This window comes from Tachysurus vachellii, chromosome 5 (genome assembly GCF_030014155.1).
Source record: "Tachysurus vachellii isolate PV-2020 chromosome 5, HZAU_Pvac_v1, whole genome shotgun sequence".
Lineage (NCBI taxonomy): Eukaryota > Metazoa > Chordata > Actinopteri > Siluriformes > Bagridae > Tachysurus > Tachysurus vachellii.
The window spans coordinates 1,457,460-1,520,000 of record NC_083464.1 but is presented as its reverse complement, the minus strand read 5'-3'; the positions used below and the strand labels follow the sequence as shown (position 1 = coordinate 1,520,000).

Below are 62,541 nucleotides of genomic sequence, written 5' to 3'. Positions count from 1 at the left end.
ACAGCTCTAGTGGTGTAAGGCCTCAATCCTTTATTGATGTTTTATGAGATAAGACAATCGAGGTCAGAATCCTTGCTGCTTTTCAGCGTTAGGTTTAAGATCACTACAGACGAGAGCGAGTCAGGACCGAGTGTGACAGCGGGGCGACACCAAGATCAGACACTTAGATGTGATCATTTGCTAGTTGTTGTATTTTTTTTATGTGTTTTAGTACTAACAAGCAGGACATGATAATAACTGTTGTTCTGCAGTGTGATCCTCCAGTTTCACTGTAGTGGTGAATGTTGTTTCCAGTTCTGTTAACAGGAAGCAGTCCAGCAGGTGTAATTAACACATTAACACACAGTAGGGAAAAAGGGTTAGAGAGACCAAGTACAACTGTTTATCACACACACTGTGACATTTATGGTATGATCTCTATGATCCTATTATATACACTTCATAAACTGAGGCTGAGACAAGACGTTTAAAGCTTCACCCGAGTTTCTGACAGAGACTGAGACCAGTGACGTGTGGTGATGAGACTAACCTCAAGATACCAACACAAAGTCACTAATCCCTAACACTAACTAATTAATCCCCAACACGAACTCACTAATCCCTAACTCTAATTAATTAATCCCTAACACTAACTCACTAATCCCTAACACTAACTAATTAATCCACAACACGAACTCACTAATCCCTAACTCTAATTAATTAATCCCTAACACTAACTCACTAATCCCCAACACTAACTCACTAATCCTCAACACAATCTCATTAATCCCCAACACTAACTCACTAATCCCCAACAGTAACTCATTAATCCCCAACACTAACTCACTAATGCCCAACTCCAACTCACTAATCCCTAACACAAACTCACTAATCCCTAACACTAACTCACTAATCCCCAACACGATCTCATTAATCCCCAACACTAACTCACTAATCCCTAACACTAACTCACTAATGCCCAACTCCAACTCACTAATCCCCAACACTAACTCACTAATCCCTAACACTAACTCACTAATCCCCAACAGTAACTCATTTATCCCCAACACTAACTCACTAATGCCCAACTCCAACTCACTAATCCCCAACACTAACTCACTAATCCCCAACTCTAACTCACTAATCTCTAACACTAACTCACTAATCCCTAACACTAACTCACTAATCCCCAACTCTAACTCACTAATCTCTAACACTAACTCACTAATCCCTAACACTAACTCACTAATCCCCAACTCTAACTCACTAATCCCCAGCTCTAACTCACTAATCCCCAACTCTAACTCACTAATCCCTAACACTAACTCACTAATCCCTAACACTAACTCATTAATCCTGTTTTTGTAATGATCTGATAACTGATTTTATAATTAAGAACCATAAAATAAATAGTCTTTTATTATTATTATTATTATTATTATTATTATTATTATTATTTTATTTTATACAATTATTTGATTGTAATTTCTACAACTTAATTTATATAACAATCTTGTGTGTAGGAGAAAGATGTTGTGTATAATAATGAATAATAATATCTGCATGGTACATTTTCTACGTTTGAACTTAAATAGACAAGCGACAGATTTATTCCTGCAGTTTATCACACACACACACACACACACACACACACACACACACACACACACACACACACACACTGGTCTGATGGAGCAGCACAGCAATCAGGTTTTTTTCTGACTTCATTCTGATTGATCACAGAATCACAATCATTCGTATAAAACTCAGTCACTCTTCACATTTCATTCAGTCATTTCCACTGATACACAAGAGGGTTTTTATGATGATGATGTCAGCTTCACAGCTCAACACCAAACTAACGAAGAAAACCTCTCCCACTGAACACTGCTCACCTCTTCAGGTGTTTTCAGGAGAAGAGATGTTGCATTGTTACATTTTCTCTAAAATATCTCTGTAATATAATTAGTTTTGAAAAAGACAGAGAGAGAGAGAGAGAGAGAGAGAGAGAGAGAGAGAGAGAGAGAGAGAGAGAGAGAGAGAGAGAGAGAGATGACTAATATCACGGGTGACACAGACAGCTATTTGTGATTCCGCAGCGCCACACTGTGGATATAAGTGTTACTGCGCCATTTATAACTCGGAGTATAACTTGCACACTTTTATTATTTATCTGTTAATACTTTTACAATACACAGTATAATTCACAATGGGCAAGTGTGTGAGGGGGTTAACACTTGTCTTGATTATTCCTTAATTGGCATTATGAGCTGAGAGGCACAAACATGTTTGTGTGTGTGTGTGTGTGTGTGTGTGTGTGTGTGTGTGTGCATGCATGTGTGTGTGCGTGTGTGTGTGTGTGTGTGTGTGTGTCAGTCATCCTGGATCACCACCACGTTGCCGTGGATCTCATACTCCACTGTGTTCCAGTCGAAGACGTTTCCACGTGGCACTCTGTGTTTCAGGTTAGTGTACAGAGAGTTGATCTGCATGCGTGACAGCACGTAGTCCCACATGTTCACGTCCGTCATCTCGCCCACGAAGCTCTGCGTGACCTCGAAGTCCCCCAGGTGTGTGTCAGGGTCCTGACCCAGCAGCGCAGTGCCATGTGGATGGATCTTGTGTCCCGGTCTGTAGATCTGTCGTGTGCTGCGGCGTCCGTCCACGTGAAACGCGGCGAGTCCGGTGCTGGAGTCCCACGTCAGACACACGTGAGTGCGGAAGCTGGAGAGGGGCGTGAGGCGGAATAGAGCACCGTCACCACCGAGGTAGAACGAGATCCGTCCATCCTTCTCACGCCACACGTTCAGCTCGTCCGTGCTGTTGGTGCGATACGCAAAGAGGATGATCTGTCGCTCATCCTGAAGCTCAGTAGCGATGCGCAGGCAAAGAGTGAACGCTGACAGAGAGAGAGGCTTCTGAGGAGAGAGCCTGACAAAACTGAAGTCTGTCTCATACGGAAACAGGAGAACCTTCCCACTCAGACCTGCGGGGGGTGGGGGGGTGGGATTAGAGAGAGAGGGAAGGGGGGAACGGGGAGACAGAGAGAGAGAGATAGACAGAGAGACAAACAGAAAGTGTGAGAGAGAGACAGAGAGACAAACAGGAAGTGTGTGTGTGTGTGTGTGTGTGAGAGAGAGAGAGAGAGAGAGAGAGTGTGTGTGTGGAAGAGTAAGTCACACCCATTGTCTATATAATGAACAATTGTGTAGAGTGATGAACAGTTTCTGCTCTTCTTCTATCCCCAAGTGTTTTATAACTTTATACTTCACAATTTGACCAGAAAATTATTTTAATTTATTAAACATTTAATTTAATATTTAATATTTTATTGTTATGTTACATTAATGTTGTGGAATGTTGGTAAAAGAAGTTCCTAATATCACCAACATTATAGCAGCTTATAAACGTTCGTCCCCTCAGCAGTCTCTCTTTACTCTCTCTCTTTACTTTCTCTCTTTATTCTCTCTGTTTAGTCTCTCTCTTTATTCTCTCTCTTTATTCTTTCTTTTTATTCTTTCTCTTTATTCCCATTATATAACATAACAATCAAGTTAATAAGAGAAAATAATCTCAGCTTGTCTTGTTACTATAGAAACCACAAAGAAGTGTTAACTCTGTCCTGAAAATGTGGAGAATTCAAGTTCTACACTGGAGACTTCACTATATCTCACACACACACACACACGCACACACACACACACATACACACACACATGCACACGCACACACACACGCACACACACACACATACACACACACACGCACACACACACACACACACACTTCTCACAGAAAACTTTACATCTGTTCTACACATTTGTTCTCCCTGTTGCTATAGAAACGATGAGGTATAGAAAGGTACACAGTACATATAAACATATATATAGCTTATATATAGTATAAACCTGTGCTAGAGTCAGAGCTGTTAAAGAGAATTAATCACCACCTTCTGACCAATCAGAGTCCAGAACTCAGCACTGTGGGATAAACAGCCTTTAATTTAGCAGAATTTATTAAAATACACCATCATGGATTCATCTGAATATTTTATACATACCTTTAGTGGCTGAAGTGAAGGACAGCAAAGAGAACAACACAACAACCAGAGTGATCATCTTACTGCAAACACACACACACACACACACACACACACACACACACACACAATATAATGAGTACATTTAATTCACAGATGAATTTTCACTCTGTCAGCATTTAAACATCTGAAATATATAATATATAATAACACTTACATCAAAAGAAAAATGTAGAAACTACACAAAATTGCCTTCAACTTTGTATTATACTGAAAGTTAATTTATTGTTCAGAAATATCTGTAAATCTGTGCAAGTTTAGAAGATTGTGCTAATAAATCGATAAATCAATCAATAAATAAATAAATCCACTGAGCAGAGATACTGACCGTGTGCGCTGTTTACCAACACATCCAGAAAACTCAAAGTGTATACACACACACACACACACACACACACACAAACATGTCCTTTATCCTCCTTGCACGGTAGTGACATCATCATCCAGACAAAAGATTGAGTGTGAAGGTCAGCAGTCATTATCATAGACTTTTACACACACATACACACATACACAAACAGACACACAGACACACACAACACACAGACACACACACAAACACAGATACACACAGACACACACACAAACACAAAGACACACACACACAGACACACAAACAGACACACACATACACAGAAACACAAATAGACACATACACTCTTTCTTTCTCTTTTTGATACTGTGTGGTGTTTTCAAAAACTTAATAAAATAGATACAGTACTATCAGATAGATAGATAGATAGATAGATAGAGAGAGAGAGAGAGAGAGAGAGAGAGAGATAGATAAATAGATAGATAGATAGATAGATAGATAGATAGATAGATAGATAGATAGATAGATAGATAGGTCAGAGATCAGTGTAACATAGATTTTAAATATTGAATGTAAAATATGAAAATAGATATTAATGTTATATTAATATGGTGATTATATAATATAGAGTGTATTATTAATATAGAGGTTAAATATCTGCTGAATCATTAACACGTGACGGATGCAGTTCCGTCTTCGCCACTAGAGGGACAATCACATCACTTTACACAATCACATACGATTAAAAACGTCACTGTGTATCATGTGTATTGTGAGATCTATTAAAACGTTTTTTATCCCGATAACATTTTATAGCAACTGATTTAATGTCTTTTTTTATAGTTTTTAGTTTTGCTTTCATTTCTACAGAAATAAAAAAAGATTAATAAACTCAGTTTTTTAAGCACATTAATGTTTTATTATGCAATAGTTTGTTAGGAAACCTACACATCATGATACATAACATTCACCATAGAAATAACTTCTACAATCCTGAAGCTATGTTTTATAGTTTTATAATGAACGATGACGATCAAATCAAAGCAGACTGCACACAGATCATATTTTAGAACTTCATTAATATTCATAACTCAGGAGACATGAACCGAGTGTCGTTTATTTTGAAATCAGCCACATACTGCAATGTGGCCTACAAATATGGTAGCACTGGATCACAGCTCCCAGTGGTCATGCTCCAGCTCCCCTGTCTGATAGAACACACATGATTCCTCTAAATCTAAACTGTGACACATCGTTGTCACCTTTCTGCTGAAGTGCAGAGCCTTTTGTTCCCTTTTGGAACTCGAGCTGTGTCGAAACGCTATGGGAACACCCCTGCGTGACCACGCTCTGCACCACGTGAGCATCGGCGGGTGACGTCGCGTAAACAGGAAGCTACAAATGGCTGCGAGATGGACAAGACGCTAGCTTCTGCTCATTCAGGTAAACGCTGTGTTTTTCTGATACTGTGTTTTTCTGATCGAGTGATGGCTAGCAGACAAAAATTCCATAAGTGTGTTTATCCATGTCCCCATTATATTACCGGGAAGGATTTGCACGATCGGTGCATTGTTTGCTTGGGAGTGGAGCATGCACAATCGGCTCTCGAGGGAGTCGATTGCTCGCATTGCAGCTGTATGGCTATGCGCACGCTTCGCTCCCAGAGAACGCTCTTCAAGAAGAGCTCAAAAAAACCGCTCTCCAGTCCCGCTCTTGCCGAGGCGAAGCGGCGCCGGCGCTCGTGGGGCTCGCAGGTCGATTTAGCAGCGGGATTGGAGTCGGATGAGTCACTCCATTTCTCCTCGTCACTCCTCGCTCTACTGTGAATGTGGTTGGGGCTAAGGCGTGTGGCTACGGGGCGATGCCGCGTGTGGAAGAGACGCTGGCTAGCTATCTCTCCCCTAACTTCCGTCCGGGTCATGGAGGCCGGTCTGGTAGCCCTGCCACAAGGTGTGTCTCAGGGCGCAGCTCCTGGAGCTGCCAGGAGTCTCCCGGTGGGTCCTGCGGACCGTAGAAGATGGCTACATGGTTCAGTTTGCGTCCTCTCCTCCCGGTTTCAACGGGATGTGTCCCACCCTGGTGGGACCCAAGCAGGCTCTGGTCTTGGAACGAGAAGTGCGCACACTCCTGAGGAAGCCATCGAGGTGGTCCCCCCCTCAGTTCGAGAGTCAGGCTTTTACAGCCCGTACTTCATCGTTCTGAAGGATGGCGGATTGCGTCCCATTCTACATCTAAGCTCCTTAAACCGGTCTCTCAGGTTTAGGATGCTCACCCTCAGGGAGGTCGTGACTCAGATCAGGTCCGGGGACTGGTTCATCACAGTAGATCTGGAGTACTTTCATGTTTCCGTCCTTCCTGCACACAGGAGGTTCCTGAGGTTTGCTTTCGGGAAGCTTACCAATATCGGGTCCTCCCGTTCGGCCTAGCACTCTCGCCCCGCACCTTCACGAAATGCGTCGACGCAGCACTGACCCCGCTGCGGCTCCAGGGCATCCGCATTTTAAATTACCTCGACGACTGGCTGATTCTGGCTCAGTCGGAGTGCCAGGCATTTCATCATCGAGATGTCGTCCAGGATGCAGGCACAGTTGTCGCCTGCTCGGGTCGAAGTCATCCTCACCTTGGTCAGGAGAGTGCGGGAAGGCCAGCCACTCACTGTGAAGCAGTTCCAGAGGCTGCTGGGTCTCATGGCAGTGACGTCCAGCGTAATCCCGCTCGGCCTCCTGCACATTAGGCCCCTCCAGTGGTGGCTCCGGGGCAGGGGGTTTACTCTTTACAGGGGAAACCCATATCATTCCATCAAGGTTTCACAGCATGCCCTTCGAGCCTTGGATGTTTAGAAAGACCGAACATTTCTGTCCCAAGGCCCCGTGTTGGGGGCTACATGTCGTCACGTGACGCTAACGACGGATGCCTCCCTCACGGGCTGGGGTGCGGTCATGAGTGGCCACTCCACCCAGGGTCTGTGGAGCGGCCCACATCTCTCATGGCACATAAATTGCCTGGAGATGATGGCGGTGTTTTTGGGGTTAAAACACTTCCTCCTGGACCTGTGAGATCGCCATGTATTGGTCCGTACGGACAATACTGCGGTGGTCTCTGATCTCGCCCTTTGTACAAGCTAGCACGAGCAGTCCTCTTGTGGTCTCGGGACAGACTCCTCTCTTTGAGGGCCATTTATATCTCGGGACGGTTGAATGTCAGAGCAGATGCCCTGAGGTGGTGGAGTTCATATGGCGGAGGTTCTATAGAGCCCAGGTGGATCTCCGGGAGACCTCGCACTGTCCCCTCTGGTTCTCTCTTTCTCACCCAGCCCCGTTAGGTCTGGATGCCATGGCGGAACCCTAGTGCACCCCCGCCCAGAGCTGTGGAGGCTGTGGCTGTGGCCCCTGAGGGGGCACAGTTTATAGCGGCTGGTCTCTCTACCGAGGTAGTAGAGACTCTTCCTCTACGAGGAGGTCGTACTGCGTACAATGGCGAATGTTTATGTCGTGGTGCGAGCACCACGGCCTGGAACCAGTTAACTGCCAGATCGGCTCAGTTCTGGAGTTCTTACAGGAACAGTTTGCCGCTGGGTTAACCCCCTCGACCCTGAAGGTTTACGTGTCCGCAATCACGGCATATAGCACCCTGCCGGTGGGGCAGTCGCTGGGTAGGCACCCATTGGTGACACTTTTCCTCCGTGGCGCCCAGAGTCTGAGGCCCGGGATGTGACCCAGAGTGCCTGTCTGGGATCTGGCAGTTGTGCTGGCCTCCCCGCACCGCTCGGGGTCTGAGCTCACTCCACCCGGGGTGTGGCGGCCTCTACAGCCTGGTTCACTGGAGTGGCACTCCAAGACATCTGCGGGTTGGTCCACCCCGTTGACAGATACACTTTATGTGTCTAGGAATAACTTACTTCAGTCCTTATCTCTGTGGTGTTCTATGTAGCTCCCTGGTCCTGTCTCATATTACTGTGTATTGTGTCAGATATATATGGATGAAATGACAATAAAAGCTTCTTGACTTGACTTGACTACTTAATAAATGCTGTTACCAATAAAACCATTCAACATATTTGGTTCAAATGAGTAAGATTTTAGTTTTATTAAAAATAAATTATTTGTTTAAAATGATCCACAGCTACACAAGGTGGTACATCTGCCAAATTACAATTTCTACTTGAAGCAAGAGACTTGAAAGGTTGGTGTATTTCATGGGAATCCATCCATCACTGCAGTGTGGCTTAACAATGCAGCCAAACATAAGGCCATGTGTAATGATAACTCAAGTTTGTCAAAGAATTCAGCAGGTATTCTTACAATCACTGCTCAGACCTGAGTATTGTAGATAATGTCAAAGGTCCAAAGAATAGTCACTGTGATCCAAGGTGAATGGCTAACTTCCTGCTTGAATATTATCAACATCATGAAATTTTTAATATAGCAAAAACAATTCTAAATAACAATTAATCAGACTTTTTACATGTGGTTGTTTGCTTTAGTTTATACATTCTGCCAAAAGTCGTGAAGGAATCTGTTCATATTCTGTCTGCTCTGAGACCAGGTTGGTGTAATTTGGTGAGCGCTTCAAATTCCTTCACCCAGGGGAATGTCCCCTACTCCATGCTCCATGCTTCATGCTAATCTTACCAATTCAAAAACAGCATCAGTTACAATCTGGAGATTGTTCTTTAATATGAATGCTAACTAATGCCATATCCCTTTAACTGGCCCCACCCCAATATTAACCAATCAGGATCTTACACACCATTTGGCTTTAGAAGGCAGTGGTGAGAATGTGACTTAGCAACACATTAGATACCATGTATGCCTTCAACCTTCTTCTCAAATTCTTTTTGTATTCTGTCTATCTCTTCTTCTTTCTCATTTATTTCTTCTCTCAGTTTATTTATTGTTTCATCTTTCTCCTCAATTTCTTCTCTCAGTCTTCAAGCTTTTGGTCCCTGTTATCCAGTTTCTGTCTCTTTCTATCAATCTTGTTATCTTTCTCTTCTAGTTCCTCCTTCAGTTCCTCTATCTCTTCATCCTTCTCTTCTGGTTCTTGTTTCATTCTCTTAATCTTTCTGTCTTTCTTTTCCAGCTTTAGTCTCTGACTCTCGATCTTCTTTTCGTGTTGGTCGAGTTCTTCTCTGACTTTTTCTAAAATGTTTTCCTCATGTAGTTTTTCTCTCAAGATGTCCAGGGTGAATGCACACTGAGCGAATGTCCTCCTGCACTGTTCAGAAGAAGCAGTCAGCAACAGAAATATAGAGTTTACAAGAATGAATGATTTTTTTGTTGTATGTAAGCACTCACCTGATTAAACACCACACAGTTTTTCAGTTAATTTTAATTTTACTGGCTGTGCAAACAGAATGTGTGTGTGGAAGGTCTTATTTTGTTCTTATGAATTCGTCGGCACAGTGTAGGTTAAAATCCTATGCAAATTAAAAATGCAAAGCAGGTTACATTTTTAAATCTCTCTCATGCTTCTGGTGAAACTATTGACATCTGCATCGTCAAGACTCTAAAAGACTCAGAACTACACAGATTTCCACCTCATCTCAGTACATAAATCTGCTCCTGGAAGAACTGGATTTTATTAGAGAACATTCCTAAACAAACATCATGAATTTTTTTAAAGGTAAAAGTTCTTTAAAAAAAAAGCAAAACAGGTTCTTTAAAAGTAAAAGTTAGTGTTCAGGTAAAACGGGGTTGGGGGCATGGTGGCTTAGTGGTTAGCATGTTCGCCTCACACCTCCAGGGTTGGGGATTCGATTCCCGCCTCCGCCTTGTGTGTGTGGAGTTTGTATGTTCTCCCCGTGCCTCGGGGGTTTCCTCCGGGTACTCCGGTTTCCTCCCCCAGTCCAAAGACATGCATGGTAGGTTGATTGGCATCTCTGGAAAATTGTCCGTAGTGTGTGATCGCGTAAGTGAATGAGAGTGTGTGTGCCCTGTGATGGGTTGGCACTCCGTCCAGGGTGTATCCTGCCTTGATGTCCGATGACGCCTGAGCACAGGCTCCCCATGACCCGAGGTAGTTCGGATAAGCGGTAGAAGGTGAGTGAGTGAGTGAGTTGAGTGAGAGTAAAATGGGGTTGAGAGAATCAGCTGAGAAGCCATTTTAAATTAATGTTTAAATGTTGTGTAGGACGGGTTGATCTGTATAGATTCACCAGAGTGTACAGTGAAACCAGAGAATAATGTGGAAGTAAAAATGTTTATGCAAATCACAGGAGCTGAAGAATTTAAATATTCAACAGGTGCAAGTCCAACCCTGTTTCTGAGAATCTGTCTTTACACAAAATTCAGTAACAATTTAAACAATAATCTGACTAATTGAGTGGAACTTTGATCTGCAGAACACACTTATTTATTACATCCATGTTTTAGCTCAGTTTCACAGGTATTAATGTCTTTTATTAAGCATTACGACTTTGGGTGACTAAGTCTTTTCTTCTTGATACCTAAAAGAAAATCAGATGTCTGTGATGTTTGTGTCTGTGATGAAGGTTCAATATGATGCATGCTGACCACATGATGGTGAGGTCAAGTAGCAAGGGTGAGATTCTCCAACAGGTTTTAGGTTTTAAATCCATTTATCAATTTAGTTAACAAGAAACTAATGCTCTAGGACTGAGAAACTAAACTGTCTGGTTTCTAGTGGTAGGATTATCTTGTTACAGCAGATCTCTGCACATACTCAGTGTAGCTTTATAAAAGAATGTGACAACTTTATAACACAATTCAACAGAGAAACTAACAGAATAATTATTGAAGAAAAAAATCACTCACCAGGATTAAACACCTTTAACTGATTAATTTGTTGTCTTCATTCAGTGATGTGTTTGAGTGTGTGTGAGTGTGTGATTGTGTGTGCAGAGAGAAAAGGGCAAAACAGAGGTAGGTAATCGTTAACACGTTATTCTTGCATGGTTGGTTGAACCAGTGAATATTTGGACTCGTCATTTTTACTCGTCATTCTGTCACTCTTGTTTTTTAGAGATATGTGAAAATGACAGTCAGACTTGTTTAACTGGAAAGGTTTGTTTTTCTTCATATGTTGTCCACTTTTAATAAAATATTACACTGTGTGTGTGTGATTGTGTGAGTGTGTGTGGTTGTGTGTGATTGTGTGTGTCTGTGATTGTGTGTGTGATTGTGTGTGTGTCTGATTTTGTGTGTGTGTGTGTGATTGTGTGAGTGTGTGTGAATGTGGTTGTGTGTGATTGTGTGAGTGTGTGTGTGATTGTGTGTGTCTGATTGTGTGAGTGTGTGTGATTGTGTGTGATTGTGTGTGTGTGTGATTGTGTGTGTGTGATTGTGTGTGTGTGTGTGTGTGAGTGTGATTGTGTGTGTGTGTGTGCGTGTGTGATTGTGTGATTGTGTGTGTGTGTGTGTGTGATTGTGTGTGTTTGAGCTCATTCACTCCATACTTGGTGTTTTTTTCACGTTTCCACATGGCTTTTGTGCTCACCAGAGGGCACCAAGTGCTCAATGTTCAAACTTCATCTCAGCATGGTTACTGTTTGCAGCAAAAACACTTCAACAGATCAAGTGCTTCACTACTCTGAGGATATACCAGTGATATTGTGTATTTGATGTGTGGAGAAAAAATAACGAGGTGAAGTAAACTGAACCTTCAGACTCTCAACTTTCAGTATTTTCTCTCAGATGCTTTTTATTTTACAATTCTTTTATTCATTCAGTTTCAGAGTTTCTCCTTTCAGATCAGATGGACATTACTTACAGACACTGATTAGCCAGTAATAATAATAATTAGATACTCAATCACATGCTAAATTATATCAAATAAGATCAAATCAGAAGCTATATCATGTACATGTATTTATCTCCGTGTCTACCTCAGACACATCAACCACGTTCCCAGAGATTTTGTATTTGAGAGAATTCCAGTCCAGCACATTCCCACGTACACCCAGGTCTTGATACTCATACAGCTGCTTAATCTGACCTGCACCCAGGACACTGTCCCACATGTGTACGTCTGTAATTTCACCCACGAAGCCCTGATTTTTGTCAAAGTTGCCCAGATATGAGTCAGGATCCTGTCCAAGAATAATAGCTCCATCTTGACTTACACTAAACCCGCGTCTGTAGATTTTCAGCATGGTGCGTCGTCCGTTCACCCAAAACGCGGTGGCTCCGGTTCCCGACTCCCAGGTGACACACAGGTGAATGGGGACAACAGACAGCGGCGGTAGTTTAAACGTAACACCCTCACCACTGCTTCTCAGGTAAAGAGAGTATCCTTCTTTCTCCTGCCACACGTTGAGCTCGTCAGCTTCAATAGTACGGTAAGCAAACAGGATGGTCTCACGGTCGTTAGGGAGTTCAGAGGCAACACGCATGCAAAGAGTGAAGGCCTGTAAATTCAGAGGTTTCTCTGAAGTGAGCTGCACATAGGCCGTGTCAGTCTCCTGAGGGAACAGGAACACATTACCTGTGTTGAAGGGGGAGACATGAAAAGATTATTCATTCATTCATCTTCTACCGCTTATCCGAACTACCTCGGGTCACGGGGAGCCTGTGCCTATCTCAGGCGTCATCGGGCATCAAGGCAGGATACACCCTGGACGGAGTGCCAACCCATCGCAGGGCACACACACTCATTCGCACACGCAATCACACACTAGGGACAATTTTCCAGAGATGCCAATCAACCTACCATGCATGTCTTTGGACTGAGGGAGGAAACCGGAGTACCCGGAGGTCTGTAGACACTGACACTGTAGATCACAACATTCTCCTAGATCGCTTATAAAGTTACACAGGTATTCATGGTCAGGCTTTAAGTTGGTTTAGAACCTACCTGCCTGATCGATACCATTTTGTAGAATTAAATGCTGAATTCTCCAGTTTATTGGCAGTTAATTATGGGGTCCCTCAAGGATCAGTTCTAGGACCTCTGCTTTTCTTGATATATATGCTTCTCTTTCCCACTGTTATGCTGACGATACCCAGTTATATATCTCATCAAAACCAGATGAAATAGCTAAATTGTCCAAATTAACTGAGTTAAAGAGATAAAAGACTGGATGACCTGAAATTTTCTGTTGTTAAATTCTTAAAAGACAGAAACATTACTTATTGGTCCAAAAAACGGTAAACAGAAGCTCTTACAATTTAACTTCCATTTAGAGGGATGTACTGTTACTAGTAGCTCAACCGTGAAAGACCTGGGTGTTTATTAGACAGTAACTTGTCTTTAAAATCATATCACCATATTACAAACACAGCCTTCTTCACCTTAGAAATATTGCCAAGCTGAGAAACATCCTGTCTGTCTCTGATGCTGAGAAACTAGTTCACGCTTTCATGACCTCTAGACTGGACTATTGTAATGCATTACTAGGTGGTAGAGATGAGCCGGATACTCGGCTGAAACGAGTATCCGGTACGGATAAAGCACTTCTGCCGAGTACGAGTATTATACGAGTAATACGAGTCAATATCTGTGCTCGGATTGAATGAAAATCATCATTGGGTATCTGATTGTGTCAGCATTCTGTGATAGGCTAGTCACAGCGCCCCTCCCCTACACACATACAGATGTATTGTGTTGCTGTGTCTCGCTCTGCTCACTCACAGTCACACACAGAACAGCTCTCTGTCTCTCCCTCAGTCACTCGGGTTCGCGGGTCTTTTCCGTTAACGTTTAGGGTTTCTTCAGCTTTTTATTTCAGATTCTAACGTTAATAATACGTACTTACTAACCAGTAGAGTTCTGGTAAACGTGGGTTCGTTCAGACGTGGTGCTTGCTTGGTAGAATGCGACTCGCATTGCATCTCTGCCTTTTTTAAACCTTCAGCTGTCTCTAACCAGTAACCAGACACTGAGTGTCTGACACGTTTTTGCTGTATTTCATAAAAACATAAAGGTAGTAAGCTAGTGTTATAAATATTACAAATTAATTATTAAGCTACACACGCACACACACTCACACTCACAGACACACCTGGTGTGGAAATAAAAAAATAAAAAAAAATCACACTGATCATAAAAGTTAAAAAAGAAAGTTATGTTGTTCATTACATTTTACTTCATAATTGCACTGCATTGTTTTGTTTTCATTGTTGCTAAACTTGTTCTGTAATATAGTTCGTTTGCTATCGTGATCAAAACCATTGATCTGAAGCTCAATCCTGATGCTGTCCTGTAAATATTTTTCTAATCAGCAATAAATATAACAATTTCTGATCAACCCATATCAATTGCATGCTTAAAATAACATACCGGTTAAGGCCCCGCCCATTTCAAGACAAGTCCCGCCTACTTCTGGGTTAGGCCCCACCCCTCCGAGTACAGATACAGATAATTCATATGGTTAACAGATACAGATACAGATAATGCTGTACTCGCTCATCCCTACTAGGTTTTTGTCCTGCATCTTTAATAAATAGGCTACAGTTAGTCCAAAATGCAGCTGCCAGAGTTCTCACTAGGACAAGAAATGACCATATAACCCCAATTTTATCATCTCTACACTGGCTACCTGTTAAGTTTAGAATTGATTACAATTGATTACGTTACAATCCTTCACGCTCTCTGAGATCACAAAACTCAGGACTTCTGGTAGTTCCCAGAATGTCAAAATATACTAAAGGTGGTTGTAAAAGCAAGACCCGCAACATCCTCCCCAAACCGGCAGAGGGAACCCTCACTTGAATTTTAGCCACTACCAGGTTTTTACAGGTATTTAAGCCAAACACACGTTACTGTTACGTTACTGCAAAATATTATTCCTCTGTGTTGATACCAAGCCGTTTGTTTATGGTATTGTTCTGACCGTGTTTTGACTTTTTCTTTCTTTTCGACTACGATTTTTACCTTACTGTTTATTGGATTATTTCAACTGTGTTCTTGTGTTTTCCAGGTTTTGACCCTCTTCTTCTGTTTTTGAAAGAACTTTTCCCACCTACTGCTATGGACTGGAATGGAAACCTATTCACAGTGAACATGGGGAACCCATGCAGCTGGGGTGGACACAAATAAAGGAGGAGGAGCAACAGCATCGTCGTCAGCTTCAACTATGCTATTACTTTAGCCAACCTAGACACACCTGTTCCATCTGCCCAAAGAAACCCTCTTGCGTGATTTCTAAGGTGGCTTGGTCTTTCTCCACACCCAATTTCACAATTTTGTTGCAGTTATGTTATGCTCATGAAGTGTCCTGTGTTAGAGCTCTAATTGATTCCGGTGCTGCAGTTTTCCTGATTGGCTGAAACCTCCTTGAACAGCTGCGACTGCCCACCAAGCCATGCCTCACACTCTGTGTCACTGTCGTGAACAACCAACCTATCGTAGAAGGCTACCTCACGCACCAAACCACCCTATTCACTCTCAAAATCGGATTATTTCATCAGGAGTAAATTTCCTTTTACATTATTTCTACACCCGCAAACCCCATCATCTTGGGCCTCCCCTGGTTACATGTACGTGACCCTCAGCTCTCCTGGCTAAACAGGCAACTTATCCATTGGTCATCACACTCTCTGGCACACTGCATGCAAAATCCCCTGACACACCACTGTCTGACTACCTCAATAAAAAGCCCTGAATCCCAGCTCACCAAAAATATTCCTGTCGAATGTATCAAGACTTCAAGGAAATCTCCAACAAAGGAAAAGCTTCAAGGCTATCCCCACAGTGCACAGGAGACTGCGTCAATGAGCTCTTGCCCAATGCCCCCCAAGTGATGTGTATATCCATTAACCATCCCTGAGAGCAGAGCCATGGAGGGTTAGGGTTAGGGAAGGCTTTCCTTCTATGCTAACCGAAATACTGATAATTTAGTTTAATACTATTTACATTAGAATTTCCTAGCTGATTGTTTTAAAGTTTGTGCATTCATTGTACCAGGATGTGAATTTTTTTCTCTCTAATTACTTTTCTTTTTAGTGGAGCTACAATATCTAGGGTGAAGTGAAACACTGACTCTAAATAGTCAGTCACCTGATAAAGTTCTGTGGGTCAGATGGTGATCCAATCATGGATGATAATTCTGGGAGTCTGTTGGTAAATCTCTCTGCAGTAATGGATGTAAATGTACATTTAACACAGTGACATGGCAAATTGTAAATATTGTGTCCAGAGAGCAATTTAAATGAAATGAGATTGTGGTCAGAGATAGATACTAATTACAGTTTCTTTCAGTCGCTAACGAGCGTTTGGCCAAACAGTTGTCACATTTTCAAAACTCTAAACACAATTAGCACAACATCAGTCTTGTGGCCATACCATTCACACTTTTCATGTCGTTTTCACACAATATGCCATCAGTGAACACATTTCCACAATGCTTACATTTTCTTAACAGACAAGCTATACCTCCCAACAAAATTATGGATTGTTTTTGCAGTATTCACGAATGTTAACACACAACATCCCACAATAACAAAAACAATATTCCAAACCTTAGATACAGTATAAAAACCTCTGCTTCTGCAATGATATCAGTTCAAAAACAATATATCTCAGCTGATAATAAACAAACAATTGAATAATTGACACACAGCTGATTTATGTTGGGTGAATTGGGCCAACCACAGCTGATTCCAGTCTGGCTTAGACTCAGTGGCAGGGGTTATTTTTTTCTATTACTATAAAATGAGGACTTTGAGGAGTGATGTTTTTGGAAACAGAAACAGAAAAAGACAAACACTGTAATGTCTGGACGTGGAAGAGGAAGAGCAAGGGGCCCAGGGAGAAGACCAGCTCCAGTGAGAGATGCAGGGCCAGGGAGAGGTGCAGTGAGAGGTGCAGTGAGAGGTGTAGTAAGAGATGCAGTAAGAGGTGCAGTGACAGGTGCAGTAGGAGGTGCAGTAGGAGGTGCAGGTGCAGTGAGAGGTGCAGTGAGAGGTGCAGTAGGAGGTGCAGGTGCAGTGAGAGGTGCAGGTGCAGGAAGAGGAGCAGGCCCAAGGAGAGGGCAAGGTAGAGGTGTAAGAATGCGTGGTGGTGGCATTGCAAGGGCTGCAAGAACAGTAGTTAGTGATGAAATTTGTGCCACTATCATTGACTATGTAATCAACCACAGTCTCTCACTAAGAGAGGCTGGTGAAAGAGTGCAACCCAATTTGAGGCGGTCAACGGTTGCCTCCATTATTCGCATCTTTCAACAAACCAACAGGTAAGTATTGCATTTTACATGGATTGTTTCTATTCTCACTTGACATGTCAATAAGGTCATACAGTAATGCATATGTTGATTTTTTTCCACTCTAAAGAATGCAACGTCTTCCACCCTCAAGGGAAAGAGGAAAGCTCCTCAATAATGATCAAGAGCTTGCCATTGTAGAAATGGTTGTTGCAAATAATGCAATAAAACTGCATGAAATTAAAACTAGAATTGTGGAGGACCATGAGATATTTGGAAATATAGAAAGCATCAGCCTCACAACCATTACACGGACATTGTCCAAACACAGAGTGCGGATGAAGCAGCTCTACACTGTTCCCTTTGAGAGGAACAGTGAGAGAGTCAAGGAGCTACGACGACAATATGTCCAGGTATAGTGTATATTCAATTCAATGTCCAGTTCTATAAGCTTTGCACTTTGCAAGTAGGTAACCTACACAGTAATAGGTTACAGTACAGTATGGTATACAGTAATGACATGATATACATAAACTTTGTTTCAGAGAGTTATGGAATTGAAGGCCAACCAGGCCCCTCATGAATTCATTTACATAGATGAGGCAGGATTCAATCTATCCAAAAGGCGTCGACGTGGATGAAATATAATTGGAAAAAGGGCCACAGTTGATGTGCCAGGACAGAGAGGGGCAAACATTACCATGTGTGCAGCAATGGCAAATGCAGGATTACTCCTTCACAGATGTCAGGTTGGACCCGATAATACCGAGTGCCTCCTTGCCTTTCTCAATGATCTCCGCCAGCACCTGGTACCCGAGCAGGATCAGGAGGGTGAAAACATGAGGACCTTTGTAATTACCTGGGACAATGTTGCTTTCCATCATTCGCAAGCAATAACAGCATGGTTTGAAGTCCAACCAAGACTGGTAAGTCTCTTCCTTCCACCCTATTCACCTTTCCTCACCCTTTCTTTTCTGCATGGAGGTGGAAGGTTTATGACCATCAGCCACATGACCAGATGTCCCTCCTTGAAGCCATGGATGCTGGCTGCAGGGACATCACAGTTCAAGATTGCCAAGGGTGGATCCGACATACCAAGCTGTTTTAACCCAGGTGCATCACCTTGGATGATATCAGATATGATGTTGACAAAAACATGTGGCCTAACCCTGAAGATCGCAGGGATTAGATACATTAATTTTGTGCTATTTTTAGTTCCACCCTTCTTATCTGGGCTTTTTGCTGTTTTGTTTTTTGTTTTGTTTTTTGTTTTTCAGAATGCTCTTATATATGATATTTTGTTCACTGTAAGCAATACTGTAAAACTTTTTCTGTTCTATTATATTGTGTTTCTACTGTACCTCCTTTAGTAAACAGTAAAGAAAAAAATAACTGATTTGCTTTTTACTGGAATGAGTTTGAATATGAACATTACTGTACATGTGGACATACTGTACAGTTCCCAAATAAGAAATTTTGTGTAAAGGATGGATTGCATGTTACCTGAAACATAAAAGTCTATGCAGTTTTTCTAATGTCAACAATAGCCAGTATTTTGAAACCTGGTGTACTTTGATTGACTGCATATACCTTGTGAAGTGAAAACAAGTGTTATTCTTTGACAGAATAATTTCATTTTGAGTCAGATTTCCAGTGTTTCGGTAAAGTTAGTGTGTGCAGAGAAAGATGTGTTCTGTTTTGAAATGGAGAGTTAGTATATATTTAACAAAATGTGTTTTTGAGAGGAAAATTATCAATTTGGCCAATTGTGTTTTGTAGGTGTAAGTCTGTGTTAAGAGTTTAGAAAGATTATCTTAAGTATAGGTAAGCGCTTGTTAGCGATTGAAAAAAACTGTAAGACACTGTGACTATATTTACTCTATTTAATACGAGGGTTAGAATGAGATCAAGAGTTACTTGATCTTGGTACAGCTTTTGATACCATTGACCATTCTATTCTACTTGATAGGCTAGAACGTGTTGTTGGTGTTAAAGGAACAGCCCTCTCCTGGATTGGGTCTTATTTGACAGATCAATATCAGTTTGTAGATCTAAATAGTGACCACTCTAAACAAACTAAGGTAAAGTTTGGTGTTCTGCAAGGTTCTGTTTTAGGCCCATTGCTTTTCTTCCTCTATTTGCTACACCTAGGTGCAGTTATTCATAATCATGGTATTGGCTTCCACTGTTATGCTGATGACACACAGCTATATGTTTCAGCTCAGTCAGATGTGAGACACCAGCTTAATAAGATTGAAGATTGTGTGAAGGCCATTAGACAGTGGATGCTTACTAACTTCCTGTTGGAGGTAGTGTGATGAAATATGATGTCATTACATGATGCAGAAACACTAGTTCATGCATTTGTTACCTCTAGGTTGGATTATTGTAATGCTTTACTGTCTGGATGTTCCAGTAGGAGCATAAATAAGCTCCAGATAGTCCAGAACACAGCAGCTAGAGTCCTAACTAGAACCAGAAAATATGAACATATCACCCCTGTCTTATCCACACTGCATTGGCTCCCAGTCAAGTTTCACATTGATTATAAAACACTATTAATAACCTATAAAGCACTTAATGGTCTCACACCACAGAACCTGAGAGATCTTTTGTTTTTTATGATCCGTCATGCCTACTTCGATCAAATGGTGCAGGCTATTTGTTGGTACCTCAAGTACAAAACAGCACACGGCAGAGCTTTTTCTCACAGAGCCCCACAGTTATGGAACAGACTTCCAATTAGTGTTCGGGTCTCAGACACAGTCTCAGTGTTTAAGTCCAGGATAAAAACACATCTGTTTAGTTTAGATTTTTATGAATAGCTTTTCTTAGGTAAAGGAGCAGATCTGGAGGGTTCATGGTCATAGAGTGTTTGGTGAACTGGGATGTCTGGATGTTGTCTCCTTAACACCCTCACAAGTCGCTCAGGTTTGCAGACTGTGGAGTGGTGAGACGCTTTACATCCCAGGAAGCCCTCATGTCTATGTGACCTTCTGGCTCTAGACTTTTAGTTATGCTGTCATAGCTAGTCCCTGTTTGCACTTTGCACATCATTTACATAGTCCAGAACCTGAACACAGTCATATCTAACAATTTTTCCTCAATCCTGATGTTCTACTGCTGGCTGGAGTCTTGTCACCCGGTTGTCACCTTGCCAGAGATTGATCTGCATGGTCAGCCAGTGTCTCATGGGATTGTTGTGAAGCCATCCGAAGACTGTCATGCCTTCTTTTGAGCCAATGTTGTGTCAGTCAGCTGTATGTTCTGGTCTTTTTCAGCAATCAGGTCTGTGCTGAACTCAGAGTTTATGATGACCCATTAGTTCCTCAGGAGCTCTCAGCTACACTATTATAAACTGTTGTAGAAATGACATTATTTACATTTACACTATTTACTGTAGAGTGTCACCCATATGAGGATGAGGTTCCCTTCTGAGTCTGGTTCCTCTCAAGGTTTCTTCCTTTACCATCTAAGGGAGTTTTTCCTCCCCACAGTCACCTGAGTCACCTCAGACTTTCTCATTGGGGATAAATACATACACATTTAAATATATCTAATATTAATCTTGAGTTTTGCATTCAATTAATCTTTATATTATTCTATATAATAACCTTTTGTTCTATGTTTATGTTATGTAAAGCTGTTTTGAGACAATGTCAATTGTTAAAAGTACTAAATAAATTTGAATTGAATTGAATAATGTAAATGTAAATAATGTCATTTCTACAACAGTTTATAATACTGCAACCCGAAAGCTCCTGAGGAATTAATGGGTCATGGTAAACTCTGAGTTCTGACCCAACACTAATTCCTTCCTGCTAAAGTGTTAAAATGATTGCTGATAAAGACCAGACCATACAGTACATGCATTGTGTAGAGATTATATGCTTTGTGTGTTTGAATAAACGCTACACCTTCTGCCTCTGAGGGTTCCTTACACCATTATGTTTCACTGCAACTATTGTGTTTTTATGGTGTATTTACATCAGACATATCTTTTAGAATTATGGCTAAAACTGCTCATCAGAATAAAACACATTTTGTCACATGGTTGGCAGGTTTGGATTTTTTTCTGGAGAAAAGGCTTAAAATTCACTCAAAAAAAAAAAAAGCCCAAGTTTTAATTGTAGAAAGAAAATAAGTATTTCTTTAAACAAGACTAAACTATATCAACGGATATGGTTCCATGATACAGCTGTTATTATTGAAATTCATTTATCCCTCTCTCCTGATCAATGCCTTTCAATAAGTAAGATCATATACATTTATAAACTCCAACAAGATGTGAAGAACCTGGTACAAAACCAGCTGCTCTCTAGTTGGTGTTAATCAGATTTATTTAATTGATGACTTCTGTATAAGAAGAACTTTTGAATATAATTCATTCTGAGCACATTCACATGACACATTATTAAAAGCTCTGCCTCGTAACACAACCAGGTAATTGTAAGTTACCACCTTTAATGTCCTACAGCAACCAACAATATTCATATGAAAACAAATCAGAAACATTTTAAGAAAGAACGTTAATAAAAACTTACGTTTATGAGCTGAATCCAGAGCCGGAAGAAGCAACAGCAGCGACAAACAAACACAGTCTTCATCTTACTGTGTGGCAGAAATTAAATCAATAATATATACATAGAAAAAGTATTATAAATCATTATATCTTCATTCACACACACACACACACACACACACACACACACACACACGTTGCTGCAGATATTTACATTTTCTTAATGAATACACATACACTCTCAGGTTTTTCGCAGTCTTTTTAACCTCTCAAAGTTTCTCTGTCTATCAGATTCATCTGATTCATCGGTTTACTGTGATGATGGGAGAAGATGTATTGCAATCAAACTTTAATTAAAACTCAGAAATATTTATTGACATTGATATTTACTTATTATGGCATTTTTTATACAGGATACAAACAATGTGGTGTGAGAAGACTGAGAAATAATTTTTCATCTTAATCATCTAACATTTGTGTCTGTGATGAAGATGAACAGACTTTGGAGCTTAAGGAGGCAGATAACCAGTTGTATGTCTGAGTATTAATCTGGTACTTTTGGTAGATGTTGTTGTCCCACAAAAGTTAACTCAGAACAGTAAACATTTCACAATTTGTCACTAGTGTAAACAGTTCATTCAACTCTTCATTCAATAACATTGACATTCCTCATCATGTGGTAAAAGTTGCCACATAACCTTCATATATCCTTCTCTGGAAAAGATTTTGGGAATTGTTTGGAAATTGTTGTAGTTTTTTAAGCTATATTTTATTTGAAATTATCTGCTGATGATCCAGTGATAACATTAGACCACTGTGTTGACTTAGATCACTGAAATAAACATTTTAAAATATTATGTTTCTGGATCCTTCAGTTTCTGGGACATTTTAAATATATTTCTGAAAAACTCCATTCTTAACATTTGTTAAGATGTTAATTGCATTGTTAATTGTTACTGTTAATTACACTTTTTCATTTTTTTTTAAGTTTTTTATTTCAAAAATAAAATTTCAGCAAAGTAAAGTTCCTGTTCTTTACTTAAAAAGGTTTAAAACTAATGTGAGAGTATGTTGTTATAAATTATTAATACTTATTACTACTTTTCTTATAAATAACTAAATATGAAATATTTAGTATTTAATATTATTTATTGACAAGTAATCTATAAGTACAGTACTGTATGTAAATCAGTAATTAGAGCATTCATTATTGCTATAGAACACAGTTTAAAAGAGATGAAGTTTAATACAATAAAACAGCACAGTGTTAATGTTATATAATCTAGCCATGGGGTCACAGTCCAGTGACTTCTGTGCTGGTCCCAAGCCCGGATAAATAGAGAGGGTTGCATCAGGAAGGGCATCCGGCGTAAAACATTGCCAAATCTAACCATGCGCCGTTGACCTATAGAGCACCGGTGGAAATTGGGCTACTGTTGGTCGAAGAGGTAGAGGAGGGAGGAGAGAGCACAGACAGAGAGAGAAGAGGAAAGGTAAGAGTGTAGGACTGAGAATAGTTGGTACTATGACAGGGAAAGGTAGAGATCTGGCTTATTTGATGGAGAGAAGGAAAGTGGATATACTGTGTGTACAGGAGACCAGGTGGAAGGGTAGCAAGGCTTGTAGTATAGGAGCAGGATTCAAGCTGTTTTATTATGGTGTGGATAGTAAGAGAAATGGGGTAGGTGTGGTCCTGAAGGAGGAGTTCCTGAGGAACTTTCTGGAGGTGTAGAGAGTGTCAGACAGGATGATGAGTCTGAAGTCAGAGATTGAAGGGGTGATGTTGAATGTTGTTAGTGGTTACAGTATGCCCCACAGGTAGGTTGTGAGTTAGAGGAGAAAGAGAGATTCTGAAGTGAATTAGATGAGGTGATGGAGAGTATTCCCACGGGTGAGAGAGTGGTGATAGGAGCGAATTTTAATGGACATGTTGGTGAGGGGAACACAGGTGATGAGGAGGTGATGGGCAAGTTTGGAGTTAAGGAAAAGAACCTTGAAGGATAGATGGTAGTGGATTTTGCTAAGAGGATGGACATGGCTGTCGTTAACACTTATTTTCAGGAGGAACATGGAGTGACTTACAAGGGTGGAGGTAGGAGAACACAGGTAGACTACATCCTATGTAGAAGAGGCAATCTGAAAGAGATTAGTGACTGTAAAGTGGTTGTGGGAGAGAGTGTAGCCAGACAGCATAGGATGGTGGTGTGTAGGATGACTCTGATGGTCTGTAAGACAAAAAGGTCAAAGATAGAGAAGAAAACCAAGTGGTGGAAGCTGAAAAAGGAGGAATGTTGTGAGGAATTTAGACAGAAGTTGAGGCAGGCTCTGGGTGGTCAGGTAGTGCTGCCAGATGCCTGGGAAACTACAGCAGAAGTGATCAGGGAGACAGGGAGAAAGGTGCTGGTTGTGCCAGTTGGAAGGAGGAAAGAAGATAAGGAGACTTGGTGGTGGAACGAGGAAGTTCAGGATAGTATCCAGAGGAAGAGATTAGCCAAGAAGAAGTGGGATATGGACAGGACTGAAGAGAATAGACAGGAATACAAGGAGTTTCAGTGCAGAGTGAGGGAGGTGTCTAAGGCCAAGCAGAAGGCATATGATGAGTTGTACACTAGGTTAGACACTAGAGAAGGAGAGAAGGACTTGTACAGGTTAGCTAGGCAGAGGGATCGAGATGGGAAGGATGTGCAGCAAGTTAGAATTATTAAGGATAGAGATGGAAGGGTGCTCACAAGTGAGGAGAGTGTACAGAAGAGATGGAAGGAATACTTTGAGGAGCTGATGAATGAAGAAAATGAGAGGGAAAAAAGAGTAGAAAATGTGAACTCTGTGGAACAGAAAGTAGATAAGATTAATAAGGATGAAGTCGGGAAGGCTATGAAGAGGATGAAAAGTGGAAAGGCAGTTGGTCCTGATGACATCCCGGTAGAGGTCTGGAAGTGTCTAGGAGAGGCAGCAGTGGAATTTTTAACTTGTTTGTTCAACAGGGATTTAGAGAGTGAGAGGATGTCTGAGGAATGAAGAAGAAGTGTGTTAGTGCCAATCTTTAAGAATAAGGGTGACGTGCAGCAACTATAGGGGGATAGGGGGAGTTGCAGCAACTATAGGGGGATAAAGTTGATGAGTCATACAATGAAGTTGTGGGAAAGAGTAGTGGAAGCTAGGTTAAGAAAGGTGGTGGAAATTTGTAAGCAGCAGTATGGCTTCATGCCCAGAAAGAGCACAACAGATGCAATTTTTGGTCTAATTTTAAGGGAGAAGTATAGGGATGGTCAGAGGGAGTTGCACTGTGTGTTTGTAGACTTAGAGAAAGCGTATGACAGGGTGCCAAGAGAAGAGCTGTGGTACTGTATGAGAAAGTCAGGAGTAGCAGAGACGTATGTCAGAGTGATGCAGGACATGTATGAGAGGAGCAGAACAGTGGTGAGGTGTGCTATAGGTCAGACAGGGGAGTTCAAAGTGGAGTTGGGACTGCATCAGGGATCGGCTCTGAGCCACTTCCTGTTTGCTATAGTGATGGACCAGTTGTCAGAGGAGGTCAGACAGGAGTCTCCTTGGACGATGATGTTTGCAGATGACATTGTGATCTGTAGTGAGAGCAGGGAGCAGGAGGAGGAACACTTGGAGAGGTGGAGGTTTGCGCAGAAGAGAAGAGGAATAAAAGTCAGTCGTAGTAAGACTGAGTACATGTGTGTGAATGAAAGGGAGGGAAGTGGAACAGTAAGGTTACAGGGTGAAGAGGTAAATAAGGTACAGGAGTTTAAGTACTTAGGGTCAACAGTCCAGAGTAATGGAGAGAGTGGGAAAGAGGTAAAGAAGCGAGTGCAGGCAGGTTGGAATGGGTGGAGAAAGGTGTCAGGAGATTTGTGTGATAGGAAAATATCAGCGAGAATCAAGGGGAATGTGTACAGGACAGTGGTGAGACCGGCAATGCTGTATGGTTTAGAGACAGTGTCACTGAAGAAGAGACAAGAGTCACAGCTAGAGGTAGCCAAGCTGAAGATGTTGAGGTTCTCTTTGGGAGTGACAAGATTGGACAGGATTAGGAACGAGTACATCAGAGGGACAGATCATGTTGGATGTTTGGGGGACAAAGTTAGGGAGGACAGATTAAGATGGTTTGGACATGTTCAGAGGAGGGCGAGTGAGTATATTGGTAGGAGAATGTTGGACATGGAGCTGCCAGGCAGGAGGCAAAGAGAAAGGCAAAAGAGGAGGTATATGGATGTAATTAATGAGGATATGAAGCTAGTGGGTGCAAGTGTTGAGGATGTAGAAGATAGGGATAGGTGGAGAGAGATGATTCACTGTGGTGACACCTGAAGGGAAAAGCCAAAAGTAGAAGAAGAAGTGTTAATGTTATATAATGTTAATGTAGGATATTTGCTAATTACACCATGGACTGTAGACACTGATTACAGCAGTATTCCTGTGACAATGTAAGTGACTGGAAACACAGCTGTCAGTATTTTACTGTAAAGTTTACCAACGTAGCCACTAATCTGATTTGGTTTTATTGTCATTACTGAAGCAATAATCTTAACAATGCAGTCTCCTTTGACAGAACTGAATCTTATGAAACAACACCACATTAAACAGGTTGTTATGCTACAATAACAGAATCCCAAATTGAACAAATACTTACTTTCTTTTGCAACACCTGCTGCATAAGAGAAACACAGCATGTGATGTGAAGGTCCAGAGATAACTACATCTATCTGGGGTGGGTAGATATCAGATCATCAGCTGCTGTGAGCTTGGGTCATATTTCACCAGTGTTAAAGTCTAAAAGGCTGATTATGAAACACAGATTTGTGAAGTGTTTCTAAAAGTCAAGTCAAAAATGCTAATAAATTTGGTTCCACTTGCAGAAAGAACCAGAAATAATCATCTTCAGTTAAAAGACGTTAAACTGACATTAAGTGTCTGGTTCAGAACTAAACATTGTCCAGAAATCGGGGTGTGAATTTATAATAAATTAATTAATAATAATAAATAATAATTAAACAGGGGGGCACGGTGGCTTAGTGGTTAGCACGTTCGCCTCACACCTCCAGGGTCGGGGTTTCTTCCGGGTACTCCGGTTTCCTCCCCTGGTCCAAAGACATGCATGGTAGGTTGATTGGCATCTCTGGAAAATTGTCTGTAGCGTGTGATTGCGTGAGTGAATGAGAGTGTGTGTGTGCCATGCGATGGGTTGGTACTCCGTCCAGGGTGTATCCTGCCTTGATGCCCGATGACGCCGGAGATAGGCACAGGCTCCCCATGACCCGAGGTAGTTCGGATAAGCGGTAGAAGATGAATGAATGAAAAATTATAATTAAACAGGGGGGCACGGTGGCTTAGTGGTTAGCACGTTCACCTCACACCTCCAGGGTCAGGGTTTCCTCTGGGTACTCCGGATTCCTCCCCTGGTCCAAAGACATGCATGGTAGGTTGATTGGCATCTCTGGAAAATTGTCCGTAGTGTGTGATTGCGTGAGTGAATGAGAGTGTGTGTGTGCCCTGCGATGGGTTGGTACTCCGTCCAGGGTGTATCCTGCCTTGATGCCCGATGACGCCTGAGATAGGCACAGGCTCCCCATGACCCAAGGTAGTTCGGATAAGCGGTAGAAAATGAATGAATGAATGAATGAATGAATGAATGAATGAATTTTAAAATGAATTTTAAACTTTAATTATATGCATTTATTTATTTATTTTATATTTTATTCTTATTATTATATTTTTTTTTCTTTTTTGCTCTCTTCTGTTTTTATACTTTTCTTAATCTGTAGACAATGTGAATTGTTAAGTGTTATACAAATAAATTGAATTTGAATTTGAATCTCCAATTTCAGTCAGATTGATAAAATTTTACTCTTCCAATTATTGTTGTTATTTTTGATTTGTTTTGATTTGTTTGATTTGTTCTTTTTTCACACTGTAAATCATTTCAGATGTATTTTAAGTGTGTGAAGGTTCATATCATTTCATCTTCCCCAGTATTCTGACATACATATTGAATAAAATTCATCCCTTATTGGACCTAAATCAAATATTACAATCAGTTATAGGTAAAAAAAAGCTGAGTTATTTATATAGATTTGGCACTAAATCCTCCAGTAATGAAGCTCAGCCACTGCAGCTCAGTGCAGAGATCAAAATAACCCAAAATGTGAAGTGTTGGTTTTTAAATATTTGTCATCAGCAGAGAAGAAATAAATGACCATATTCATTTTAATTAAATTTATTCAAATTCTATTTGTATAGCACTTTTAACAATGGACATTGTCTCAAAGCAGCTTTACAGAACATAAGAAACATAATATGAGAAATTTATTATACAAAGATTAATACAATACAAAAGTATAAGATTAATATTAGATATATTTTAATGTGTTTGTATTTATCCCTAATGAACAAGCCTGAGGTGACTGAGGTGACTGTGGGGAGGAAAAACTCCCTTAGATGAAAGAGGGAGAAACCTAGAGGGGAACCAGACACAAAAGTGAACTTCATCCTCATTTGGGTGACGCTGGTGCCATGTCTTGTGCCCTGTGTATTTGCCACATGTTTTTGCCATGCCTTGCTCCCACCTCTGCACATCTGTTCCTTGCTTCTTCCCAATTACCTTCCCAATTAAATCCTGTGGTCTTAATTCTGTTTTTTTTTTTTTGCTGTGTTGTTTTTCGTGTGTGTCTCCGTGTCTTAGATTTTTTCTGTTTTTTTGCTCTTGCTTTCATTCTTGTTTTGTGGTCCTGAATCAGACCCAAATCTGATTTTTTCCAATGTGGCCGCAGTGTGAACAACCAAGGCAGATTTGATGCGACTATTACGTCAATCTACATCGATATTCGTCACAATTATGCGCCAGCGAGTACGCACACAAACGTGACTACGCCTACAAAATGGAGAACAGTGATGGAGCAAGTAAGTGGAGGGAGAGTGAGGTGTTAGACCTAATAAGTATATGGGAAGATACTTCAATTCAGGCAAAACTAGAAGGATCATACCGTAACCGCTATGTGTTTGAAAAGATAGCAAATGAAATGGAAGAACGAGGACACAGGAGAATGTGGCTGCAGTGCCAAAGGAAGGTGAAGAGCCTTAAAGCCAAATTTAAAGAAGTGAATGATTCCAATAACCGAAGCGGTCGTGGTCACGTCACCTGCCCATTTTATAACGAGCTTAGCCGTGTTATGTCCGATAAACCCAGCTGTCAGCCGTCAGAGCTGCTGGATAGCCAGAAAGCAGGTAAAGAGGAGCCTGAAACTCCAAGGACAGCCTGGATATTGATGGCGTGACAGGTAAGTTTTCAGTCTTAGCCTAAAGTTACCCATATAGAAAATCTTGAGTGGAAACACACTTTAATCTAAAATAAAAGTTAGAAATGTCGCAAAGAAGTTTTACATCTGGAGAAGTTGGCGTGTTTATTTTTGAGGAAAATTACATTAACAGAATAAACGAGCCAGTCAGCTATAGCTGCTCCCGGTTTTCTTTGCACAACTCGGAAACCCATCAGAGAAGCAGAGAATACCCTCTACTTGTCTGTCATTCAAAAACACAGTCTTTCTACGATCCGATCCAGTGGACTGGGAACCAAATCCCATATTATAACCTAACATATAAGGAGGCTATCTACCATGTCACCCTCATCATCTCAGGGTAACGTGTGTGTTATGAGTGTTATATAAAGTGGTTACGTGAACCAGCTCATAATGTTTACATTGAATACATCACATTATAGCATTGCATGATATGTTTGCTTGCACCAGATGATACAAGCACATAGTCACTCCCATCTGCATCTTCTGTGTCTTCTGCATCTACATCTGGAGAAAACTCATCAGCTGCAGGCATTACAGAGACCACTGAAAGAAGCACAGCAGATACCAAGTCCTCTGTAAGTAAGAATCATCATGTTGTTATCAGGCTGTTGCTAAATCACTAATAAAGCATTTGCTTAGCTAACCCATCCATTACTATTTTGTATTCTGTTATTACTGTACCGTACTCTATTACTGCTAGGTTTTTCCTAATAGTCATATCTACCCTCCAACACTAACTGTTTATTTTTGTAATAGTGATACAATGCCCAAACACTTTCTCCTCTTTCTTACAGTTACATCTGCCAAGAGCAGGAAAAGGAAGACAAAAATGGAAGCAACACTGGAAATCTTCACTGAAAAGATCAGCAGCGCCCTCAACAACACAGACGACACTGAGCTTCAACTCAAATTGCAAGCAGCACAGCATGAACATGAGCTGAAAATGCTCTCACTGTTCACCCCGTTCCATTGTTTGGTCCATTGCTTGCTTGGGAGTGGAGCATGCACAATCGGCTCCCGAGGGAGTCGATTGCTTGCATTGAAGCCGCATGGCTATGCGCACGCTTCACTCCAGGAGAGCGCTCTTCCCTCGCGGCTCCGGTCCCGCTCTTGCCGAGGCAAAGTGGCGCCGGCGCTCGTGGGGCTCGCAGGTCGATTTAGCAGCGGGATTGGAGTCGGATTAGTCCTCTCCAGCCTCGTCTGCTGAATCGAGCTCCAGCTCTGGTGGAGAAGCAGGCCCGATGGCTGCTTCTTCTCCCGGCGCGAGCAGCGCGGCATTACATGTCTCTCCCTCCGAGGAAGGAGAGTTGATGGATGCTAGCAAGCCCGTGGGTGCCTCACAGCCTGTGCTGTATGAGGAGCTCCTTGAGGTCGTGACACAAGATGTAGCCAAGCTGGATTTAGATTGGCCGGTGGAGCAGCAGAAGCAGCGCACACCCAGTAAGCTGGATGAGCGTTTCCTGCGCCCTGTGTCACTTCCTGAGCGCCGGCGCCTGCCGTTTTTCCCCGATCTGCATGCCGAGGTGTCCAGATCCTGGGTAACCCCGTACACTTCTCCTCATCACTCCTCGCTCTACGCGAATGTGGTTGGGGTTAAGGCATGCAGCTACGGGGCGATGCCGCGTGTGGAAGAGACGCTGGCTAGCTATCTCTCCCCTAGCATAGCATCATCGCTAAACGCTCCGGTGTTCCCTACTAAGCCACTACGTGCTACGTCAGCCTTAGTAGGGAAGACTTACGTGGCAGCAGGTCAGGCCGCAGGCTGGGTGTGTTGGCACCATGGGTGTGTTGCAGGCTGGTCCGCACCATGGGTGTGTTGCAGGCATACCAGGCTGACCTGCTACGTGATTTGGATGAGGGACTTAGCTCCGGGACCGCTGAGGAGTTGAGGAGTTGCGTCGCACTACCGACTTGACTCTTCGGGCCACGAAGCACACAGCGTGGGCCGTTGGTCGGTCCATGGCAGCCCTGATGGCCACAGAAAGGCATCTGTGGCTCACCTTGTCCGACCTCCCAAGGACAAGGATCGAGCTGTGCTACTGAACACACCGATGGCTCCTCCTGGGCTGTTTGGCAACGCTGTGACGGCGGTCGTACACAAGTTCCAGGAGTCTAAAAAGCAGTCGGCTGCATTTCAGCAGTACCTCCCTTGGCGATCTCATGGGGCTGTTCGGCGGCAGCCCCAGCCTGGTCCTACTGGACACCGCGAAGCCCATAGACAGACCGTGGCCTCCCGATCTCCGCGGGCGGGACATAAGGGCCCGAGGCAACGCTCTAGGCCCAAGAAGGAGCAGGGTGACCTGAGGGTAACCCTCGCCTCCGACAAATAGGCGGTGTTGCTTAGACCCTGATAGTCTACGATTGGGGGGATGGGGCACACCTCACGTTACGGTGCCCATCCCTCCCCTGCACCACCGGGGCGCCAGGCCGTTGGCTCTGCCACAGGATGTGCTTCAGAGCGTGGCCCCCCTCCTGGTTCGTCACAATAGATCTGGAAGACACATACTTTAACGTTTCCATCCTTCCTGCACACAGGAGGTTCCGGAGGTTTGCTTTCGGGGGCGAAGCTTATCAATATCGGGTCCTCCTGTTCGGCCTAGCACTCTCGCCCCGCACCTTCAAGAAATGCGTCGACGCAGCACTGACCCCGCTGCGGCTCCAGGGCATCCGCATTTTAAATTACCTCGATGACTGGTTGATTCTGGCTCAGTCGGAGCGCCAGGCGTTTCGTCATCGAGATGTCGTCCTCGCCTGCACGAAGGTGCTTGGGTTTCGGCTAAATGCCGGCAAAAGCTTGCTCTCTCCAGCGCAGAGAACCACCTTTTTGGGCATGATATAGGACTTGGCCAGGATGCAGGCACAGTTGTCGCCTGCTCGGGTTGAAGTCATCCTCACCTCGGTCAGGAGAGTGCGGGAAGGCCAGCCACTCACTGTGAAGCAGTTCCAGAGGCTGCTGGGTCTCATGGCAGCGGCGTCCAGTGTAATCCCGCTCGGCCTCCTGCACATGAGGCCCCTCCAGTGGTGGCTCCAGGGCAGAGGGTTTTCTCTCAGGGGAAACCCATATCGTTCCATCAAGGTCTCGCAGCGTGCCCTTCGAGCCTTAAATGTTTGGAAAGACCGAACGTTTCTGGAACAAGGCCCCATGTTGGGGGCTCCATGTCGTCGCGTGACAATAACGACGGACGCTTCCCTCATGAGGTGGGGTGCGATCATGAGTGGCCACTCTGCCCAGGGTCTGTGGAGTGGCCTACTTCTCTTGTGGCACATAAATTGCCTGGAGATGATGGCGGTGTTTTTGGGGTTAAAACACTTCGTCCCGGACCTGTGAGATCGCCATGTTTTGGTCCGCACGGACAATACTGCGGTGGTCTCCTACATCAACCACCAAGGGGGTCTCCGATCTCGCCCTTTGTACAAGCTAGCACGAGCGGTCCTCTTGTGGTCTCGGGACAGACTCCTCTCTTTGAGGGCCATTTATATAGGTTGAATGCCAGAGCAGATGCCCTGTCGAGGCAGGGGCCGAGGCCTGGGGAATGGCGTCTCCACCCCAAGGTGGTGGAGTTCATATGGCGGAGGTTCTACTGAGCCCAGGTGGATCTGTTTGCGACCCGGGAGACCTCGCACTGTCCCCTTCTGGTTCTCTCTCTCACCCAGCCCCGTTAGGTCTGGATGCCATGGTGCGGTCGTGGCCGAGGCTACGCCTGTACGCCTTTCACCCGATCACACTGCTCCTTGGAGTTCTGGAGAGAGTTCGCCGAGATGGAGTCCGTCTCCTCCTGGTAGCACCTCGATGGCCGGGCAAGCCATGGTTTGCGGATCTGGTGTCCCTACTCGAGGGCCCTCCGTGGGAAATTCCCCCCAGGAGGGATCCCCTCTCACAGGCGGGCGGAACCCTGGTGCAGCCCCGCCCAGAGCTGTGGAGGCTGTGGCTGTGGCCCCTGAGGGGGCACAGTTCATAGCGGCTGGTCTCTCTACCGAGGTAGTAGAGACCCTTCTCTATTCCAGAGCTTCCTCCACGAGGCGGACGTCGCACGATGGCGACTGTTTATGTCGTGGTGCGAGCACCATGGCTTGGAACCAGTTAACTGACCAATCGGCTCAGTTCTGGAGTTCTTACAGGAACAGTTTGCCGCTGGGTAGGCACCCATTGGTGACACGTTTCCTCCATGGCGCCCAGAGTCTGAGGCCCGGGACACGACCCAGAGTGCGTGTCTGGGATCTGGCAGCTGTGCTGACAGCTCTATCAGAGCCCCCCCTTCGAGCCATTGACTGAAGTGGACCTAAGGTGCCTTCGGCCCCCTCGCAACCTGTCGTGTTGCAGGCATTCTGCCCTCCTCCGTTTACAGCCCCCGAACAGGAGCGACAGAACCGACTGTGTCCAGTGTGAGAACTGGTCACTTACCTCCGCAGGACGAGTCCATGGAGAAAGTCGGAGCAGCTGCTCGTCTGCTACGGCCCTAACAGGAAGGGTTTCCCGGCCGCTAAGCAGACGTTGAGCAGATGGGTAGTGGATGCGATTGTGTCAGCTCACGAGTCCTCTGGCCTTCCCGCACCGCTTGGGGTCCAAGCTCACTCCACTCGGGGTGTGGCGGCCTCTACGGACTGGTTCGCTGGAGTGGCACTCCAAGACATCTGTGACGCTGCGGGTTGGTCCACCCCGCTGACCTTCGTCAGGTTCTATGACCTTGACTTCAGAGCCACCCCGGGCTCCTCTGTCCTACATGCAGGTGCCGAGTCCCTCACTCTCTAAGCAGGGTCTGGTCAGTGTGGCGTGATTGGACACTCGTTCCCATAGCGTTTCGACGCAGCTCGAGTTCCAAAAGGGAATGTCTCTAGGTTACGACCGTAACCCTAATTCCCTGAGGAACGAGACCCTGCGTCTCCGTGCCACACTCCCTGCATCCCTGCGGCGCTTACCTTCTCTCGCAGGAGCTAGCGTCTTGTCCATCTCGCAGCCATTTGTAGCTTCCTGTTTACGCAACGTCACCCGCCGATGACGTCACGTCCCAACGCCTATTGGTCAGATTACACACATGGTTCAGAGCGCGGTCACGCAGGGGCGTTCCCATAGCATTTCGATGCAGCGTTAGGGTTAGGGTTAGCATTATAAAACATTATAATAATGACATTTGCTCCTGTGCCTGACAGTGCACTCAGCCGTCGGGTGCAGTCAGTGAACTAGAGGAACAGAAGCCACATATTTACACTTACATTTTAGGTAGTTGGCAGACATCTTTATCCACAGTGACTTACCGCTTCACTTGGTCACAGAATAAGAGTAAACATAAAGTCTGTTGTGCAGGTACATTAGTATAAACACACAGACAACACAATACATGTTTAAGTCCTAATTTAATTACAAGTAGGTCTTTGGTCGTCTGCTCTTGATTTGATATCTTAGGGAGCCTCATTCCACCACAGAGACACCAGAACAGAGAAGAGTCTCCATCCATTTCTCATACCCTGAGAGACAGAGGGTCCAGTTGGGCAGTGCTAAAGGATCAGAGAGAGGGACTTTCTAAAGCAAACTACTTATTGCTTTTTTGTTTATTCATTTCTTGTCTTCCTGACATTTGGCCTAGAAGTACCATGATGCAGACTGCAGACCAGCATCAGGAGGAAGTGAAACTTGCTCTCTTAATAAAGCTGAAAATTGAAGAAATATCCCTAGCAGAAATTTCTTTTTTCATGCATTTACATTCATACATACAGTGGGGAGAACAAGTATTTGATACACTGCCAATTTTGCAGGTTTGCCCACTTACAAAGTATGTAGAAGTCTGTAATTTATATCATAGGTACTCTTCAACTGTGAGTGACGGAATCTAAAACAAAAATCCAGAAAATCACATTGTATGATTTTTTAAATAATTAATTATACATTTTATTGCATGACATAAGTATTTGATCACCTACCAACCAGTAAGACTTCCAGCTGTTACAGACCTGTTAGTTTTTCTTTAAGAAGCTGTACTGTTCTCCACTCATTACCTACATGTACACAAGGCTGGGATGAGCTACAGGACAACAGGCAAGCAACTTGGTGAGAAGGCAACAACTGTTGGCGCAATTATTAGAAATTGGAAGAAGTTCAAGATGACAGTCAGTCTCCCTTGGTCTGGGGCACTATGCAAGATCTCACCTTGTGGGGTGTCATGGTTAGGGTTAGGGTTTCATGTTCATGAGGAAGGTGAGGGATCAGCCTAGAACTACACGGCAGGACCTGGTCAATGACCTGAAGAGAGCTGGGACCACAGTCTCAAAGAAAACCATAAGTAACACACTACACCATCATGGATTAGAATCCTGCAGCGCACGCAAGATCCCCTTGCTAAAGCCAGCGCATGTCCAGGCCCGTCTGAAGTTTGCCAATAACCATCTGGATGATCCAGAGGAGGAATGGGAGAAGGTCATGTGGTCTGATGAGACAAAAGCTTTTTGGCCTAAACTCCACTCACCGTGTTTGTATGTTACCTGATACTAGAGATGAGCTGGATACTCGGCTGAAACGAGTATCCGGGACGGATAAAGCACTTCTACCGAGTACGAGTATTATACGAGTAATACGAGTCAATATCTGTGCTCGGATTGAATGAAAATCATCACTGGGTAGCTGATTGTGTCAGCGTTCTGTGATAGGCTAGTTACAGCGCCCCTCCCCTACACACATACAGATGTATTGTGTTGCTGTGTCTCGCTCTGCTCACTCACAGTCACACACAGAACAGCTCTCTGTCTCTCCCTCAGTCACTCGGGTTCGCGGGTCTTTTCCGTTAACGTTTAGGGTTTCTTCAGCTTTTTTTTTTTTTTTTTCAACTTCTGGTTGTAACGTTAATAATACGTACTTACTAACCAGTAGAGTTCTGGTAAACGTGGGTTCGTTCAGATGTGGTGCTTGCTTGGTAGAATGCGATTTGCATTGCGTCTATGCCTGTCGGAGATTTTTTTCTTTTTTAAACCTTCAGCTGTCTCTAACCAGTAACCAGACACTGAGTGTCTGACACGTTTTTGCTGTATTTCATAAAAACATAAAGGTAGTAAGCTAGTGTTATAAATATTACAAATTAATTATTAAGCTACACACGCACACCTGGTGTGGAAAAAAAAAAATCACACTGATCATAAAAAAATTAAAAGTTAAAATAAAGTTATGTTGTTCATTACATTTTACTTCATAATTGCACTGCATTGTTTTGTTTTCATTGTTGCAAAACGTTCTGTAATATAGTTCGTTTGCTATCGTGATCAAAACCATTGATCTGAAGCTCAATCCTGATGCTGTCCTGTAAATATTTTTCAAATCAGCAATAAATATAACAATTTCTGATCAACCCATATCAATTGCATGCATAAATAACACACCGGTTAAAGCCCCACCCACTCCGAGTACAGATACAGATACAGATAATTCATATGGTTAACAGATACAGATACGGATACAGATAATGCTGTACTCGCTCATCCCTACCTGATACATATCAGGTAACATACATATATACATATATACCTATGAATGCAATCCGTCCTCTGCAAATGATCCAAAATGCAGCTGCCACTCCTGCACTGAACCCCGCACCCTCCGATCTACCAGCACTGCTCGACTGGTCCCACCATCTCTCAGGGTAAGAGGCAGGTATACTACAAGACTCTTCTCTGTTCTGGCACCAAGGTGGTGGAACGAACTTCCCCTAGAGGTCCGGCCAGCTGATTCACTGGCTTTCCTTGTATTTTGCATTTCTAAAAAATAAACAAAATAAAAAAAAATACAATTTTCATTGTAACTTTGAACAAATGTTTTAAACTCATGGTATCTTAAGTATGTAACCTAGTGAACCAGCATTAATGTATTCAATGTTAGAGATTTAAGCACTTATGTATGTCGCTCTGGATAAGGGCGTCTGCCAAATGCTGTAAATGTAAATGTAAATATATGCTACACTGTCTTTTGTCCTGCACTGTCTTTTGTCCTGTAATGTCTTTTGTCCTGACTGTCTTTTGACCTGCGCTGTCTCTTGTCCTGCGCTGTCTTTTGACTTGCACTGTCTTCTTGTCTTGTGTCTCACACTGACTTCTTGTCTTGTGTCTCACACTGTGTAGACCAGGTTGTACAGATACACTTTATGTGTCTAGCAATAACTTACTTCAGTCCTTATCTCTGTGGTGTTCTATGTAGCTCCCTGGTCCTGTCTCATATTACTGTGTATTGTGTCAGATATATATGGATGAAATGACAATAAAAGCTTCTTGACTTGACTTGACTACTTAATAAATGCTGTTACCAATAAAACCATTCAACATGTTTGGTTCAAATGAGTAAGATTTTATTTTTTATTAAAAAGAAATTATTTGTTTAAAATGATCCACAGCTACACAAGGTGGTACATCTGCCATTTTACAATTTCTACTTGAAGCAAGAGACTTGAAAGGTTGGTGTATTTCATGGGAATCCATCCATCACTGCAGTGTGGCTTAACAGTGCAGCCAAACATAAGGCCATGTGTAATGATAACTCAAGTTTGTCAAAGAATTCAGCAGGTATTCTTACAATCACTGCTCAGTACCTTAGTATTGTAGATAATGTCAAAGGTCCAAAGAATAGTCACTGTGATCCAAGGTGAATGGCTAACTTCCTGCTTGAATATTACCAACATCATGAAATTTTTAATATAGCAAAAACAATTCTAAATAACAATTAATCAGACTTTTTACATGTGGTTGTTTGCTTTAGTTTATACATTCTGCCAAAAGTCGTGAAGGAATCTGTTCATATTCTGTCTGCTCTGAGACCAGGTTGGTGTAATTTGGTGAGAGCTTAAAATTCCTTCAACCAGAGGAATGTCCCCTACTCCATGCTCAGGTCCCTTCATGCTAATCTTACCAATTCAAAAACAACATCAGTTACAATCTGGAGATTGTTCTTTAATATGAATGCTAACTAATGCCATATCCCTTTAACTGGCCCCACCTCAATATTAACCAATCAGGATCTTACACACCATTTGGCTTTAGAAGGCAGTGGTGAGAATTTGACTTAGCAACACATTAGATACCATGTATGCCTTCAACCTTCTTCTCAAATTCTTTTTGTATTCTGTCTATCTCTTCTTCTTTCTCATTTATTTCTTCTCTCAGTTTATTTATTGTTTCATCTTTCTCCTCAATTTCTTCTCTCAGCTCTTCTAGCTTTTGGTCCCTGTTATCCAGTTTCTGTCTCTTTCTATCAATATTGTTATCTTTCTCTTCTAGTTCCTCCTTCAGTGCCTCTATCTCTTCATCCTTCTCTTCTAGTTCCTCCTTCAGTGCCTCTATCTCTTCATCCTTCTCTTCTAGTTCCTCCTTCAGTGCCCCTATCTCGTCATCCTTCTCTTCTAGTTCTTGTTTCATTCTCTTAATCTTTCTGTCTTTCTTTTCCAGCTTTAGTCTCTGACTCTCGATCTTCTTTTCGTGTTGGTCGAGTTCTTCTCTGACTTTTTCTGAAATGTTTTCCTCATGTAGTTTTTCTCTCAAGATGTCCAGGGTGAATGCACACTGAGCGAATGTCCTCCTGCACTGTTCAGAAGAAGCAGTCAGCAAAAGAAATATAGAGTTTACAAGAATGAATGATTTTTTTGTTGTATGTAAGCACTCACCTGATTAAACACCACACAGTTTTTCAGTTAATTTTAATTTTACTGGCTGTGCAAACAGAATGTGTGTGGAAGGTCTTATTTTGTTCTTATGAATTCGTTGGCACAGTGTAGGTTAAAATCCTATGCAAATTAAAAATGCAAAGCAAGTTACATTTTTAAATCTCTCTCATGCTTCTGGTGAAACTATTGACATCTGCATCGTCAAGACTCTAAAAGACGTTCCTCAGAACTACACAGATTTCCATCTCATCTCAGTAAATAAATCTGCTCCTGGATGAACTGGATTTTATTAGAGAACATTCCTAAACAAACATCATGAAATTTTTTTAAAGGTAAAAGTTCTTTAAAAGTAAAAGTTAGTGTTCAGTGTAACAAGGTTACCAGAGTACACATAATTAATATTATTAATATAATAACATACTAATGTATGTTCAAAACGATTGGAAACTACTTAAAATAAGTATATTTCTAAAAAGAAAATATTAATTTTATACAAATATATATTTCTACTTTGTTATTATTGTGGCCAATCGCGAGCAGTTTTTGAACTGAGCATGAGCCAATGAGAGCGCAGAATGTAACGGAGTGGAAAAAATTGGTTTCCAGTTTTTTGCACGAGGTGTGCTTGGGAAGTTAGAGGCAGCTTTCGCTGGCGTGCATGGATGCTGAGGGGCACGGTGTTTGCTAACGCTCCGGGAAATAGAAACACGGAAATAACCTTTGTTTGATGTGCTTTATCGATGCATTGATGTAAGTGAAGTGCCGCATTTTATTTTCCATTTGTCGTGAGTGATTTTGATATTGTAATTTGAGTGAGATGGATCTTTAACTTGTAAGGTATAAAACTTTATGTTGATATTGAGATACTTTACCAGCGAGAGTGTTGTTAAGGTATTTACAAAGAGTGTTTTCGATTAAAAGGGTTAAAGAAAAGGATTTAAATCGGATGTGCTGTAGCCGCACCATTCTAGAAGTTTCTGTGAGTTAACAAGCTCCTTGGTAAGTCAATTTGCCCTGTTAAGCATCAATTAAATCATTATTATTGGTTAAGTGGAAAAAGCAAGAGAAATTGAGTTTGTGAGTGATTTTACATACATAAAAAAGTGAAAAGCTGTATTTGGTACATAACAGTTAATTGTGTGCTTAAGTATATTAAGAGAAGTTGTTAGCCATATGATAATTAATGTGCTATGTTGGGAAAAATTGTCAGACATTGCATATAAAGAAAATATTCTTTATTTGAAAGGATACATGGGTATATATTCAGAATACTCAAATTCTGTGAAATTGGGAATGATTCCTAAAATTGTGTCAGCAGGGAGTGTAGCTGTTCTTGATTGAGTTGCTCATATACGTCGCTGTTCTCCATAAAGCTTGATAACTCTAGGGCAGCCAGAAATGTCTTCTATGCCAGGCGGATTATTAGTGGCTAGCGGATTATATACTTTGCCTGTTAAATGCTCCTATAGTTTACCTGTAGTGGTGAGAAACGACACCCAGACTGACATTGCTGTTCCACCAAAAGCTGTCATTGCTGAAATGTATGCTGTTCAGCGCGTAATTGAGACACAGTCAAGATGTGATGCTCTTCAGACTCAACTGAACTCTCACAGCTCACAGATAAAATTTGATTTTGGTGATTCCCCTTTACCAGCAGAGTGGAGGACCCGAATATCAGGTCTATTGAACAAGATGCGAGCTAGGACCATTCACCCACAGGATGTTGATGCAGTTCGCAAACACCTGCAAGACTTGTTGGTGGCTGGAATTATTAGAGAATCTGAGTCTCCCTTTGCCTCCCCTATAGTGGTGGTGAGGAAGAGGGATAATTCCGTATGCTTATGTATTGACTTCAGAAAACTTAATTCTCAAACCATAAAGACAATATGCGCTTCCCAACTTGGAAGAGGTGTTTTCCATATTAAACGGCTTGAAGTGGTTCTCCGTTCTGGATTTGAAGTCGGGGTACTACCAAATCGAGATGGAGGAAGAGGATAAACACAAGACCGCCTTTGTGTGCTCACAAGGATTCTGGGAGTTCAATAGGATGCCGCAGGGGATCACAAATGCTCCCAGTACCTTTCAACGGCTCATGGAGCGCTGTATGGGTCATCTGAACCAGAAAGAGGTGCTAGTGTTCATAGACGACCTTATAGTTTTTTCTGAGACACTTGAAGAACATGAACATCGACTATTGCAGGTACTTACCCGTCTGAAGGAATATGGCTTGAAACTCTCGCCTGAGAAATGTAAATTTTTTCAAACCTCAGTGCGATATTTGGGACATATTGTTTCTCAACGTGGTGTAGAAATGGATCCAGCAAAAATCGAGGCCATTAAAACCTGGCCAAGGCCCCAGACTCTCAAAGAGCTGAAATCTTTCCCAATGATCCATTCTTGGGATTTGCCGGGTATTATAGGAGGTCCGTTCAGGACTTTTCTAAAATAGTCAAGCCACTCAACAACCTCACGGCTGGATATCCCCCAATTCAAAAATGAAAGAAGTGTAAAGACGTCAACCGTCATTACTATGACCCAAAAGAAAAGCTGGGAGACAGATGGGATGCTTCTTGTCAGGAGGCTTTTGAGAAAATTGTGGAGAAATTAACAACTGCACCGGTTTTGGGATACGCTGACCCTAGATTGCCATACGTATTGCACAGTGACTCCAGCACCATAGGCTTAGGTGCTGCATTATATCAAAAACAGGAAGGCCAGTTGAGGGTCCTTGCTTATGCTAATCGAGGACTAACTAAAAGTGAAGCCAGATACCCCGCTCATAAGCTTGAGTTTCTGGCCCTCAAGTGGGCAGTTACTTCAAAGTTCAGTGACTATTTGTACGGGGTAAATTTACTGTTGTAACTGACAGTAACCCTTTAACTTACATACTGACTTCTGCCAAATTGGACTCCACCAGTTATAGATGGCTGTCTGGTTTATCAGCGTATAACTTCAAGATGCAGTATAGAGCAGGAGCCCAAAACCAGGATGCCGATGGGTTGTCCAGACGTCCAAACGGTCAGCTGTTGAATGATCTGGAGTCTCAAAAAGAACAGGAGAGGATTAAACAGTTCGCTCTAAATCACCTAGCTGAAACAGACGAAGATCTGTCAGTGATACTGCCAGAAACAGTGAAGGCTGTGTGTGAGAAGCATCAGGTTAGCCAGTCCCATGATGGATGCCCTGTCTTGTTGACATTAGCAGAGTCCATGACGATGGATGCGGATGCAATACCCCAAGGATTCCAGGAAGAATACGACCATGGCTTACCTGTGATCCCTCACCTCTCTGAGGAAGATTTAGCAGCCCAACAACGTGCAGATCCTGAGTTGAAAGAGGTCCTTGAGTACCTAGAGTCTGGCGAAAAACCCCTTGGTAGGACATTCCAGTCACCTACCATGGCTATGTGGATGAGAGAGTGGAATAAGCTCAAAGTCAAAAATGGAGTGTTGTATAGAAAAAGAATGGATCAAGGTAGAGTGTTGAACCAACTAGTGTTATCTAGGGATCTTCGACAGATGGTACTCACCAGTCTTCATGATGACATGGGTCATTTAGGGACGGAGCGAACTCTTGATCTCCTCCGTTCCAGGTTCTATTGGCCTAAAATGGCTGATGCTGTGGAGAGAAAGATCAAAACCTGTGAGCGTTGTATTCGGAGGAAAGCTCCACCACAGAGAGCAGCTCCTTTAATGAACATACAGACTAGCAGGCCTTTGGAACTGGTCTGCATGGACTTCCTGTCAGTAGAGCCAGACTGTAGCAACGCAAAGGATATATTGGTCATCACAGACCATTTTACAAAATATGCCATTGCGATACCTACCAAAGATCAAAAGGCTCGGACTGTGGCCAGATGTCTCTGGGATCATTTCCTACTGCACTATGGCTTCCCAGAAAAATTGCATAGTGATCAGGGTCCAGACTTCGAATCCCGAACCATTCAAGAGCTGTGCAAAGTCGCGGGTATCCATAAGGTGAGGACGACCCCCATCACCCAAGAGGGAACCCAGTGGAGCGGTTCAACAGGACCCTGCTGCAAATGTTAGGAACCCTGGGAAATGACAAAAAAGCCCACTGGAAGGAATTTGTCAAACCGCTTGTGCATGCATATAACTGCACAAAGAACGATGTAACCAGGTATTCACCTTATGAAATGATGTTCGGACGTCAGCCTCGATTGCCCGTGGATCTTGCCTTTGGACTCCCAGTCAATGACTCCTCCCAGTCTCACTCGCAGTATGTGAAATCTCTTAAGGACCGGTTAGAAGAGAGTTACCAGCTTGCAACTCGAAATGCTATGAAGGTAGCGGAAAGAAACGAGGAGGTTCGATCGGAATGTAGTTGCTTCCATTCTGGACAGAGGTGACCGAGTCCTAGTGAGGAATGTTCGGCTAAGGGGAAAACACAAGATAGCGGACAGATGGGAACCTGACGTCTATATTGTGTTAAAGAAAAGCAGTGATATTCCCGTGTATACAGTTCGGCCGGAAGGAAAGGAAGGTCCAGTGCGTACCTTACATCGCGATTTACTTCTGCCGTGTGGGTATTTGCCCAGCACTGAATTGGAAGAATCTGTCCAGCAAAAAGAACATCATAAGCCTAGAACCAGAGCTCAGTCCAGAATTGAGGATGCTACCAAAGCAGAAACATGTGCATAGTCATTCTGATTCTGAGAGTGAATCTGTTCACTTTGATGTACCTGGAGAGTCCTTTGAGTTTACTACTAGAGTTATTCCTGAAGAGAGTCAGGAGTCAGAGAGCTCATTGGTTACAAGAAACGTACCTGTAGTACATTCTGCAAGTCCACAATCCATTGTCCTGGATCAGCTAAGAGATGATTCACCTGTTGAACGAAACTCAATTAGTCATGGAGTTGAGATGAACTCACCTGTGATGCACCATGCAGAATAAGACACCTCTGGAGTTGAACCTGAAAGAAATAGAGAAGAGGGATTAACAAAAGTAACCTCAGAAAAGGAATGTGATGAATTAAGTGCGCTACCAAATGAGAAATTGGAAACTACTTAAAATAAGTATATTTATAAAAAGAAAATATTCATTTTATACAAATATAAATTTCTACTTTGTTATTATTGTGACCAATCGTGAGCAGTTTTTGAACTGAGCATGAGCCAATGAGAGCGCAGAATGTAACGGAGTGGAAAAAATTGGTTAGGGTTAGGGTTAGTAGTCCGGTTTTTTGCACGAGGTGTGCTCAGGAAGTTAGAGGCAGCTTTCGCTGGCGTGCATGGATGCTGAGGGGCGCAGTGTTTGCTAACGCTCCGGGAAATAGAAACACGGAAATAACCTTTGTTTGATGTGCTTTATCGATGCATTAATGTAAGTGAAGTGCCGCATTTTATTTTCCATTTGTCGTGAGTGATTTTGATATTGTAATTTGAGTGAGATGGATCTTTAACTTGTAAGGTATAAAACTTTATGTTGATATTGAGATACTTTACCAGCGACAGAGTATTGTTAAGGTATTTACAAAGTGTGTTTTGTGAGTAAACTGTTGTTCACTGTTGTTGTTGCATCTTTCTCCGTAGCGTACCTATTCTTCTGAAACACTGGTCCATAGATTGGCATGTAACAAGTTAATTATTTATATAATCTACGAGTTATTAGCCCAAGAGTAAGCGTTACATCAGGTAAAACGGGGTTGGGGACACGGTGGCTTAGTGGTTAGCACGTTGGCCTCACACCTCCAGGGTTGGGGGTTCGATTCCCGCCTCCGCCTTGTGTGTGTGGAGTTTGCATGTTCTCCCCGTGCCTCGGGGGTTTCCTCCAGGTACTCCGGTTTCCTCCCCAGGTACAAAGACATGCATGGTAGGTTGATTGGCATCTCTGGAAAATTGTCCGGAGTGAATGAGAGTGTGTGTGTGCCCTGCGATGGGTTGGCACTCCGTCCAGGGTGTATCCTGCCTTGATGCCCGATGACGCCTGAGATAGACACAGGCTCCCCGTGACCCGAGGTAGTTCGGATAAGTGGTAGAAAATGAGTGAGTGAGTGAGTGAGTGAGAGTAAAACGGGGTTGAGAGAATCAGCTGAGAAGCCATTTTAAATTAATGTTTAAATGTTGTGTAGGACGGGTTGATCTGTATAGATTCACCAGAGTGAAAAGTGAAACCAGAGAATAATGTGGATGTAAAAGTTTATGCAAATCACAGGAGCTAAAGAATTTAAATATTCAACAGGTGCAAGTCCAACCCTGTTCCTGAGAATCTGTCTTTACACAAAATTCAGTAACAATTTAAACAATAATCTGAATAATTGAGCGGAACTTTGATCTGCAGAACACACTTATCTATTACATCCATGTTTTAGCTCAGTTTCACAGGTATTAATATCTTTTATTAAGTATTACGACTTTGGGTGACTAAGTCTTTTCTTCTTGATACCTAAAGTCATCTGATTATAAGAAAACTCCTATGGGAGTTTGTGTCTGTGATGAAGGTTCAATATGCTGACCACATGATGGTGAGGTCAAGTAGCAAGAGTGAGATTCTCCAACAGGTTTTAGGTTTTAAATCCATTTATCAATTTAGTTAACAAGAAACTAATGCTCTAGGACTGAGAAACTAAACTGTCTGGTTTCTAGTGGTAGGATTATCTTGTTACAGCAGATCTCTACACATACTCAGTGTAGCTTTATAAAAGAATGTGACAACTTTATAACAAAATTCAACAGAGAAACTAACAGAATAATTATTGAAGAAAAAATCACTCACCAGGATTAAACACCTTCAACTGATTAATTTGATGTCTCCATTCAGTGATGTGTGTGAGATTGTGTGTGTGAGTGTGTGTGTGAGTGTGTGATTGTGTGTGTGCAGAGAGGAAAGGGCAAAACAGAGCTAGGTAATCATTAACACGTTATTCTTGCATGGTTGGTTGAACCAGTGAATATTTGGACTCGTCATTTTTACTCGTCATCCTGTCACACTTGTTTTTTAGAGAGATGTGAAAATGACAGTCAGACTTGTTTAACTGGAAAGGTTTGTTTTTCTTCATACGGTGTCCACTTTTAATAAGATATTACACTGTGTGTGTGTGTGAGTGTGTGATTGGGTGTGTGTGTCTGATTGTGTGTGTGTGTGATTGTGTGTGTGATTGTGTGTGTGTGTGTGTGTGATTGTGTGATTGTGTGTGTTTGAGCTCATTCACTCCATAATTTTTTTTTTTCCACGTTTCCACATGGCTTTTGTGCTCACCAGAGGGCACCAAATGCTCAATGTTCAAACTTCATCTCAGCATGGTTACTGTTTGCAGCAAAAACACAACGAGGTGAAGTAAACTGAACCTTCAGACTCTCAACTTTCAGTATTTTCTCTCAGATGCTTTTTATTTTACAATTCTTTTATTTATTCAGTTTCAGAGTTTCTCCTTTCAGATCAGATGGACATTACTTACAGACACTGATTAGTCAGTAATAATAATAATTAGATACTCAATCACATGCTAAATTATATCAAATAAGATCGAATCAGAAGCTATATCATGTACATGTATTTATCTCGGTGTCTACCTCAGACACATCAACCACGTTCCCGGAGATTTTGTACTTGAGAGAATTCCAGTCCAGCACATTCCCGCGTACACCCAGGTCTTGATACTCATACAGCTGCTTAATCTGACCTGCACCCAGGACACTGTCCCACATGTGTACGTCTGTAATTTCACCCACGAAGCTCTGATTTTTGTCAAAGTTGCCCAGATACGAGTCAGGATCCTGTCCAAGAATAATAGCACCATCTTGACTTACACTAAACCCGCGTCTGTAGATTTTCAGCATGGTGCGTCGTCCGTTCACCCAAAACGCGGTGGCTCCGGTTCCCGACTCCCAGGTGACACACAGGTGAATGGGGACAACAGACAGCGGCGGTAGTTTAAACGTAACACCCTCACCACTGCTTCTCAGGTAAAGAGAGTATCCTTCTTTCTCCTGCCACACGTTGAGCTCGTCAGCTTCATTAGTACGGTAAGCGAACAGGATGGTCTCACGGTCGTTAGGGAGTTCAGAGGCAACACGCATGCAAAGAGTGAAGGCCTGTAAATTCAGAGGTTTCTCTGAAGTAAGCTGCACATAGGCCGTGTCAGTCTCCTGAGGGAACAGGAACACATTACCTGTGTTGAAGGGGGAGACATGAAAAGATTATTTAAATATTAAATCCTTTTCTTTCAAGTTGGCAGTTATTAGGCCCCTCATTAAGAAACCTAATTTAGATCCTAATGAACTATCAAATTACAGACCTACAGTATTTCACACCTAACGTTATGATATATTACATCAGACCAAATGCACATTATCATCCAGTGCTTGTTAATATTATGAACAGCAGCTACGTTAATTCCTCTCCACTGCTTCTCTCTTTCTCCCGATGACGAGGCATCCAGAAATTATACCAGCTCCAATTGTCTTCCGTGTGATGAAGATTTTGGATCTCCACTGAGATGAGGACAACTCTGTGAGGATCCTGAGACATCTAGAGATCTACCAGCTCCAGTTGGACTCTGTTATACTAAAGAGAAGATGTGAACTCCATGTGGTCTTTTACATCAATACAACATTTATCAGACTGTATATTTATAATCACACCCCCAGTGTCACCCAGATGAGGATGAAGTTCCCCTTTGAGTCTGGTTCCTCTCAAGGTTTCTTCCTTTACCATCTAAGGGAGTTTTTCCTCCCCACAGTCACCTGAGTCACCTCAGACTTGCTCATTAGGGATAAATACAAACACATTTAAATATATATGTATAATATTAATCTTGAGTTTTGCATTCAATTAATCTTTATATTATACTTTATAATAACCTTTTGTTCTATGTTTATGTTCTGTAAAGCTGCTTTGAGACAATGTCAATTGTTAAAAGTACTAAATAAATTTGAATTGAATTGAATAATGTAAATGTAAATAATGTCATTTCTACAACAGTTTATAATACTGCCACCGAAAGCTCCTCAGGAATTAATGGGCCATGGTAAACTCTGAGTTCTGACCCAACACTAATTCCTTCCTGCTAAAGTGTTCAAATGATTGCTGATAAAGACCAGACCATACATGCATTGTGTAGAGATTATATGCTTTGTGTGTTTGGAATAAACGCTACACCTTCTGCCTCTGAGGGTTCCTTACACCAATTTGTTTCACTGCAACTATTGTGTTCTTATGGTGTATTTACATCAAACATATCTTTTAGAATTATGGCTAAAACTGCTCATCAGAATAAAACACATTTTGTCACATGGTTGGCAGGTTTGGATTTTTTTCTGGAGAAAAGGCTTAAAATTCACTCAAAAAAGCCCAAGTTTTAATTGTAGAAAGAAAATAAGTATTTCTTTAAATAAGACTAAACAATATCAATGGATATGGTTCCATGATACAGCTGATATTATTGAAATTCATTTATCCCTCTCTCCTAATCAATGCCTTTCAATAAGTAAGATCATATACATTTATAAACTCCAACAAGATGTGAAGAACCTGGTACAAAACCAGCTGCTCTCTAGTTGGTGTTAATCAGATTTATTTAATTGATGACTTTTGTATAAGAAGAACTTTTGAATATGATTCATTCTGAGCACATTCACATGACACATTATTAAAAGTTCTGCCTTGTAACACAAGCAGGTAATTGTAAGTTACCACCTTTAATGTCCTACAGCAACCAACAATATTCATATGAAAACAAATCAGAAATATTTTAAGAAAGAACGTTAATAAAAACTTACGTTTAAGAGCTGAGGCCAGAGCCGGAAGAAGCAACAGCACCACAAACACAGTCTTCATCTTACTGTGTGGCAGAAATTAAATCAATAATATATACATAGAAAAAGTATTACAAATCATTATATCTTCATTCACACACACAGACACACACAGACACACACACACGGACACGTTGCTGCAGATATTTACATTTTCTTAATGAATACACATACACTGTCCCCACATTAAACCTGTGCTTCAGACTCAGGTTTTTCGCAGTCTATTAGATTCATCTGAACATCTCTACAGGGTTTACTGTGATGATGGGAGAAGATGTATTGTAATCAAACTTTACTGAACAAAACTCATGAACAAAAAAGTTTTTAGGCATTTCTTTATACAGGATACAAATAATGTGGTGTGAGAAGACTGAGAAATAATGTTTCATCTTAATCATCTAACATTTGTGTGTGATGAAGATGAACCGACTTTGGAGCTTGAGAAGGCAGATAACCAGTTGTATGTCTGAGTATTAATCTGGTAACACAGTAGTTTTTTCAGCTTTTGGTAAACGTTGTTTTCCCACAAAACATTTCACAATTTGTCACAGTTCACAGTAAACAGTTTGTTCAACTCTTCACTCAATAACATTGACATTTCTCATCATGCGGTAAAAGTTGCCACATAACCTTCATATATCCTTCTCTGGAAAAGATTTTGGGAATTGTTTGGGAATTGTTGTATTTCTTTAAGCTATATTTTATTCTAAATAACAAAGTATTAAGTATTAAACATGTGCAATAACAACAATTTTGAAAAATGGGCAATATTACCATCTTTTTATACATTTTGTTTTGTATATACTGTATATTATATTATGTCTCTATTCTTTTTATATATTTGCATTTTATTACTCTTTACAAATTTCCCCATTGTGGGACGAATAAAGGTATATCTTATCTTATAATCTGATGACCACCCAGTGATAACATTAGACCATTGTGCTGACTTAGATCACTAAAATAAACATTTTAAAATATGTTTCTTGATCCTTCAGTTTCTGGGACATTTTAAATATATTTCTGAAAAACTCCATTCTCAGTTCAGCTGTTGGTCTGTCTGTCTGTCCTCGTTTGTTAAGATTACTGCATTGTTAATTGTTACTGTTAATTACACTTTAAAAGTTTTTTTATTTCAAATATAATATATCGACAAAGTAAAGTTCCTGTTCTTTACTTAAAAAGGTTTAAAACTAATGTGAGAGTATGTTGTTATAAATTATTAATACTTATTATTACTTTTCTTATAAAAAACTAAATATGAAATATTTAGTATTTAATATTATTTACTGACCAGTTATCTGAGTACAGTACTGTATGTAAATCAGTAATTAGGGCATTCATTATAAAAATACAGTGTATTGCTCTAGAACACAGTTTAATAGAGACAAAGTTTAATACAATAAAACAGCACAGTGTTAATGTTATATAATGTTAATGTAGGATATTTGCTAATTACACCATGGACTGTAGACACTGATTACAGCAGTATTCCTGTGACAATGTAAGTGACTGGAAACACAGCTGTCAGTATTTTACTGTAAAGTTTACCAACGTAGCCACTAATCTGATTTGGTTTTATTGTCATTACTGAAGCAATAATCTTAACACTGCAGTCTCCTGTGACAGAACTGAATCTTATGAAACAACACCACATTAACCAGGTTGTTATGCTACAATAACAGAATCCCAAATTGAACAAATACTTACTTTCTTTTGCAACACCTGCTGCATAAGAGAAACACAGCATGTGATGTGAAGGTCCAGAGATAACTACATCTATCTGGGGTGGGTAGATATCAGATCATCAGCTGCTGTGAGCTTGTGTAATATTTCACCAGTGTTAAAGTCCAAAAGGCTGATTATGAAACACAGATTTGTGAAGTGTTTCTAAAAGTCAAGTCAAAAATGATAATAAATTTGGTTCCACTTGCAGAAAGAACCAGAAATAATCATCTTCAGTTAAAAGACGTTAAACTGACATTAAGTGTCTGGTTCAGAACTAAAGATTGTCTTAAATCAGCAGAAATCAGGGTGTGAATTTATAATAAATGAATTCATAATAATAAATAATAATTAATCATTTTTCAAATCTCAGACTAATCAAAATTTTACATTATTATAATGAGTATATATATATATATATATATATATATATATATATATATATATATATATATATATATATATATACATATAGTACTGTGCAACAGTTTTAGGCAGGTGTGAAAAATGCTGCAAACAAAGAATGCTTTCAAAAATGGAAGTGTTAAACATTTATTTATAAATAACATATATATATATATTTCATCCTCCCCAGTATTCTTACCTACATATTGAATAAAGTTCGTCCCTTATTGGACCTAAATCAAATATTACAATCAGTAATAGGTACAAAAGCTGAGTTATTTATAGAGGTTTGGCACTAAATTTTATTTGTATAGCACTTTTAACAACGGAGATTGTCGCAAAGCAGCTTTACAGAACATAAGAAACATAATATGAGAAATTTATTATACAAAGATTAATACAATACAAAAGTATAAGATTAATATTAGATTTTATATTTAAACGTGTTTGTATTTATCCCTAATGAACAAGCCTGAGGTGACTGAGGTGACTGTGGGGAGGAAAAAGTCCCTTAGATGAAAGAGGGAGAAACCTTGAGAGGAACCAGACTCAAAAGTGAACTTCATCCTCATTTGGGTGATGCTGGTGCCATGTCTTTTGCCCTGTGTATTTGCCACATGTTTTTGCCACGCCTTGCTCCCACCTCTGCACATCTGTTCCTTGCTTCTCCCCAATTACTGTACCTTCCCTATTAAATCCTGTGGTCTTGCTTCTTTTTTTTTTTTTTTTTTTTTGCTGTGTTCTTCTTCTTGTGTGTCTCTGTGTCTTATATTTTTTCTGTTTTTTTTTTGCTTGTTTTGATTCTTGTTTTGTTGTTTTCTGTATTTTTCATATTTTGAAGTTAAAGACAGTGTTAAATCCTGTGGAAAAAAGTGCTTTTGTGTTTTTCCTTCAGTATGAAGACACTTAGGAGGACTTTTAGTCAAGTGAAACTCCATGAGCTCAGTTTACTTTACAAACCTGTTACTGCTGATCTTTGTGATGTTTACTTTAACATTTACAGAATATGGCCGTTATCCAGAGAGACAAATAGAAGTGCTTTTGCTTTGTTAATAAATACGTCAATATACAGAGATACCTTATCTCATGTGAATCGATCAGAATTACTACAGACAACTGTTTGGTCATCAACAGTTTCATGCAGCCTAATGTACATTAATGTTATTTATATTCTTACACATCTGGAGATAGAAATTCAGATATAGCTTTAGGTTTGTCTGTAATAAGAAAGCCAGAGACGAGGACGGTGAGGAAAATCTCCTGGAGATGACATGAGGAAGAAACATTGAGAGGAACCACACTCACCTGGGTGACATAATGATTAACCTGGAAAGTGTGATTATAAATCATTACTTATCCAAAACTGTATACTACAGAGTTAAGCAGTTCTAAGTAAAAAAATCATTTTAATTTCATTTCAGTTTAAGATTAAGTCTAAAACTTCAAGGAACTTTAAAACCCATTATCTCTCTGAATATCTAAGTTGTATGGATAATGGTGAAGCGTCTCCTCAGACAGTACGCTGCATTCAAGTAAAGTGATAAAGTTGATCCTCAGACTCGTCCAGGACCAAACGATGTTTACACAACATTACTTAGTAACACTAATGAGAAATGTATTACAGGTTAATATCCAGCTGCCAGAATAGTTCAGTGTGAAGAGAATGCAGTAACTTTTAAAAAGCACTAAGCCAGTCCTTGTTGCTATGGTTACAGTGTGACCTGGTGTGGTCATATCAACACAATATTGCCATCACAGCTCAAGATGATTTCTTAAATAAACACAAGCCCAAAATATTTTGTAGGATTTATTCAAAGAATTTCTCCAACAAAACTTTTATGATGCACAGATTTAAAGTAAGACATGGAAAAAAAAAGGAAAACTAAAAATAAACACAGATAATAGATATTATTCTAAAAATAATTACAGACATTGATTCGTCAGTATTAATAATTACATATATGAATGGAAATGGAAATAAACAAAGAGAAAAGTAGAAGCAGATGTCAGACAAAGTGACTTTTAAAGCTAGGCTTCTGGCCCAGTCACCTGAACAACATTCCCATTGATTTTATACTGGAGAGAATTCCAGTCCAGGACATTTCCCCTGGGAGCCTGACACTGATCCTCATACAGCTGCTTAATCTGACCTGCACCCAGGACACTGTCCCACATGTGTACGTCTGTAATTTCACCCACAAAGCTCTGCCTTTTATCAAAGCTGCCCAGATACGAGTCAGGATCCTGTCCAAGAATAATAGCTCAATTCAATTCAATTCAATTCAAGTTTATTTGTATAGCGCTTTTTACAATGGACATTGTCACAAAGCAGCTTTACAGAACATAAACATAAAACAAAAGATAAACATAAGGAGAAGTATAAAGAATTAATATAATAAAAATTCAAGATATATACAGTTCACAGTGTGTATGTATGTATGTATGTATGTATGTATGTATGTATGTATGTATGTATGTATGTATGTATGTGTGTAAGTGTGTTTGTCCCCAATGAGCAAGTCTGAGGGCTCAGGCAACAGTGGCAAGGAAAAACTCCCTTAGATTGGTAAAGGAAGAAACCTTGAGAGGAACCAGACTCAAGGGGAACCCATCCTCATATGGGTGACACTAGATGGTGTGGTTACAAATATACAAGTATCACAGAGTCCAACTGGAGCCGGTAGATCTGTAGATGTCTCAGGGTTCTCACAGAGTCAGCCTTGTCTCAGTGGAGGTCCAGAAATTTCAACGCACGGAAGACGATCTTAGCATGGGTGTCTCAGCATGGGTAGAAAAAGAGAAGAGAAGAGCAGTGCATAGGGATTAACATATCTGCTGTTCATAAGAATGTGCAAGTCTAGTGTAATAGTGCACAATATTATGGGATGTATTATGCGTACGTCTGACTAAAGAGATGAGTTTTCAATCTACATTTAAACTGTGAAAGTGTGTCTGAGCCCCGAACACTATCAGGAAGACTATTCCAGAGTTTGGGAGCTAAATAAGAGAACGCTCTTCCGCCTTTAGTAGACTTAGATATTCTGGGGACTACCAGAAGTCCTGAGTTTTGTGATCTCAGAGAGCGTGAAGGATTGTAACGTGTTAGAAGACTAGTTAGATACATGGGAGCTAAACCATTAAGAGCCTTGTACGTAAGTAGCAGCAGTTTGTAATCAATTCTAAACTTAACAGGTAGCCAGTGTAGAGATGATAAAATTGGGGTTATATGGTCATACTTTCTTGTCCTAGTGAGAACTCTGGCCGCTGCATTTTGGACTAACTGTAGCCTATTTATTAAAGATGCAGGACAACCACCTAGTAATGCATTACAATAGTCCAGTCTAGAGGTCATGAAAGCATGAACTAGCTTCTCAGCATCAGATACAGACAGGATGTTTCTCAGCTTGGCAATATTTCTGAGGTGCAAGAAGGCTGTTTTTGTGGTTTGGGCGACGTGATTTTCAAAAGACAAGTTATTGTCTAATATAACACCCAGGTCTTTCACTGTCTAGCTACTAGTAACAGTACATCCCTCTAATTGGAAATTAAGTTGTGAGAGTTTCTGTGTACTAGTTTTTGGGCCTATAAGTAGTGTTTCTGTCTTATCAGAGTTTAACAACAGAAAGTTACAGCTCATCCAGTCTTTTATCTCTCTAAGGCATTGAGTTAATTTCGACAATTTAGTTATTTCATCTGGTTTTGAGGAGATGTATAACTGTGTGTCGTCGGCATAGCAATGGAAGCTAATCCCATGTCTTCTAATAATGTTCCCTAATGGAAGCATGTATATCGAGAAGAGCAGAGGTCCTAGAACTGATCCTTGAGGGACCCCATAATTAACTGGTAATAAGCTGGAGGATTCACCATTTAATTCTACAAAATGGTATCGATCAGACAGGTAGGATCTAAACCAACTTAAAGCCTGTCCATGAATACCTGTGTAATTTTGTAAGCGATCTAGGAGAATGTTGTGATCTATAGTGTCGAATGCAGCACTAAGGTCAAGTAGAACTAATAGTGACATACAGTCTTTGTCCGAAGCTAAGAACAAGTCGTTTGTAACTTTAACAAGTGCAGTTTCTGTGCTATGATGGGGCCTGAAACCTGACTGAAACTCTTCAAAGATATTGTTCTCCTGTAAGAAGGAGCTCAGTTGAACAGACACAACCTTTTCTAGTATTTTAGACATAAACGGAAGGTGTGAAATCGGTCTGTAATTTGAAAGTCCATTAGGATCTAAATTAGGTTTCTTAATGAGTGGCCTAATAACTGCCAACTTGAAGGATTTAGGGACGTGACCTAAGGATAACGAGGAGTTAATAATATTAAGAAGAGGCTCACTGGCTTTATGTAACACTTCTTTCAGTAGTTTAGTTGGAATGGGGTCTAGTGAACAAGTTGTTGATTTAGCTGTAGTAATAAGTTTAACTAACTCTTCCTGACCTGTACTTGTAAAGCAATGTAGTTGTGTGTTTAGAACCTTAGGTGAGACCGGGATGCTAGTTGCTCTTATGTGTTGAGCGTCACCTATTTTATTCCTGATACTTTCGATTTTATCAGTGAAGAATCTCATAAAATCGTCACTACTGAACTGTGATGGAATTGTGTGTTCAGATTTTTGGTTTTTTGTTAGTCTAGCCACTGTGCTAAATAAAAACCTGGGATTGTTCTGGTTATTTTCTATGAGTTTGCTCAGGTGCTCAGCCCTGGCTGCTTTTAGAGCCTGTCTATAGCTGGACATACTTTCCTTATATGCAATTCTAAAAACCTCTAATTTAGTTTTTCTCCACTTTCGCTCGAGGTTACGGGTCTCTCTCTTGAGGGTGTGAGTATGACTATTATACCATGGTGCAAGCGTTTTATCTCTAACCTTCTGTAGTCTGATTGGGGCAACAGTGTCTAGTGTGCTAGTGAATATAGCGCCTATGCTGTTAGTAATTTCATCTAGGTCGTCTGTGTTTAAGGGTACAGTAAGAAGTCCAGACAGATCAGGCAGGTTATTTGTGAATCTGTCTTTAGTGGTTGGAATAATAGTTCTACCGAGATGATAACGTGGTGAAACGCAGTTAGCCTGTTCTACAGGTAGTGTGTACATTATGAGATAATGGTCTGTGATATCATCACTTTGAGGAATGATATCTATATCAGTGACATCTATTCTGTGTGATATTATTAAATCTAGCGTATGATTACGACGGTGAGTTGCTCTAGTGACGTTTTGTTTAAGCCCAAGTGAGTTTAGTAAGTCCATGAATGTGAGTCCTAGCGCATCATTTGTGTCGTCAACATGAATGTTAAAATCTCCTACAATTAATGCTTTATCAAAGCTAACCAGTAGGTCGGAAAGAAAATCTGTGAATTCTCTAAGAAAATCGGTGTAGGGCCCTGGTGGTCTATACACGGTCGCTAGCGCAAGAGACATCAGGGATTTTTGTTTCGTGTGCGTGTGCGATAGTGTAACATTAAGGACAAGCACTTCAAGACTTAAAGACTATACTAGACTTAAATCTATACTGTGTTCTCTGGGTAACAGTAAGGCAATCGTTAAAGATAGTGGCGACACCACCTCCACGACCAGTCTGTCGAGGCTCGTGCTTATAGATATAACCTGATGGTGTAGACTCATTTAGACCGATGTAGTCATTTGGTTTAATCCAGGTTTCGGTGAGGCATAATGCAGTAAGGCTATTGTCTGAGATTATTTCATTTACGATAAGTGCTTTGGGTGTAAGTGATCTAATGTTCAGAAGCCCAAATTTTAGGAACTGTTTTTGTTTGTTTCTTTGGCATTTTTCTGGTCTAATTACAGTAAGATTATTTCGAGAACGTCTTACATAATTACTTTTTAATCTCACTGCTCGGGGAACAGACACAGTTTCTATGGGGAGAGGTATGTGTGCATTTGTATCGATGTGTTGAGGTGAAGGATGGCTATTGAAGTTTAAATTTAAGGCGTAGTTTACCAGTCAGAAGGTGTGCAGCGCCCTGGAGATGTTGTCCGAGAGGATCTCCGCTCCAACTCTGCTGGGGTGCAGGCCGTCAGCGCGGAACAGCCTAGGACGCTCCCAGAAAACATTCCAGTTATCAATAAAGTGTAGATTCTGAGCCGGACACCATGACTGAAGCCATTCATTAAAAGCAAAAAGTCTACTAAACCTTTCAATTCCTCGCTGGTACGTTGGAAGTGGTCCGGACACGATGATCCTCGCCGTGGGCGCTGTGCTGCGAACCGTCTCCACCAGGGTCTTGAAGTCTCTCTTCAGGATCTCCGACTGCCTCAGGCTGGTGTCGTTCGAGCCGGCGTGAAGAACCACAGCTCCGGTGTTTCTGCTCACGACCCTAGGTACCTGTGCAGCGACATCAAGAACACGGGCACCAGGTAAGCAGTGAGTGCGAGCCTTACCTTTAGCCACAGTAGCACGGACGTGGCGGACGATGGAGTCTCCGATGATCACAGTGTCGCGGTTCGTCTCACGAAGGGGGGCGAAGCGGTTCCGGGTGGGGATCTCGAAGACCGGCGGTGGTGGAGGGGGAGAGGTCCTCGACCGGGGCCCGGCACGTGTCCTCCGCTGCTGCACCCAGGATCCGCGGTGCCCCGGCGCTGGAGTGAACTGCCCCTGGCCAGGCCACTTCCTGGGTGCGTTGGGCCTGGACAGAGAAACACACGGAGTAGAGGTGGAAGGAGTAGTAATTAAATGCCGGGAGTTTACCTGAGACCGGGGGGCTTCCAGCGCTGCTTTCCGCTCCCGCAGCTCGGCCTGCTTCACCTGTAGGTCGCGGATCTGCTTCTCCACAGCCTCCAGCTCCAGTTCCACCGAGTGCAGCTCGAACGTGTCCTCACCTGCACTCAAAGGCAGAGACGTAACCGACATGGTGTTATATAGTAAGAGCAACAGAGATAATTGATGTGAAAGGTGTACTAGCGGTACTCGGCTAACAGGCTAGTTATGCTAGCCGGCTAGAGGCGGACGCTGGGAAAACAAATAAATAGGATGTAACGATATCGAAATGTATATCGCGCGATTATTCTAGGTTTTAAGAAGTATTGCAGATGTGTTCGCCCTGTGTAAAAAAAAAAAAATAAAAAAATAGGGAGTTAGAGTGTAGTGTGTACTAGCGGAACCGGGCTAATAGGCTAGCGGTGCTAACCAGCTAGCAGCGGGCACAGGGAAAACAAATTAATAAAGGTGTCAAAGGGTAAGGAGTTAGAGTTTAGCTCAAGATAAATCGCAATTGAGTAAAGATACTCAGCCAAGCAAACAAATGAAAGCGAGAGCTCCAAATCCGCTGCTGCTGCTGAAAACGCTGCTCAATAGCTCCACCTTGACTTACACTAAACCCGCGTCTGTAGATTTTCAGCATGGTTCGTCATGCGTTCACCCAAAACGCGGTGGCTCCGGTTCTCGACACCCAGGTGACACACAGGTGAATGGGGACAACAGACAGTGGCGGTAGTTTAAACGTAACACCCTCACCACTGCTTCTCAGGTAAAGCGACTATCCTCCTTTCTCATGCCACACGTTGAGCTCGTCAGCTTGACTAGTACGGTAAGCGAACAGGATGGTCTCACGGTTGTTAGTGAGTTCAGAGGCAACACGCATGCAAAGAGTGAAGGCCTGTAAATTCAGAGGTTTCTTTGGGGTGAGCTGCACATAGGCCGTGTCAGTCTCCTGAGGGAACAGCAGCACATTACCTAGTAGAGAAAAACACAATACAGTTGAGTCCGACTCACTGTGTATAAAACACGGGAATTAGTGATTAACTTATCAGTGATTAATGTGATCATTACAGCTCGTAATGTCCTGGTGATGTACGAAGCTCCTGTAGATTTATTCCAACATTCGTCATCTTCTCACTCATTTATCATGAATTATTTTTTATTTTTGAATTAAATTTGCTTTTTATTTATTTTTTTTACACCATGTTGCTTTTAACACTGTTTATTAAATACCACCATCAGTGAAGAAAATATTTCATTTCATTTCATCATAAAACAATATAATCTACTATTAATAGATAAAAAATGAAAGAAAGAAAAGATAAAAAATAAAAATGTAAAAAGTAGCTTACCACAATTGGCTAATGCCAGAGACAGGAGCAACAGCAGGGCGATGATTCCTGAATTCATCTTGCTGTGAAATTTCATAAAATACATTGACAAATAAAAGATATAATTATAGCTTTACTAATTTGTGCAACAAAGATAAAACTTATACAACATTAGATCTTGTCATATTTCTCTTTTGATACAACACAATAATAATAATAATAATAATAATAATAATAATAATAATAATAATGCAGATGTTTAAATTTTTATTAAAAGATTATTTATTTTTTGTACAATACATTAAAACATTGCTGCAGCTATTTAACTTGTATGTTCCACTCTATATTCAAGGCAGTAATTTAAACTAACGGGTACTTACCTTTTCCTTTAGAAGAAGATGATCAGCATGAGGTGAAAATGCAGCGCCTCGAGATCAGTGAGCATTTATATGTTATTTTGCAGGTGTGTCAGCACACAGGTATTTGTTGTTACATATTTGAAAATGTTAAAACTAGTTACTTAGTGCAGTGAAGGAATGAGAAAAACAAACATATAAGGGGGAGAAATCCATGGAACAAGGATCTATGAGACTTCCAGGGAACTACAAAAGAACACAATAACAATGGTGTATATTTATACAGAGGTGGATGTCAGACTTTTATAAACTATCATTAAACAGATGAACATTGAGGTGTGTTTACACACCCAGGCTTTACTACTGGCAGCCATGTTGAATAATGACCAACCAAATTGCTCCAAAATTGACCAATAATCCTGGTAGTAATATAAAAAAAACCCAGCTGAATATCTAAGGTATGGCAGACCTTGTATTCCTGAGATAAGTCCACCATTACAAAGAAACTGGGCAAAATTATCCGTGGAAGAGGGGCAAGGAAAAGATTAAGAAACTAGAAAACAAGAAGCAAATCTGAACTATTAAATTAACTCCAAAGGGACAAGAAGCTACTGGCTGACTGAAAATAAAGCTGAAAATGACTGAAAATGTTCCCTGGAAGAGTCAGTGTTCTTCTTCAAAGGAAAATAAATAGTTTCCAATGTTTGATGTCTTCAATGTCAATATCTTTTTAACAGTTTTGTAAATTGGAAGATATCATTTTAAAAGTAAAGACAAATAGGATAACAATCTGGGGATGTATTTGTGTAAGTGGGAATGTTACAAAGCGTAGATTTAATTATATATATTCTGTGCTTGTAATATAATGTTCATATGACTCTGTGAGAACCCTGAGACATCTACAGATCTACCGGCTCCAGTTGGACTCTGTGATACTTGTATATTTGTAACCACACCATCTAGTGTCACCCATATGAGGATGGGTTCCCCTTGAGTCTGGTTCCTCTCAAGGTTTCTTCCTTTACCAATCTAAGGGAGTTTTTCCTTGCCACTGTTGCCTGAGCCTCCTCAGACTTGCTCATTGGGGACAAATACACATACACACATACATACATACATACACACTGTGAACTGTATATATCTTGAATTTTTATTATATTAATTCTTTAAAATTCTCCTTATGTTTATCTTTTGTTCTATGTTTATGTTCTGTAAAGCTGCTTTGTGACAATGTCCATTGTAAAGAGCGCTATACAAATAAACTTGAATTGAATTGAATTGAATTGAATTGAATGTCATACTGTGATAAAATAAAACTGATAAAAGCTGCTTTATTGACATGAAAGTTATTTATCAGGCAATATTTATTATTAATGTTGTTTAAGTCTGAAAAAACAAGCAAAGAAATAAAATGTGTATACTGAGATTAATGTTCCTGCTATTGCAATCTTGTAAAGTTTTTGCACTGTAAATCTAAAACAAATGTATGCCATGCGTGGTGTAAAGGTGGACATTGTGACTGTAATGAGTCTGTCTGTGTTTTGCCCTGTTTCTGTCTGCTGTCTTGCCCTGCTGTTAATTGTTTGCTCCGCCCACTCGTTTGTTGCCATGGACACTCATTGAACTCATTTCATTCCCTCTCGTTTGTTGTCTTAGTTACTCATTGTCTCTGCTTTGTGATTGGTTCCTGTCTAATATATATACACTGTTTGTTCACTTCCCTGTCGCTAGTCATTGTATGTGTTTCTGTTTCCTGTCAGCCCGGTGTCTTGCCTAGTCTTGCCTAGTCTTGCCTAGTCTTGCCTAGTCTTGCCTACCTGTCTGTGTTCCTGTTTCTTGTTTTGTTTATTAAATGTTTCACTGCAATTGGATCCTCACTCGCCTTTGCCTCATCATGACAGAACGACTAGCCTACCATGGATCCAGCAGAAATATTGTTTTGTTTACACCAGAAGGATTCCCCAATCGAGGAATATGTTGAGGTGTTTGTGGACCTGTGTAACCAGGTGGACTTCGGGGAGAAGGTACCAAAAGACATCTTTAGGCATGGATTAGTGGACAAGTTGCGCTATTTAATGCCTTTTTGCCTAGAGATGGGGTCTTTTACAGACTTCATCAATCTAGCGTTGCTCTTGGGCGGATCCTCTCTCACCGTGAGCAGGGTAGAGGGGGACGCTGGCCCTAAATATTTTGGGGAGGCAGTAGGCATCGGGGTCTGTGGGATACGGAGCCAAATCAGCCACAGACGTCCAAATGCACTACATTAACTCTGTCCAATCCAGTCCTTCGTACGCCTATTACTGAGCCTGTCCACAAGATGGCTGCCGCCAGTCCCGAGCCAGTGCACCAGATGGCTGCTATGCACTGGCTAGTCTCAAGCCTGGCGGACACCCCGATGGTGTCGGTTCGGGCAGCTGGTGTTCCCAAACCATCTGCTTCACCAGCCGGGCCGATCGAGTCAACGGAACCAGCCGGGCCAAACAGGTCGACGGAACCGACCAGGCCGACGGAACCAGCCGGACCGACCGGGTCCAGAGCACCTCAAGCACCACCCTTGCCGCTATCTCTGCTGTGGTCTCTGGCTCAACCTGTGGCACCACCCTGGCTCCCAGCCCTGTTCTGGTCTCTGTCTCCACCTGCAGCACCACCCTGTCCGCTAACTCCGCTGTGGTCCCTGGTTTCGCCTAAAGCTTCACCCTGGTCCCTGGTCCCGCCTTCGGCTCTGCCCTGGCTACCTGCTCTGCCGGCTCTGCCCTGGCTACCTGCTCTGCCGGCTCCACCCTGTCTACCAGAGTGTTGCAATGCCACTGGATGGTCAATACCTTCCTCGGATTTCTTCTCCCGGAAATTTAATTTATATCAGTTAAATTATTCTGTAATTGAGAAAGATGCATTGGCTTTAATATGGGCATTGCAACACTTTGTGTATGTTGGGGCGACAGAGGGACCTTTGGTTGTCTATACTGACCATAACCCACTGACATTTTTGCGCTCCCTACAAAGCCCAAATCAGAGGCTTATGAGATGGTGCCTATTCCTCCAGGCTTATTCATTAGAAATTTGCCTTATTAAAGGCTCGGAAAACTTAATTGCTGATGCCCTGTCACGTATTCATACGGTGTGGATGTTCTGCTGGTGTACCCATATTCTTGTCTCTGTCTCTTCTTTCCTTTCTTAAATTTTGCTTCCTAGGTGCAAGGTTGCTGGAAGGAGATGAAGAACTGAGGGACTGGATTCATGAGTGTAACCGACATGGCATTAATCCTGTTTAGTGAACATGA

At 41.6% G+C, this 62,541-nt stretch overlaps 1 protein-coding gene and 1 pseudogene across 3 annotated transcripts; both read right to left on the bottom strand.

The window, feature by feature from the left end:
* Positions 1–2,194: 2,194 nt before the first annotated feature.
* Positions 2,195–50,556, bottom strand: LOC132845486 (C-reactive protein-like). Of its 3 annotated transcripts, XM_060869478.1 has the most exons (4): positions 50,435–50,556; positions 48,689–48,750; positions 12,264–12,836; positions 2,337–2,971 (listed from the first exon to the last, which is right to left on the bottom strand). In XM_060869478.1, the coding sequence occupies exons 2-4, from the start codon at positions 48,744–48,746 to the stop codon at positions 2,352–2,354; spliced, it is 1,251 nt and encodes a 416-aa protein (XP_060725461.1). In that variant the 5' UTR covers positions 48,747–48,750; positions 50,435–50,556; the 3' UTR covers positions 2,337–2,351. The 3 variants fall into 3 exon arrangements, with proteins under 3 accessions (XP_060725460.1, XP_060725459.1, XP_060725461.1); XM_060869477.1 differs by lacking the exons at positions 12,264–12,836; positions 48,689–48,750; positions 50,435–50,556 and adding exons at positions 4,040–4,101; positions 11,168–11,229 and having other exon boundaries at positions 2,195–2,965; XM_060869476.1 differs by lacking the exons at positions 12,264–12,836; positions 48,689–48,750; positions 50,435–50,556 and adding exons at positions 4,040–4,101; positions 4,407–4,443 and having other exon boundaries at positions 2,195–2,965.
* A 2,189-nt stretch (positions 50,557–52,745) lies between these two features.
* Positions 52,746–58,995, bottom strand: LOC132845487 (C-reactive protein-like; annotated as a pseudogene).
* Between the last annotated feature and the right edge of the window lie 3,546 nt (positions 58,996–62,541).

Coding starts and splice junctions, on each gene's coding strand:
- LOC132845486 (XM_060869478.1), bottom strand. CDS start 48,746: ATGAAGACTGTGTTTGTGGTGCTGTTGCTTCTTCCGGCTCTGGCCTCA. Junction 12,837..48,688: donor TCTGGCCTCAGCTCTTAAAC/GTAAGTTTTTAT, acceptor CCTTCAACACAG/GTAATGTGTTCCTGTTCCCT. Junction 2,972..12,263: donor TTCTCTCAAATACAAAATCT/CTGGGAACGTGG, acceptor CCCCCCCACCCC/CCGCAGGTCTGAGTGGGAAG.